At 44.5% G+C, this 71,739-nt stretch overlaps 1 protein-coding gene across 7 annotated transcripts; it reads right to left on the reverse strand.

The window, feature by feature from the left end:
• Positions 1-259: 259 nt before the first annotated feature.
• IL15RA (interleukin 15 receptor subunit alpha) lies at positions 260-36,739 on the reverse strand. 7 transcript variants are annotated; one of them, XM_024253334.3, is made up of 8 exons: positions 35,690-35,890; positions 26,722-26,874; positions 19,626-19,820; positions 17,242-17,340; positions 13,865-14,065; positions 13,252-13,284; positions 4,274-4,349; positions 260-1,078 (listed from the first exon to the last, which is right to left on the reverse strand). In XM_024253334.3, the coding sequence occupies exons 1-8, from the start codon at positions 35,886-35,888 to the stop codon at positions 967-969; spliced, it is 1,068 nt and encodes a 355-aa protein (XP_024109102.2). In that variant the 5' UTR covers positions 35,889-35,890; the 3' UTR covers positions 260-966. The 7 variants fall into 7 exon arrangements, with proteins under 7 accessions (XP_024109102.2, XP_024109099.2, XP_002820541.3 ...); XM_024253331.3 differs by lacking the exons at positions 17,242-17,340; positions 26,722-26,874; positions 35,690-35,890 and adding exons at positions 36,068-36,149; positions 36,560-36,739 and having other exon boundaries at positions 260-1,198; XM_002820495.5 differs by lacking the exon at positions 26,722-26,874 and having other exon boundaries at positions 35,690-35,901.
• Positions 36,740-71,739: the final 35,000 nt, after the last annotated feature.

A 71,739-nucleotide genomic window follows, 5' to 3' on the forward strand; every position in this document is an offset into this window, starting at 1 on the left:
GAAGGGAAGAGACGATGTGTATACCACCGTGGAGCTGAGCCTGGACTTGCCACTGTGTGGATTAGATAATGCTGCTTCTCCTCACATGGAATTGTAGGAAATTCCCCAAAACTGTGACTGCAGCCAGCTTTAGGCAAGGCTTTTTCTCCTTCTGGAAAGAACACCTGAACTCAGTCACCTTGGACTCTGCCTTCCTACTCTTTCTCCTCCTTTATGTGGAACATTTCTCCTTGGTGATTCTCTTAGTGCATTTTAAAAATATTGAAAATAGATGTTTTATTTTGTTTATACAAGGTACAATGTCAAAATACAAATCATATACAATGTATAGATATAATAGACAAGGAAGTATAAATATAAACGCATATATACGTAAAATGGCACTGAGTTGAGTTTTCTTCTTCCTGAATCCTTCAATGGAGAGGATTCGCTGGGCTCAGCAACTCTCCCACCTTTCCCAGGTCCCTGTCCGTGTGTGCAGAGCAGCTGGAGACAGGGTGGTTAGAAGCCCAAACGCTGGTGTCTTCCCTGTAGACATCTCCCACACCAGGAGAAGCCTTGTAATTGACAGAGAGCTTTGGGTATGTCACTTTTCTCTGAGAACTGCAAGTCAGGATGAGGGATGGAAGGTTTGGGGCAGGGTTTTTATTTCATTACCACATGTATTCCAGGCAGCTCTCACTGTAATGAAATAAAAATCCTACTCAGAAGCCTTTGGTCTCTCCTGGGAAGCTGGGCCCCGGATCCAAGGCACGACAGGCAGGTGGTGCCCATGGGAATGCGAAGAACCTGCTCCCTCGCGCAGGAGGCGCCGACCCGGGAGTCCGTGAGATCCTGCTGGGACGTCTGAGAGGCCTGGTGGGCTTGCTCCTGGAGCCCACCTCCTTGCACCTCTTCTCAGTCGTCTTTAGCTAAAGCAGAGAGGCTCCTTCACTCCAGACGTAGCTGGGCTGGTTTCCCCGAGTTTCATAGGTGGTGAGAGCAGTTTTCCAAGTCTTCATCTCTGCTGCTGGTCCCCCCAGTCACCGGCAGAGCCTCCATGGCTTCCATTTCAACGCTGGCCAGCGGGGGAGTTTGCCTGCAAAGCAGGTGGTTCATAGGTTTTGAAAAGAGGAGGGGGTTGCCCTCAAATCAACAGACGCTTCCCACTGAGCATGTATGTCCAGCACTGCGGGGATGGCAGGAGCAGACAGAGGCCCTGCCACAGGAGTCAGACAGAGAGCACTTAGTCCTCAGAGATGGAGAGAACCTAGAATGCCTACCTCTACCGAGTGTATTAAATCCTATCTAGGGGCCAGGTGTGGTGGCGCATGCCTGTAATCCTAGCACTTTAGGAGGCTGAGGTGGGAGGATGGCTTGAGCCCAGGAGTTCAAGACCAATCAAGACAATATGATGAGAATAAATCCTCTCCAGGTATTTCCAACCTCCCCATCCACCAAAGACTCACCAAATGCTGTTGGAGCAACTTATGCCACCCCGCCCTCACCCCACGCTTTGCCAGTCCTCTGCCAAAAAGCCATTCAAATGGCAGGAACAAGAGAATGAGAGAGTGACTGGGAGCCTGGCCAAACCAGAGTTGATCATCTTGAAAAAAGTGATTTAATATTCATGAAGCTTTTAAAAACAGTTCTTAGCACTTAGTATGTGTGAAATAAATAAAGAAATACACAAATCAATCAGCTCCCGAATGACAAGCACAGGCGAGGCAGGACACTGGTCATACGTGGTTGGCCTGTCTGGAGCTGCCTGGGTGCTGATGCCCTGGGCATCTGGCCGGCACCTTCTATCAGGGCTGGTGAAACGTCCCTCTGGAGGAGCAGCAGCTCTTTAGGCCATTTTAAGGTAAGCATTTAGTGTGAACTCCCTGGAGTGAGAGCTAAAATAAGGCAGGATGGGGGTCAATTCACTGACAATAATTTGCTAACAGCCAATTGGTCAAATGGCAAATCTAACTAATAACTCATTTGCGAAAAACAAGTTTATGGAAAGAATCAATTCACCAAATGACCAAGTAATTACACTCATCAAATTTACCAATTCTTCTTCTTCTTTTTTTTTTTTTTTTTTTTCTGAGACAGGGTCTCGCTCTGTCTCCCAGGCTGGAGTGCAGTGGTGTGATGCCGACTTGCTGCAACCTCTGCAGACAACCACGCCCAGCTAAATTTTTGTATTTTTTGTAGAGATCAGGTTTCACCATGTTGGCCAGGCTGGTCACAAAAAAAGCGATCCATGCACTTCAGCTTCCCAAAGTGCTAGGATTACAGGTGTGAGCCACTATGCCCGACCATGCCAGTTCTTCCTAAAGATATATTTATTTTACTTTTTGAGCTTTTTAAAAATTAAATTTTTTTTGTGTGTGGGGATTGGGGTCTCACTATGTTGTCCAGGCTGGTCTGAAACTGCTAGGCTCAAGTAATCCTTCCACCTCAGCCTCCCAAAGTGCTGGGATTACAGGCATAAGCCACCATGCCCAACTGAGATATCTTTCATATAGCCAGTAAATATTGCTATTTTCCTCTTATGAACATATTTATTGGCTGTATATACCAAATTTACAAATCTTTTTTAAGAATATATTTTACTGTATTATTCATAAAGAGATGGTATGTACATTTAAAAAATATATTCAGTGAATATATTTATTCATTATAACCTGTTAAGAATATAACTCCAAATTCAGCATTTTATATGGAAATTCTGTAGTTATTAATAATGATATTTTGAAAATTATTTTAAAAGTCATTTTCTGTTTTGTCAACATTTTTCACTTTTTGAAGTCTTTGGACAAGTTTTTGAGTAACATATCAATGTTTGTTAATTTCTCAACTGTTTCTGAGGTTTATGGCATTTTTTATTGGTTGGGATGGTATTCACAGCTTTTGAAGATTTATGTGAAGTTTTAGATACTGGTTTTCATTTTGACTTTATGGTAGCATTTCATGGAACGTGCATTTTGTCAAAATTAGGCTCAAAGGGTCACATAATTTTTTTTTTTTTTTTTTTTGAGATGGAGTTTTGCTCTTGTTGCCCAGGCTGGAGTGCAATGGTGTGATCTTGGCTCACCGCAACCTCTGCCTCCCTGGTTCAAGCGATTCTCCTGTCTCAGCCTCCCTAGTAGCTGGCATTACAGGAATGCTCCACCATGGCCTGCTAATTTTATATTTTTAGTAGAGACGGGGTTTCTCCATGTTGGTCAGGCTGGTCTCAAACTCCTGACCTCAGGTGATCTGCCCACCTTGGCCTCCCGAAGTGCTGGGATTATAGGCATGAGCCACCGTGCCCAGCCAGGGTCACATAATTTTTATATTGATATCACATTTAGAAAAGAATGTTTTATAACTATTAATAGTAACTAAAAGTTTAGTTTGGACAAATCTGATATCCGTATCAGTATGGAATGCTGGAATACGGGTTACTAATTGATAGAAGTACAAAACGAAGGCTAGAATGCCATTTGAGGCTTTAATCAGAGAATAATAATACTGCCTAAAGATTAGAAAAATGAGAAAATTTAAAAAGTCAGCAAGTGGCAGAAACATTTTTGCCAGAAATGCTGAGATGCAGAATTTCAATGATTAGGAATACAAAATTAAGGCTAACGTGAATGAGTATATTTATAAGAAGGCATACCCCTATTCAATGAGGACTTTCAAGAATATATTCACCAGGATATCACAAGAAGAATGGATAGGACTGCACGCGTTGGCCACCTGGTGCACTTTCTCTGGCCGCCCCATTTCTACTGTGGGCAGGAGTAGGGGGCACTTGGGCTCGGGGCTAGCTCACTGCTCCTCGGCTCTGGCACTCGTTGGCCCCTACAGAAGGGGTGTGTGAGAGCCGATGGCCAGGAAAGGCATCCTTCTTGGGAGGGGGCATTCTGGAATCACTATGGTGCGGCTCTTATCTTTTTCTTTTTCTTTTTTTTTGAGACAGAGTCTTGCTCTGTTGCCCAGGCTGGAGTGCAGTGGCGCAATCTTGGCTCGCTGCAACCTCCGCCTCCCGGGTTCAAGAGATTCTCCTGCCTCAGCCTCCCGAGTAGCTGGGATGACAGGTGTGCACCACCATGCCCGGCTAATTTTCGTATTTTTAGTAGAGACGAGGTTCCACCACGTTGGCCAGGCTGGTCTCAAACTCCTGACCTCAAGTGATCTGCCTGCCTCGGCCTCCCAAAGTGCCGGGATTCCAGTAGTGAGCTACCTCGCCCGGCCAGGTGCAGCTCTTTTCTCATGGGGAAGTCTGACTCTTGCAGAGGGAGTATCCAGTGCGACTCACCTTGACTTGATGTAGCATGCCAGGAGAGACACAGCGCTCAGCCCACACAGCAGGACGGTGGACGTGGAGATAGCCACTGAAAGGGAGGAGACCACGCTGAGATACCCAGAAGCACATTCATTGCTATGAATCATAAATTCTTTACCATGGATGTTCTTACAGAGGGATCCAAGTGCCTCCCAACCAGCCTCCTGCTATGGACATTTCTTAAGGCCCATGCAACTCCCCCTATTCTATGTCTAGGCAAAAACACATTCTCTTTGCTGCTGAGGGTGCCATCTCCCAGTCGTCCCACACCTCTGCTCCTCATCCTTGTCCTTCTCGGGCAGAGTGCCTGGGGTGACGGGGCAGGGATGGAGCAAGTCAGGAGGGGGCAGTAAGAGCCTCAAGGGCAAAGTCAAGAGTGGGAATGAGGAGGCAGCATTCCTGCTGCTAAAGCCAGGCTTGAGAAAGCAGACAGGGACACACGCCTTCTCTGCTGTCCCCAGTACAACGCCCCGTTTTCTTCAACTTCACAGGTTTAGAAACAATAGCACACAGTGCCATTTTCCTTCTAATTTCATTTTTTTTTCACTTGCAATTTTTTTTTTCTTTTTTTGAGACAGAGTCTCCCTCTGTCACCTAGGCTGGAGTGCAGAGGCGCTATCTTGGCTCACTGCAACCTCTGCCTCCTGGACTCAAATGATTCTCCTGCCTCAGCCTTCTGAGTAGCTGGGATTACAGGCACACACCACCATGCCTGGCTAATTTTTTGTATTTTCAGTAGAGATGGGGTTTCACCATGTTGGCCAGGCTAGTCTCAAACTCCTGACCTCAAGTGATCCACCTGCCTCAGCCTCCCAAAGTGCTGGGTTTACAGGTGTGAGCCACTGCATCCAGTCTACCTACAATTTTTTTTTTCTTTCTTTTTTTTGAGATGAAGTTTATTCTGTTGCCCAAACTGGAGTGCAGTGGCGTGATCTCAGCTCACTACAACCTCCATCTCCAGGGTTCAAGCAATTCTCCTGCCTCAGCCTCCCAAGTAGCTGGGACTAGAGGCACGTGCCACCTTGCCCGGCTAATTTTTGTATTTTTAGTAGAGACAGGGTTTCACTATGTTGGGCAGGCTGGTCTTGAACTCCTGACCTCGTGATCTGCCTGCCTTAGCCTCCCAAAGTGTTGGGATTACAGGCATGAACCACCACGCCCGGCCAACTTTTTCTTTTCTTCTTTTTTTTTTTTTTTTCTGCGACAGAATCTCACTGTGTTGCCCAGGCTGGAGTGCAGTGGCTCGATGTTTGCTCACTGCAACCTCTCCCTCCCAGGTTCAAACAATTCTCCTGCCTCAGCCTCCCGAGTAGCTGGGATTTCAGGCATCTGCCACCACACGTGGCTAATTTTTGTATTTTTGGTAGAGATGGAGTTTTGCTATGTTGGCCAGGCTGGTCTCAAACTCCTGACCTCAGGCCCGCCTTGGCCTCCCAAAGTGCTGGGATTACAGGTATGAGCCATGGATCCTGGCCACCTGAAACTATTGATGGCAGAGAAAGAGCAGTAAGGAGAAAGAAGAGGTCTTTTTAAGAGGTGTTGTATATAAGAGGAGGTTAGGATTTAGGACCATTTTGAATGAGTTGAAACGAACAGCTAGGGGCACTGACAGGTGTCACCTGAGGTTTATCAGATAGGATAGGAAGAAGGGGGTCTTTCTGTGTGAACAAGGGGGCCTAGTCTGAGGGCAGGGAAGAGAACTATTGTTAAAAACACTTGCAGGCCTGGTGCAGTGGCTCATCCCTGTAGCCCCAGTGCTTTGGGAGGTTAGTGGAGAGGATCGCTTGAGGCCAGGAGTTCAAGACCAGCCTAGGCAACATATCAAGACCCCCATCTCTACAAACAATTAGCTGGGCATGATGGCACACACCTGTAGTCCAAGGTATTTGGGAGACTAAGGTGGGAGAATTGCTTGAGCCCAGGAATCTGGCGCTGCAGTAAGCTGTGATCGCGCCACTGCACTCCAGCCTGGGCGACAGCAAGACCCTGTCTCTAAAGACAAAAACAAAAACAAACAAAATCCACTTGCAGGTTTGTCCAATGAGCCTGACTACTGTGAATTTCCCTGAAAAAAAAAAATCACCCAGTGCTCTGCATGCAAGATGATGGCGCTGAGATCTGCAGCAGAAGACGACGGCGCTGAGATCTGGAGCAGCGTCTACCTCTCACTGAAGACCACGGGCAGCATATCTCATGGACCCTGGTGACTTTGAGGGCCTTCACTGCATGACCCCCAGGCCATGCCCATATACCAAAATAAACCTCCCAGGGCTTGGCCTTCCAATGCAGCTCTACTGCAAAACATCCGAGTATAAGGGCGCAGGGACACTCAGAGCTCTGTGGCTGGGAGTATAAACTTGTGCCATCTTTCCCAAGGGCAGTTAAGAAGCCCACACCCTTTGACTCTCTAGTTCAACTAGAATTTACTCTAAGGGAATAGATATATACAGGGGTATTCACTCAAGTATTGTTTAAAATAATTTTCTTCTCTTTTTTTTTTGAGATGGAGTCTTGCTCTGTCGCCCAGGCTAGAGTGCAATGGCATGATCTTGGCTCACTTCAACCTCCGCCTTCCAGGTTCAAGTGATTTTCCTGCCTCAGCCTCCCAAGCAGCTGGAATAACAGGCACTCACCACCAAGCCCAGCTAATTTTTGTATTTTTAGTAGAGATGGGGTTTCACCACGTCAACCAGGCTGGTCTCAAACTCCTGACTTCAAGTGATCCGCCCCCTTGGCCTCCTAAAGTGCTGGGATTACGGTTGTGAGCCACCGTGCCCGGCCTAAAATAATTTTCAAGACGTTAATCTGAATCTCTTATCAATAGACAATTAGTTAAATAAAATATGGTATGCCCATATGATGGAATACTATTCAACTATTAAAAATTATAAAATAGATCTGCATTTATTAACATTGAAAGATGTCTGCAAAATCTTGAGTGAAAAAGATACTGAGATAAAAATGAACCTGCAGGCCAGTCTCGGTGGCTCACGCCTGTAATCCCAGCACTTTGGGAGGCTGAGGCAGTTGAATCACATGAGGTCAGGAGTTTGAGACCAGCCTGACCAATATGGTGAAACCCCGTCTCTACCAAAAATACAAAATTAGCTGGGCATGGTGGCATGCGCCTGTAGTCCCAGCTACTTGGGAGGCTGAGACAGGTGAATTGCCTGGACCCAGGTGGTGGTGGTTGCAGTGAGCTGAGATCTCACCACTGCTCTCCAGCGTGAGTGACAGAGCAAGAGTCCATCCCCCCCCCAAAAAAAAAGAACCCACAATAGGCTGAGTGCAGTGGTTCATACCTGTAATCCTAGCACTTTGGGAGGCTGAGGCAGGCAGATTACCTGAGGTCAAGAGTTCAAGACTAGCCTGGCCAACATGAGGAAACTGTCTCTTCTAAAAATACAAAAATTAGCTGGATGTGGTGACGGGCACCTGTAATTCCAGCTAGTTGTGGGGCTGAGGCAGGAGAATCGTGTGAACTCAGGAGGCAGAGGTTGCAGTGAGTGCCACTGCACTCCAGCCTGGGCAACAGAGCGAGACACTGTCTCAAAAAAAAAAAAAAAAAAAAAACCCCCACATAATCTCCAACCAGCCATGTGCATGTCCATATGCACAGAAAAGCATATACAATGCTGGGATTCGAGATAATCTTTATTTCTGTTTTTTCTCATATATTTGCGATGACACTGTAATCAGAATAAATAATAAAATTATAGAAACAAAATAAAACAACTTGTAAGTAAATAAAAAAGCATAGAAAAATCGTTACAAAAGAAGTAGCAGAAAACATGAGAAATTAATGAAAATGTTTTGAGTTTTCGGATTTAACATTAATCATTATTATGACTAAAAAAAGAAATCTCTTAGCAGAGATGCTGCACCTGACGGTAAGCTCTGTCTTCGCGTTGGCTAGTGAGTTGGCGCACATTGATGGTGTAGGGAGTGTTTTATTGGAAAAGGCAACATGACATAAACTGTGCTTCTACCTTCACAAGGTCCCTCCTGTTTCTATTTAAGTGACAAGAAAAGCTGCAGAATGAAACTCAAGAGAGAAGAGGGCTCCTGAACCAACGATAAAACGAAGCAGCTTCAACTCAGCGCCAGACCCTTGGCCTCGCCCTCAGTGACATCCGGGTAACTCCAGTAAAGACATGGAAACCAGAATCACCAAGACAGTGAATCAACAGCTTCCCTGCCAAGCCCTCCACCTTTTATTGTTTCGTGGGGGGTGTGTAGATTGGAGGAAAAGGAAGAGAAAGAGATCTGGTGAGACAGAGGAGAAGCGAGGAGGAAGAAGAGAGGGGAGAGGTGATTATCGCAGAGGAGGCCGTGAAAACCACATCTCCCCACCAGCCCCCTCCTTCAGCCTGTGCGCAGGTTGGGTCCAGGATGGAGAAGGCAGCTGAGACAGCCAGGGGCCAGTGTTTGGCATGGACGATGAAAATGTCCTCTGGGCATATGCAGGGAATAGCCGTTCCTCAGCAACACCCTGACCAATTAGGCCAATCACTGGGTAGTAATACCCGTGTGTCACTGAGGCCAGAGCTCCTGTGTGCCTGCATCGGATGAAGGCGGTTTTGAGGGAAGAGCATCAACTCAACGACTCTGAGCAGTGGCCTTTCTTTCTTTCTCTTTCGCTTCTTTTTTCCTCTCTCTTTTCTTTCTTTCTTTCTTCCTTTCTCCTTCCCTCCCTCCTTCCTTCCTTCCTTCCTTTCTCTCTCTCTTTCTTTCTTTATTTCTTTCTTTCTTTCTTCCTTCCTTCCTTCCTTCCTTTCCCTTCCTTCCTTCCTTTTCTTTCTTTCTTTCTTTTTTCTTTCCTTCTTTCTTTTTCTTTCCCTTTCTTTCCTTCCTTCCTTTCTCCTTCCTTCCTTTCTTTCTCCTTCCTTCCTTTCTCTTTCTCTTTCTTTCTTCTTTCTTTCCTTTCTTTCTTTCTTTCTTTCTTTCTTTCTTTCTTTCTTTCTTTCTTTCTTTCTTCGTTTTCTCTCTTTCTTTCTTTCCTTGTTTCCTTTTCTTTCTTCTTTTTTTTGAGACAGGGTCTCACTCTGTAGCCCAGACTGGAGTGCAGTGGCGCCATCATAGCTGCTCACTGTATCCTCAAACTCCTGGGCTCAAGCGAGCCTCTTACCTCAGCCTCCCAAATAGCTTGGACCACAAGTGTACACCACTACACCTGGATAATTTTTTAATTTTCATTTTTTGTAGAGACAGGGTCTCACTGTGTTGCCCAGGCTGGTCTTTCAAATTCCTGGGCTCACGCAAGCCTCCTGCCTCGGCCTCCCAAAGTGTTAGGATTACAGGTGTGAGCACCGTGCTTGGCCTAGTGGTTTCTTTTCTATCTCTATTGCACTAAGAACATAATGAGTGTTGGGTTTAGGGTAGATACTCAATAAATACTTGATTGATCAAGTTAAGCTTTTGAAGTTCTATAAATTGAAGTAAATTTAAAGTGACATTTGCTTTTTAATGAGGAATCTGCATTTCATAATAGCTTAGGACCATTCCTGGCACAGAACAGAAACTCAGTTTATATTGAATGGATGAATGATACGACATAGAGGCAGCTCCTGTCAAAGGCTGAGCACATTGACTGCGGCAAATTTATTTCAGCCATGAAAGCCCAGAGGCATATTGCCATCCCGAGAAATAAGTCCTTATACCTGGTGTACTAAATCAACATGGCAGTGTAAGTGCTGGCATCCGTGGCATGCTGACCTTTTGTTTACAATCAAGAGTCCTCAAGAACAGCTTAATCAGGGATGGGAGAGCAGATATTGGAATAATTGTAGAAAGTTATTGATAAAAAGGGCTGCCAACATGGAATCAACCCAAATACCCATCAATGATAGACTGGATAAAGAAAATGTGGTACATATACACCATGGAATACAATGCAGCCATAAAAAGGAGTGAGATCATGTCCTTTGCAGGGACATGGACGGAGCTGGAAGCCATCATCCTCAGCAAACTAACTCAGGAACAGAAAACCAAACACCACATGTTCTCACTCATAAGTGGGAGCTGAACAGTGAGAACACATGGACACAGGGAGAGGAACAAGACACACGGGGGCCTGTGGGGAGGGGCAGAGAGAGGAAGAGAATCAGGAAGAGTAGCTAATACATGTGGGGTTTAATACCTAGGTGATGGGTTGATAGGTGCCGCAAACCATCATGGCACACGTTTACCTATATAACAAGCCTGCATGTCCTGCACATGTATCCTGGAACTTAAGGTAAAATTAAATTAAATTATAAAAAAATGGCTGCCAAGTAAGCCAGTAGATATTTAAGACAATGAAACTATGAACCATATTTCTTAAATATTTATTAAAATGTTAAAGCCCTTAAATTCACTCATTCATTTGCTTACTCATTCGATACTTATTGAGCATCTACTATTTAGTGTTTTCTGTTGAATTAAAAAGAACAAAAGAGTAGTGCTAATCATTTATATAACTTATTTTAAAAAGCAAATTATGATATTGGTAGTATCAATGGGTTGATTAAAACGTCAGTTAATTTACTGAGCAACCACTGTGGTAAAGCATCGTTAATATTTTCTTATGAAGATGAGCTCAACTGATTGCTTATTCATGCAGAAATAGCAGCATCCACTGATGTTCAAGGAGCCAGTGAGTATATCTGCCACACGTAACTGGTGCTCCTGGATCACAGGGTGGCTGATCCAACATAAAACATCTAAAGTTTTTTTGTGTGGTATCTCTGTATTTCCACAGTTCCTTGCACAGAATTATCTTTGTCCATTGTAGGAATTTGGTTAACGTTTATTACACTACATTTCAGAATTTGGGAGAAAGTTTTTGACTTTGTGTGTGTGTGTGTGTGTGTGTGTGTGTGTGTGTGTATCTCGCTTTGTCTCTCAGGCTGGAGTGCAGTGGCGTGATCTGGGCTCACTGAAACCTCCTCCTCCTGCGTTCAAACAATCTCTTGCCTCAGCCTCCCGAGTAGCTGGGCTTACAGGTACACGCCACCACGCCTGGCTAAATTTGTATTGTTAGTAGAGACCATGTTGGCCAGGCTGGTCTCGAACTCCTGACCTCGTGATCTGCCCGCCTCGACCTCTCAAAGTGTTGGAATTATAGACGTGAGCCACAGCGCCTGGCCGATTTTTTAATCTAATAAAAGTCATGAACTAGAAAAAGCAGATTATAGATTATAGCCCATCATCAAATAGTTGTTGGAAAATCTATACAGAAAAAAAGACCCCTGAACTTTACATGTAGGATTTTATCCTACAGATATTCTGGCACCTATGAATTTTCAATTAATGGCTGTTTGTAAGATAACCAGAGAATGTAGCAATCACATGTCCAGATAGGGGGTTGGCTAAATTGATGGTAGGAATTCCTTACAATGGAATATTCTGTAGCTGTTAAAAACGATGAGATGGTTTCTGTGTCCTGATATGGGAGGATCTACAAGGTATGCCAGCAAGTGGAAACAAACATGGTACAGAACAGAAGAAAAGAAGCAACTGTCCAGCATTCCTTATCCTCTCTGTGTTTATTTATACAGTCTCTCTGGAAGGATGCCTGGAAATCTGGTAGCAAGTGTTGCTTCCTTCCTGCAAGGGGATTTTTGAGTTAGAAATGGGATTTACTTTTCGTCTTTTTTTTGAGACAGGGTCCTGTCCTGTTGCCCAGGCCAGAGTGCAGTGGCGTGATCACAGCTCACTGCAACCTCTGCCTCCTGGGTTCCAGCAATTCTTCCATCTCAGCATCCCAAGTAGCTGGGACTACAGGCATGCGCCACCATGCCTGGCTAATTTTTTGTATTTTTAGTAAAGATCAGGTTTCGTCATGTTGGCCAGGCTAGTCAAGGACTCCTGGCTTCCCAAAGTGCTGGGATTATAGGTGTGAGCTACCTCGCCCAGCCTGATTGTTTTTTAAATGATTCTAATCAATTAACTGCGAAAATGTCCAAAGTCACTTGATGTTTTCCCAGATGACGTTTGATGCAGGTAAAAATGAGACCACAAAAATATAAGTCATTCTGTAGCAGGAAAATTTATGAACAGATGATTAAAATAATTTTTGCCCATATCAAATTAGTTGGGTTTTTTGTTACTTTGGAAGCTTGTCAGCCTGGAGCATGACTTGCATTCTTCTCATTACCTGCGTTCTTCCTCCCTGCCTGCTTCCCTTCTTCCTCCTGTTCTCCCCTCCTCTCTCAGCTCTCCTCGCCTCCCTTCAGCTTTTTCTTTTAGTCTTGCAAACGCTTTCCCCTTTTCCTCCTTATCGTCACTTGCACATTCTCTTTTCTATTCTCCTAGCCTTAGCATTGCGTGTGACTTCTGTAAAGAGGAGCGGATTTTTGGTTTTATTTTGTTTTCTTAACTTTTTTTCTTTTTCTTTTTTTAAAATAGAGATAGGGTCTTGCTATGTTGACCAGGCTGGCCTCAAATTCTGGCCTCAAGCGATCCTCCCATTTCGGCCTCCCAAACTGCTGGGATTACAGGTGTGAGCCACCACGCCTGGCCAAGAGTAGCGTTTTATACTGAAAATGTGGACAGCTTCTCTGTTAAGTGCACGGTGCCACGCCCTGGAGAGGAATCGGCAGCTTCTGGCAGAGATACTGTAACGTCAGTGCTGGCATCGGCACCTGTGGTTTTGGATGCTCCATGCAAGAGAGGTGGACCCTGCTGTGAAGAGCTGACCTTGAGCCCTCTTTTGGGGTGCCAGCTCTCTGGGTTCAACCCCAGTAGCCTGACAGCTAGAAGCTACCAATATTTAGAAAAATGGGCACATCAAACAGAGAATTCCATAAATCAGCTATTATTTAACTTATTATCTGATGGAGGCCTTCTGAGTGTGGAAGGGGCCGCTGTCAGGACTGTGCTGGGCCAGCAGGCCTGGGCCAGGACCACCCAGCACCCTGGGACTGCAGTCACCCTGATCATAAACATACTGGACAAAGGGACACACTTACCAGTGGTGTCGCTGTGGCCCTGTGGATACACACCTGCGGAAAAGAGAGGACAGTGTCACGGCTCGAGTCCTAGAGGTCCTAGTTCCTCATGAAGCAGGAGAAACTCTGCACAGCTTGGCTCCCATCTTAGCACCCTGGGAGACTCGTGGCTGGTGTAACCAGACTCGTTTTAGCAAAGAACAAGCAGGGTAGCTCACTGAGGTGCTGGCCACACTTAAGAATCAGATAAGCCTTACAGAAGGTCCACATTACCCACAGCTCCTCCATTCCACAGATCCTGGCCCCGGACTGCAGGCAGCTCCACCACCTCCTACTGCGGGAGGGCACAGATGCCACTCAGAGTCTCAGCACAGGCTCTGCCGTGCGGGTGATAAGGCTGGCCCTGTCACATCTTGGGGGGTGGGCTTGCTTTTCCAGCTGCCCCAGCCACAGAGAAAGCTACGGAGAAAGAGATCAGGCCAGGAGGCCGTGGCTGGTGGCTGGGGCCAGCAGGTTGCCCAGTGAATCCTGACTTTGGATTGATGATATAAAGCTGCCTTGTGCTGGATCTCAGCCCCGATCTCAGAAGCAGCAATGGGGAACTGACCTCTCCTGGGGCAAAGCGAGTGCTAACCTGGCGGCTGGTGGGAGGCGGATGCTGTGAGTTCCCAGGTCTTGGCTGTTGTCTGAGAGGGGGTGCCGTGGGAGGACTCATGACTGCCTATCTCTGTGGTTCCTGTGGAAGGTGATTTTGAAGGCGTCAGCCGGGAGCCCGGGACAATAGCTGCTGTTGTGGCCGCTGTGGTGTTTGAGCTGGGAGATGAAGCTGCGGGCTCTGTAGGAGAGTCCAAGGCAGGGAGAACATCAATGTGCAGACTCCCCTCCTCTCAGCTGCAGCACGGGGTGATGTGGGAGCTGCCGTAGTGAGTCACCCTGGCCAGCCCTCCCTCTCCCACAGCAAACTGCTCCTTGAGAGGGTGACATAGCTGTTCCTCTGGAAGGGCCATAGGACCTGTGACAACACTAAAGAACATGGCTACTATCACGGCACGTATAAAGAAAAGATCAGCCAGACACAGTGGGTCATGCCTATAATCCCAACACTTTGGGAGGCTGAGGTGCGAGGATTGCTTGAGCCCAGGAGTTTAAGACCAGCCTGGGCAACACAGCAAGACCCTGTTTCTTTTCCTTCTTTTTTTGAGATGGAATCTCCCTCTGTCGCCAAGGCTGGAGTGCAGTGGCACGATCTCAGTTCACTGCAACCTCTGCCTTCCAGGTTCAAGCAATTCTCCTGCCTCAGCCTCCCGAGTAGCTGGGATTACAGGTGCCCACCACCATGCCCAGCTAATTTTTGTATTTTTAGTAGAGATGGGGTTTTGCCATGTTGGCCAGGCTGGTCTCAAACTCCTGACCTCAGGTGATCCACCCACCTTGGCCTCCCAAAGTGCTGGGATTACAGGCGAGAGCCACTGTGCCCTGCCGCAAGACCCTGTTTCTACAAAAATAAGAATAAAACTAGATTATCCAGGTGTGGTGAGCACGTGCCTATAGTTCCAGCTATCTGAGAGGCTGAGGCAAGAGAATCACCTTAGCCTAGGAGTTTGAGGCTGCAGTGACCTATAATTGAGCCACTGCACTCTAGCCTGGGGGACAGAGTGAGACCCCTGTCTCTTAAAAAAAAAAGGCGGGGGGGAAGAAAAGAAAAGGTGTCAAAGATCTGAGTCGTTCAGCTTGTTTACTAGAGAAGGCAGGCCCAACGCTGGAGGCTCAGCTGAGAGCAGGTGAAGCTGCGCTGGCTGAGGACACTCGGAGTGGCTGCATGTGAAACACGGGAAGCCTGGGCTCTGGCCTGAACTCTCTGGGCTGTGCTGGAGGAAAGCATCCTGATGAGCTTGCTCTCAGGAACAGAGGCTGCCTTGTGTTCAGCGTCTTCCCTGTCTTCCTTGTCCTTCCCTGGAAGGTGGCTGCCCCTGCACTGTAAGGGTGTGGTGTAACTGTGCTGTTCCCTCTCCATGAAAAATGTGTCTTCCATTGTGATAGCCACGGAATCTAGGAAATGTGAGGCCAAGCGCTGTGGCTCTCTGGACGCACTGTTGTTGCCGCGTTCCCATGGTCTCCCAGCAACACAGGTCATGAGAAGGCCTCATGCCCCTTAATCCTTTGTCACCACCACGCATACAACTTGCCCTACCCTCACTGCCAATGTTCCAGGGCTCCCTGCAGACAGGGCGCACCAAGGCATCCTCAGCCAAGTGCCCACGTTCGTGCCAGCTCGGGTCAAAGGCTGCTGTCACATCGGAGCTTCTGACTGCACAGTTGTGTCTCGACAATGGCCATCGGACCAGGCATTTGGGATGCGAAGCTGGGGCTGGGAGAGCCTACTTGATCATTCTCCTCCTTGGGTGAACCAGGTGTGACTCAGATCAAAGGGGTTGTAGAATTACCTCAAGTTTAAATGGAGCCAGCCCCTCAACCCCTTCCTCCCTGTGCAGGTGACCCACTAGGAGGGAACCTTGTTTAGCTGCTTCTTCCTCCCTTAAGCTGCAGGCCTCGGCCTTGGCCCCTTAAGAACCACCTGCGGGCCGGGTGCAGTGGCTCACACCTGTAATCCCAGCACTCTGGGATACTGACGCTTGTGGATCGCCTAAGGTCAGGAGTTTGAGACCAGACTGGCCAACACGGTGAAACCCCCTCTCTACTAAAAATACAAAAATTAGCCAGGTGTGGTGGTGCACGCCTGTAATCTCAGCTACTTGGGAGGCTGAGGCAGGAAAATCGCTTGAACCTAGGAGGCAGAGATTGCAGTGAGCCAAGATTTCACCTCTGCCCTCCAGACTGGGCAATAGAGCCAGACTCCATCTCAAAAAAAAAAAAGAAAAAATCCACCTGGGGCTGGAGAGGCTTGAGTCCCAGATTGCACCCAGGCCAACTGGAGTGCCCAGGTGATGTCAGTGTGTACCCACGGCTGACAACCGACACTCCGCAAAGGATGGCTGAGTCCTGTAGTATGAATGACAACAGACAGGCCCATCCCTGGGGGCAAAGGAGTAGACAGGGGCCAGGGAAAGCCATAGGCTGGATGATGCGACACTAAAGCCAAGAGTGAACTGTGACACAAAGGTATCATAGCATACGGGGTGGAGGATCCCAAGAAATCATCCAAGATTTCAAATTTTCTGAACACTGAGAAAGCGCTGAGGAAATCGGTCCTGACAATCTCCGAAGACTCTGTTGAAACACAGGACACTGGCAGCTTCAGGCAATGCCTCTATAATAGAGCCGTCACCGTGATGTGCTGGTGTTTAGGTCTGGTGGGGGCAGCTCTCCACGGGTCTCTCACATTTTTGCACATCTTGCAGACAGGGGAGCTGACGGCCCTTTCTCTGGACCATCCTCTCAAGGGTGCTTCTACAGCAAGCACCTTGGAAGACGGGGACATGGTCTCCCCTGGAGCAGAGAGCAGGCATGATTACTGCCCGTGACAAAACGCTTGGGTCTCCGAAGCCCAGGCTTCCTCTCCCACAGTGCAGCCCGCCGAGCGGACAGGCATCTGTTCAGGCCCAACTGTGCTGCCCGTGCTGGCTAGGGGACGAGGGAATTGATGTAAACATGCTGAAGCTCCCACTGCTTGCTGGCCTCCCATCCTGGAGTGCCCTGTTTTCTGCCAGCACCCAGGAAAACGTTGAGGGCTAACACACATGCAACCTCAAACCTCAGTCTGCTTTCAGTTCTTGACAAAGATAAGTGTCTACAACTAAATATGATATGACATATTAGTGAGATTTAAACCACTATTAATTCTGCACATATAACACCTGGATATCAAGCAACTTTGATTTGAAAAAGAAAATTAAGCTGGACGTTCTTATTCTTGATTGAATAAGACGTTTGTGCTATTGCCTAAGTCTGTAGTGACACACCACAGAGGTCCGTGAGTCTGCAGGATTGGTGAGGGGGGCTCTGGGTGTTGGGAGGGAATAAATGTCCTCAATAAGTTTCTGACCTTCCTACCTTTTCCAGAAGGGGAGAGGCTCTCTGGCTGTGGGGTCACCCCTGCCGTCATTACTGTGGAGGGTGGCGCTGGCCTTTGGCGAGCCAGGGCAGGGTCTCCTAGAGAGAGGATAACCACATGGCACTTATGATCCTGAGCCTGGAGCCTGGGCTGGCCTCAGAACTGGATACAAATAAAATATATCAACACATGAACTTACAGTGGAGGCCTCTGGCTTCTTCAGACAGGTTAAAAGCATAAGAAACAATGTTTCCCCACCCAAATGCAAAGACAGACTGCAAACTATTTTTCTCGCATTTCCAAAAAGACTGCACAAGTTAAATATCAAATTTATTTTGGCCTTGATGATATTAATGATATCAATTCAATTTTATAATACTGGTTATTCTTGGGAGAATAAATGATCACTCAATAGATTCTATTTTGTTTGTTTGAGACAGGGTCTTTCTCAGTTGCCCGGGTTGGAGTGCAGTGGTGTGATCACAACTCACTGCAGCCTTGACCTCCCGGGCTCAAGAGATCCTCCTGCCTCAGTCTCCTGAGTAGCTGGGACTACATGTACGTGCCTCAATGCCCAGGTAATTTTTATTTTTTTATTTTTTTGGTAGAGACAGGGTCTTGCTATGTTGCTGAGGCTGGTCTTGAACTCCTGGTCTCAAGAAATCCCTCCCATCTCGGCCTCCCAAAGTGCTGGGATTACAGGTGTAAGCCACCATACCTGGCTTACATTTCACTTGTTTAGCAGGAAAAAAATCATTCAAAGCACGAGAGTTTGGGAAGCATAACAGAGGGAGTTGTGAGTGATCAGAACGTGGAAGGATCCTTTGGGCTAGGTGAAAGCTAAAGAGGCCTCCAGTCTTTGGGCTCTAAAATCCTGATTCCAGGTTCTCTTCTTTCTTCCCCCATCCTGACCGTGGAGCCCACTGCTCTTCTCCATCCTGGATTCATTTGCCCAAAGGACATGGAGCGTCGAGGAGACCTGACTTTCCCTGCAGTGAGAAAGCCCTTACTTTTCCTCGGGCAGACAGGTTCCAGGGAGTCCCAGGACTGGCAGAGTAAGACCCACCGTGGTTCCCACAGATCCTGCTCTCCTCGCCACGCTCAGCTTTCCCATTCAGTCACTGATGCCATGGGGTGCTGTGTCCCCAGCAAGTGATTTCTTGGAGCAAGTCGGAGGCTTCCTCCCTACTCGCTGTGTTCTGGGGGAGGAGGCTGAGCTAGCTAGTACTACCAAGCCAGTGGCAATGTCCAGCGCCCCAAGGAGCTCCCCTCTGTCCCCTGCTGCAGAGGGTGTGAGCTATGGGGCCGTTCCATGCAGGGGCGCACCCATCCCTGCCCCAGAGATGAACTGGGGAAGGAGAGAAGCCTGCAGAGGTGGGCCTGAGTGTTCCAGGAACAGCTCCAAGTGGTTCCCACCTGAGATGGTTTGGCTGCTTCTGGGATGTTTATCCAGGTGTGGACAGTTAAAAAAAAAAGTTGATTCTTGCCACCTTCCCTCACCCCTGCTGGACACCATGCACAGGTGACTGGGCAAAGGGCAGCCCTGCTCCAGGGCCTGTGCCCATCCCCGGGGCTGGGTACTGAGAGAGGAGCAGTGATGGCTTCCAACATCCACCTTCTCATGGGAAATCCCAAAATTTCTCATACTAGTGTGCTCATGAGTCCCGCCCAGCTCTGCAGCCAGATTCTCTTGCCAGCATCATCTCAAATCAAAGCACTACACGTAATAAGAGTTAATATTTACCAGGGTTCACGCCACCCTCCCACAGCCCGCAGTGTGGATATCAAGTCCGTTTCCCAGATGACCAGCCAGAGTGCCAGAATGTCACAAGAGCTGCCCAAGGCCTCCTGGGTGGTAGGCGGCAAAGCCAGGATTTAAACCCAGAATCCTGTGACCCCAGCACCTGTGTGTTTCCAACGCCAGGAGCTGTTGCTGAGGATCACACTGGTGTCTTTCTTTTTTTCTTTCTTTTTTTTGAGACGGAGTCTTGCTGTGTCGTCCAGGCTGGAGTGCAGTGGTGTAATCTTGGCTCACTGTGACCTCTACCTCCTGGATTCAAGCAATTCTCCTGCCTCAGCCTCCCGAGTAGCTGGGATTACAGGCGCCCGCCACCACGCCCGGCTACTTTTTGTATTTTTAGTAGAGACGGGGTTTCACCATGTTGGCCAGGCTGATCTGGAACTCCTGACCTCAAGTGATCCTCCCGCCTCGGCCTCCCAAAGTGCTGGGATTACAGGTGTGAGCCACCGTGCCCGGCCCCCACTGGTGTCTTTAGTCTCAGACCTCAGCACAGATCCCCTGACCCCTGAGATGGGGTCTTCTCTCTGTGCAGTCTTGGCGGGGTGGGGGAGGGAGGAAGGTGGGGTGGCGAGGGCTACTCACTAATGCATTTGAGACTGGGGGTTGTCCAGTGGGCGACGTTGGTGGCCTTGTTCAACACACATTCCGTCAGGCTGGACGTGCCGGCTTTACGCTTGAAACCAGAGTTACAAACGTACCGCTCCCTGGAGTACAAGCTGTAGCTCTTGACCCAGATGTCTGCATGTTCCACGGACATGGGGGGAGGGCACGTGATGCCTGCGAAAATGCAGAGGACAGGGGAGGGTGAAGAGGTTTCCACTTGTAAGAGGCATTCTCCAGGCACACGCGGCAGTAGTCAGTAACTTTAGAGCTGGGTCCAGCTTATCCTAGGGGTGCCTTAGGACAAGCCCCAGGTGCCAGGCACGTGGAGGATGTGCAGGAAGGGCATCCCTCACCCAGAAGCCTTCCTGGAGCCTCGCCTGAAGTGCCAGTCAGCCAGCAAAACTACAGATGAGGGCGTGGGGAGAGGGTCATCGATGAAACACCCTCTCCCTTCATTTCCCACCCCCTCCAAGCCCTCAGTATCTCTCAAAAGTCTTCATCCCTCTCCACTGTGGACCCAGCCTCCAATTCTTGCTGAACGACAGCAAGTGCCTCCAGATAGGGCCCCTGCAGGCCCTCCCACAGGTCTCTGCGGCCAGCATCACCTTTAGAAATGCATCTTTGAGCCTGGCCAACGTGGTGAAACCCCATCTTTACTAAAAATACAAAAAATTAGCCGGGCGTGGTGGCACGCGCCTGTAATCCCAGCTACTGGGGAGGCGGAGACAGGAGAATTGCTTGAACCTGGGAGGCAGAGGTTGCAGTGAGCCCAGATCATGCCATTGTACTCTAGCCTGGTTGACAGAACGAGACCCTGTCTCAAAAAAAAAAAAAAAAAAAAAAAAAGAAAAAGAAATGCGTCTTTGACAACATCACTCTTCCCTGACCACCCAGTGCTCTTAGAATAAAAACAAATCTTTACGAAGTCTTCAGGGCTTGGCCAGCCCCTCTAGCTCTCTTCCCCAGGCCATGATGGTCTTGGGCTCCCCTCGCACCACTCACCACGCTACCCACCTCTTCCCAAGCACAACCCACTGTGGCACTCTGTCTCCCACCACCCTTCCTAGCTCACTGAAACACCACCTCCTGAGGAAGGCCATCCCTCTCCCTCAGTACACAAGCGCCTGGGCTGAGTTCTTTCTCCCCGTAGTCTCTTCCACAGTTTGTATTGGAGATGTTGAGATTATGTAATTCATGTGCATTGCACTGTGTGTACTCTGAGCCAGATGCGAGTAGGGCCACATCTGTTTCGCTAACACTGTGATCCTGAGCCCAGCACTGTACCTGGAACTAGTAGGTGCTCAAGAAATCCTTGTTGGAAGAATGAATGGATGAACTCTGTTCCTCAACCACAGTCTTCAGCCTGACCTTCTCATAGAGGTGAGTTCAATTTATTTCATTACTACCTTTGTAGCCAGCTTATCTGATTATCCTCTCTTTTTCAGAAGAAACCAGAAGCAAGGTGAATTGCTCCAGATGGGTCTACTTTTGTGACAGCTGGAATTGGGCTCAGACTCCGAACTTCAGCTACACACCCAGCAATGGTGCAGCAGCTCAGTTCTGTGGAAATGAGGGGTTTTACAAGTCCACATCTAAGGGGATCGGCCTCAGAAGCAAAGAAGGGACGGAAATGTGTGTCATTTCCATTTCCATTCTGGGGACACTGTATTCATTAATGGCTTTTAGTTGTTGTTGCTAATTACTTATTAACAACTATTGATATTTCTTTGTCCTTAAAAAATTCCTTTCCTATGTGAAAGCACGTAACGTAATGTTAAAGACAACCTGACTTGAGTGAGCTGTAGGAGAACTTCAGGCTTTTTTCCTACATTATGTAACAACAACAACAACGAAACCTGTAAAAAAGAAAAGTTGACCTGTTTTCCAGTAGGCAAAAATGAATGAGGTTGGTGTTATTGAATATGTACCTAATATAAAAATCTGTGGATCCCAGGAAAGAATCTATTTAAGGCCTTAATGACAGTTAACTTAAAATCCCCTTTGGCACCAATTTTGTAGACTGTGGTCCTACAAAGAAACTCCAAAAGGATCGTCCTTAGTTCTTAAAAAGCAAGGAGGCAGCTAATGTATTACTCTACCATGATTTCTCCAAGCCCATATTGTTGGCTTTTCCTTCAAGATGAGGTCCTTCCAATGCCAGAAATTTTTTTTTTTTTTTTTTTTTTTTTTTTTTTTTTTTTTTTAAGATAGGGTCTCACTCTGTCCCTGGGGGTAGAGTGCAGTGGTGTGATCGTAGCTCACCATAGCCTCAACCTCCCAGGCTCAAGCAATCCTCCCACCTCAGACTCCCGAGTAGCTGGGACCACAGGCATGCACCACCATGCTCAGCTAATTTGTTTTTTGTTTGTTTGTTTGTTTGTTTTGTAGAAATGGGATCTCTCTATATTGCCCAGGCTGGTCTTGAACTCCTGGGGTCAAGCGATCCTCCTGCCTGGCCTCAAAAACTGCTAGGATTACAGGTGTGAGCCATCATGCCTGGCCTGAAAAATTCAACTGTGGCTAAATTTAAAAAGCAAGATTTTTCGTTAGGCACTTTAAATAACTGTATGATTTTCTTTTGACTATTTTTCTTATGAATGAATCACATTATTAGGTTTTCTTGTACATCGAAGAGGTAAGTAAGAAATGGTTTGGGTGTGGCGGAGCTCCGGGTAGGCAGTGCTGGAGGGCACTGTGGGTCCTGGTGCCCATGAGGATGTGACCAGAAACATCTCCCCCAGACTCCCCACTATTCGAGTGAGTCTAGGCCCTGAGGGATCACTGGCTAAGACACTGGTACAGGTCAGCGACGGGGTTTACCAAGGCAGCTGTAAAACATGGAAACCAACGGGCTGCCTACGGCTGCCGGAGCATTGGCTCTTTGGTTCCAGGTCAGGAGGTTCTTGGTAAGTCCCTGCTGAGCAGTTGGTGCAAAGGCTGGGTCCCAGACAAGAGAACTGAGTGAAGCCATCTTCCTGCTGCCTTGGGGTGGATTGACGGGGAGACCAAATGCGATGGCAGGAAGATTTGCAGCCTGGGGTAGGGAGGCCCCTGGTGGCCTCTAAGCCGGGATCAGCAGGCTGTGGCCCACAGGCCCCATCCAGCCTCCACCTGTTTTTGAGAATAATGTTTTACAGAGGCACTGCCTCTCTCATTCATTGATGTCTTGTCAATGGCAGCTTTCACGCTGCAATGGTAGAGCTGCATAGTTGGAACAGAAACCTGGTTGCCCGCAGAGTCTCAAATAGTTACAATCTGGCCCTTTACAGAAGAAGTTTGCCAAATATATATATATATATATTTTTTTTTTTGTAGAGACTGGGTTTCACCATGTTATCCAGGTTGGTTTCAAACTCCTGGGCTCAAGTGATCTGCCCGCCTCCACCTCCCAAAGTGCTAGGATTACAGGTGTGAGCCACTGCGCCTGACCTCCTCTCATATGTTAAAAGCCCTTGAAAATCAACAAAAAGACTGCCAAATCCCATGGGAAAACAAGAAAAAGATACAACAGGCAGCTCACAGAAAAGGAAATATAAATGGCTCTTAAATGTATTTTAAAATGCTCAATCTTATTCATAATGAAAGAAGTGTTAAAAAGAAAGCTACGGGAGACGGCGCTTCTAGCTGCCAAATCAGAAAAGAGCTGAAAGTTGAATAATAAACCTTGTATGTCAACAAGAACTTTCAGATTGCTTGTACCATCCTAGTGAGGGCATATTTACAGTCTCGAAGATTACAGACGTAAGGGCTTTCTGACCCCACAATTCTGTTTCTAGCGATTTATCTTACAGATATATCTGCATACCTGGGAGACATTGTTATAATGTATTCCTTAACCTAGCAATTCCACCCCTAAGAATTTATTTTACAGATATGCTGGTATATTTGCAAACTGAGTATGTACAAAGTTATGGATTATAACAGCCAGTATCTGTAACTAATCTTGTATGTCGTCAGTAGGAGACTAATTAAGTAAATCTGTCTTGTTTTTTTTGAGATGTAGTCTCACTCTTGTCACCCAGGCTGGAGTGCAATGGCACAATCTCGGCTCACTGCAACCTCCGCCTCCCAGGTTCAAGCAATTCTTCTGCTTCAGCCTCTGGAGTAGTTGGGATTATAGGCATGTGCCACCAGGCCCAGCAAATTTCTGTAGTTTTAGTAGAGATGAGGTTTCACCATATTGGCTACACTGGTCTTGAACTCCTGACCTCCTGACTCCTTGGCCTCCCAAAGTGCTGGGATTACAGGCATGGACCACTGCGCCTGGCCCAACAAGACGGTTTTTAGCACTCATTTAAAATTTCTCTTAAAGTCCTGAGTAACAGCTTGTTCATACCCTTTCGGGTCGTGGGATTGATTCTATCAATGAGGCCTTCTGTATAGGTTCCTCTTGCTACACTCTTCGGAATTTTTCTTTTCTTTTTTTTTTTTGTTTTTTTTTGTTGTTGTTTGTTTTTTTGAGACAGAGTCTCGCTCTCTCGCCCAGGCTGGAATGCAGTGGTGTGATCTCAGCTCACTGCAGCTGCAGCTTCTGCCTCCCGAGCTCAAACGATTCTTCTGCCTCAGCTTCCTGAGTAGCTTGGACCACAGGCGCCCGCCATCATGCCCAGCTAATTTTTGTGTTTTTAGTAGAGACGGGGTTTCACTGTGTTGGCCAGGCTGGTCTTGAACTCCTAACCTCAAATGATCTGCCCGCCTCGGCCTCCCAAAGTGCTGGGATTACAGGTGTGAGCCACCATGCTGGGCTCTGAATTTCTATTCTAATAGTTTTTAACTGGATCAAATTCTCCCACCTCCATCTCAAAAATCCACTCCCTTGTGTGTGCACATGTGTGTGTTTAGCTTGGCAGTACCATAGGTTTCACTCCCTGCTACCAAAATCCTATACCTGCACCTGTGCTGCTTTGTTTTATGTTAAAATATCTGGGAAAATACTTAGGTAGGCAGTGGGGGCAGGGCAGGGCAGAGAGGAATAACCATAAAAATCAGCTCAAATCAACTCCAGAAACATCTGATAGCAGGCCAGAATGGATAGTCCCATAAAAACACAAGACTCTGCTCTGTGACAAAATGTTCCTTCCCTCTGTGAAAGCCTGAATCCACCTGGACATCTGTTCCTCTCTGGGTGCTATTATATCATCGGTGGCTGAACAATCTCCCACCAGCCACAGGGCAGTGACTCCAGAAAATAAGGGAGACATGAGGTCCCCAGGCGAAAAGTCAAGAGAAAGACTGGATTTTAGTTGGGGGAGTGACCAACTGGTCTTTCCTCACCCCCAGCCTTCTCTTTAGCATGGCTGTCTTGGGCCTGGAGAGACCTTGCTAGCTCATAGAGTCAGCTCCTGGTCTCCCGAGGACTGACAACCCTGCCATGAGTTACTCTGAAATCTCGGAAGGGCGGGGTAGTCTAAGAACCCCTCCCTTATCCCAAATGCCACACACAGTTACTTGCAAGATTGGGCCATTTCTTCCTTTCCTTTCCTTTCCTTTCTTTCCTTTTTCTTTCGAGACAGAGTTTCACTCTGTCACCAGGCTGGAGTGCAGTGGCACGATCTTGGCTCACTGCAACCTCCACTTCCTGGGTTCAAGCGATTCTCCTGCCTCAGCCTCCTGAGTAGTTGTGACTACAGGCGCACACCACCACACCCAGCTAATTTTTGTATTTTTAGTAAAGACAAGATTTCATCATTTTGGCCAGGATGGCCTTGATCTCTTGACCTTGTGATCCGCCCACTTTGGCCTCCCAAAGTGTTGGAATTACAGGTGTGAGCCACCGTGCCCGGCCAAGATCAGACCATTTCTTTGCAACTGCAAAGACACCTTATTCCCCGTGAAGCATCATTTTCCCAAAGGCTGCTCTTGCTTTCAGTTCTGGTTGGTCATTCATACATTTTGGAATGCTTTCCGTTCCCGGGATATAGTGCATTGGAGAGAGAATGGAAGAACCCATGGACACAGCTCAGCTCTGTTGGAAGTGACAGGTGTTGTTTAGTTACAGTTGTTGGTACATGCCCCTGGAAAAGTGCAAGGGTGGCCGGGAGTAAATTCGATAAAGAATAGGCTGGGTGCAGTAGCTCACGCCTGTAATCTGAGGACTTTGGGAGGCTGAGGCAGATGGATCACCTGAGGTCAGTAGTTCAAGACCAGCCTGGCCAACATGGTGAAAGCCCATCTCTACTAAAATACAAAAAATTAGCTGGGTGTGGTGGTGAGGACCTGTAATCCCAGCTACTCAGGAGGCTGAAGCAGGAGAATCACAGGAACCTGAGAGGTGGAGGTTGCAGTGAGCCAAGATTGTGCCACTGCACTTGAGCCTGGCTGGCAGAGCAAGACTCTGTCTCAAAAAAGCAAACAAACAAACGAACAAAAACCCCCCCAAAACCCAACAAACCAACCAAACAAAAAACAGTAACAACAAATGTCAAAGTGTTAAGAACCTTAGCACGCAGAGAACTCTCATAAAAATCAACACAAGACAAATACCCTAATGGCCTAACTGGGCAAAGGACACAGTGGGTGAGTCACAAGACAGGCATCACCTAAGTCCACACAAAAACATCCCAAACCTCACAAACACATCCCTGTTAGAATTCCACGACCTCTGCTCTTGCTTCTGAAGGATCCTGTACCAGGCAGGGCTGGGGACACGGTGGGAGGGGAGAAATCTCAAATTCAAGATTGTTCTTCCCATTCAACTCCCATCCCAAAGACTTCTCCTCTGTCACAGGGGCAGTGCTCTGCTCACTTCCTGTCTCAGGCATCTGTTGGCCAATGGCCGCCACTACCACCCAGTCCAATGAGGACACGTCTTCTGCTAGGCTGATGGCGTGAGAGATGGAGTCGATCTCACCAGTTGTTGAGGTGGATTTGGATGCTGCTGTTGGTATGGTTACCTGCAGAGCCCCACTGGCTTTGAGGCCTCTGGTGCTGTCTGGTGTTGGAGTGTCAGAGGCTTTTTCTCCATGCTCTGCTCCACACTGATCTTCTGTCCTTCTCTACCTGCCTAAACCACTGAGTGTTATTTCTCCACACTTGCCCACCCCATCCTGCCCTCCATGATAGATGGCTGTGCTACCTGCTTGCTGCCTGCTTGTCCGATGCTGGTGGCGCTGGGGGCAGTTTTCCGTTGTCCTGAGTCTCACGCAGGCCTCGTGTGTCTGGACCTCACGGTTGAAGCTTTCAGATATTCTGCTCCTTCCCTCCAGGACAGCCAGCCTGTCTCTTGCATCTGTAACAGGTTTTGTACAGGAAGAGTTCCCTGCCCCTTTCCAGCATCCGTGGACCTCCAGGCGTGTTTGTGTAGGACCCTGAGCAAGGACCAAGTGTATTGTGTGTGTTTATGGCTGACTCACCAATCGATTCCATCGATCTATTTGTCTGTTTGTTTTGACACCAATACCGTGCTGCCTTGATTATTGTTGCTTCGTCATAGGTCTTAAAGTCAGGTAGTATAAGTCCTCCTACTGTGTTAATCATTTTCAAAGTTGAGTTTGCTTTTCTAGATCCTTTACTGTTTTTTTGTTTTTAAATTAAATTAAATTAAAATTTTTAAATTAAATTTTTTAAATTAAATTTTTAAATGAAATGAAATGAAATGAAATGAAATTTTTCCGAGATAGGGTCTCACTCTGTCTCCCAGTGGGGAGTGCAGTGGCATGATCATAGCTCACTGCAGCCTCAGCTGCCTAAGCTCAAGTGATCTTTCCACCTCAACCTCCTGAGTACCTGAGACCACAGATGTGCACCACCATGCCCAGCTAGTTATTATTTTTTTAATTTGTAGAGATGAGGCCTTGCTATGTTGCTCAGCCTGGTCTCAAATTCCTGGGTTCAAGGGATCCTCCCAAAGTGCTGGGATTACAGGCATGAGCCACCCCGCCTGGCCTACTGAATTTAACAGTGTATCAATGTCTACCAACAAAAGCCTGCTAAAATTTTGATTGGAATTCATTAAATTTATAGATCAGTTTGGGGAAGAATTGATATCTTAATAATATTGAGTCTTCTTAAAAACCCATCAACATGGTATCTCTCTTGATTTATTTAAGAATTCTGCAATTTCTCCAGAAATGTTTTATAATTTTCAGTGTGCCAGCCTTGTACATCTTTTGTCAGACATATCCCTAAGTATTTCATATTTTTTATGTCACGGCAAATGGTATGATATTTATTTCGATTTCTTATTGTTTGTTGCTAGTATTTTGCATATTGATTTTTTGGTGTATTGACTCTATTCTGCAGCCTTGTAAACTCACTTATTCTAATAGCAGCTTTGTAGATTCCATATGATTTCCTATGGAGATGATCACATCATAGATTCTCTGAGTATGTTTTATGATTCCATTTTATCTCCTTTGTTGGTTATTAACTATAACTCGTTGTACTAGTTTAGTGGTTGTTTTAGGGTGTCCACTATATATCTTTACCTTATCACAGTTTTCCTTCTGGTGATGTTATACTGCCACATACATATCCTATAAAGATCTGAAACGGCAGACTTCCAATCTCTCCCCCAAGCCCTTGTGCTATTGTTCTATGTTTTGCTTTGACATACGTTATACCCCATGACACATTGTTATTATTTTGCTTTAAACAGTTGATTATTGTTTATCAGCTCAGGATTTTAAAAGGCATTTGCACTATATTATCTATCATTTCTGGGTGTTTTTGTGTCAGGAGGGTTTTTTGGTATCTACTCTGTCATTTTGCTAAGAAAGGAAGTCTATCAGTGGTTCTTCCATTGTGAACGGTCCTCAAACCAAGATAAATCTGTGAATAGTTAATGTTTGAATGTACAAGGATATCAATGTACTGCAGCCAATCCAACTAGGCAAATGGTAGCCAGTTAGTTTGTAAAGTTGGAGTGTCTCATAACTATATTGGAGATATTACTAACACTGTTTCATTTTATTATTTTATTTTTTAAATGATTTTATTTTATTTCATTATTATTTTATTTTATTTTATTTTGAGACAGGGTCTAGCTCTGTCACCCAGGCTAGAATGCAATGGTATGATTATGCCCCGCTGCAGCCTCAAACTCCTGGCCTCAAGCAATCCTCAGCCTCCTGAGTAGCTGGGACTAGAGGCGCATGCCACCATACCTGGCTAATTTTTTTTTTTCCTAGAGATGGGGTCTCACCATGTTGCTCAGGCTGGTCTCAAACTCCTGAACTCAAGCCATCCTCCAGATATAATACATTTAATTGAAGCAACAACTTCATTTCCACATGCCTTAATCACATCTTTAGATACTTGAATTATACTTTCTATATATTCTCTCATAACATTGTTCCCCAGTTATTCAATGTAAACAAGTCTCACTTTGTTTACAATATTATAAGCTCCTTGCAGATGGTATGTATATTTCACAGTTCTCTGGTACTCTCACTTTCCTAAGGCTGGTATACGATAGATATTTTCTGAATACATATAATGGAATTATGAAGTAATGGAAATTGGAGTAAACTTATGGCTCTAGGACTTTCAAAACTCTGAAGTAGCCAAAAAACATATACAACAAGTCCTAACGATCATTTAAATGAAGTCACCAAAATAGTGTATGAGGCCACACCTCTTTCTGTTTCCCAGAACCTGTGAATCACACTTCCTTATCTATCAGGTTGGTTTACAGAGTCTAATAAGAGCTGGCAGCCTCGGCCTGGTTCCATATTCAGAGTTTAGAAGTTGTTGGGTTAGTGTGGCCCCCCGTCCTGTAAACAGTCAGAATGGACTCCAACATTCCCCTCACTTACAGCACCTTTCAAATGCCCGCACGAGCTAAGGGCGGTAAGATTCAGAGACGTGTCAGACATGGTTCCTGCCCTCAGGATGCTCACTGTGGAGCTGGTGTACGGAAAAGGCAAAGGCCTCTGGCCTCACAGTCACCCATCAGCTTCCTTCCTTATTTTCCCTGCTGAAATGTCAGCCAAGTCAACACACTTCCTTTTGGAGCTCACTACAAGTACAGACTGTCTCCAGCTCACTGCCTGAAACTTGGCAATTCTTTTCTTTCTCTCTCAGACTCATTAACTGAGCTTCCTGACCTAACTCTTGTGTGCCAGGTGAATTTCTCCATAACTCAACTCCTTAAATAATGATTTTTGGAGTCTTGCAAGAGTTGAGGGCTATAGGTTGAAGAGCAAATGAAAGGAAAATAATGAAATACATTCTATAATTTTAGGACTTGAGAAGACATCTGGCCTCTTCTGTCTCCTGCATTGACACCGCCTGTGTTCAGGATTTCATCACCACCCACCAGAACGATTTCAAAAACCTCAATGCAGCTCCTATTCTCTGGACTCTCCTGACTACAGTTCATTCTTCACACTCTGAACAAGAGCAAACTTTCCACCACGCAGCTCCAGTAATGCTCCCCTGCACAGAAACCCTCAGGGGCTCCCCACTGCACAGAAGGGAATCAAGCCTTTCCAAGAAGAAGCATTCAAATCACATCAACTATGTCGAGTGAGCAACACTGATATGACTCCCAGGATATATACTGAGGAGTTATATATATATTTACTCATTTAGATACATATTATTTTTACTATTATTTTTATTGTTATTTTTGAGACAGAGTCTTGCTTTGTTGCCCAGGCTGGAATGCAGTGGACAAGCGTTTGTGAGTTAGACAAGCTTTTGTAAAGTCATGAAAACATTGCCAGACAAGATCAGCTATAATTAAAGATGAATTAGAAAAAACTCCAAAATTCTAGATCTTAATTGTGCTATTTCTTTTGTAATTTTATTTATTTACTTTTCTTATTACAAAACAATTCAAATTATGGTAGAAAAATAAGAAAAGGCAGACAACTGCATACACGCCCACATATGACTGACACATGACATCTTCCCCATTCAATGACAACTACTTCTTGATCTTCTAGTAAAAAATGAATCATATGATGTCTACTACTTGAAAATAACTCCATTTTATTTACGCAGTCCTCCGCTGTTTAACATTTATGCTGATTTTGACAAATCTCATGTTTTATACACTTATGTTTTCACCACTTTTCTGCTATCAGTAGAGGCACAGAAGCAGTAACAAATAGATAAAATGGATAGGAAATAAAAAATAAAAGGTTTGGGAAAAGACCCCTAAAGTTCTGAAAAATGGCTTAAAAATACTTAAAGACACATAAAAAGTTGTGAAAACACCCCCAAGTGCACTTACACCTTATATAAAAAAAGCAAACTGAAATTGCTGGCTAGGGATATTTGTCTTCAAAGAAAGCATTGTCTTCTCAGCTGCTTTTGACCGTCGCCCACAATCTTTCAGACTGAAATGCTCTCTAAGAAGTCAGTGACCTTCTACCCAACATAATGGACTCCCCTGCAAATCAGGCCTTTTAAATAAGAACAGACTGGCAACAACTTATTGTGCCTAGTAGCACAAGAAGGAGACTTCACACTTTAGTGATATTGATTTGTCCAACCCATGAACACGGTATATCTCTTCATTGATTTAGTTCTTTAATTTCTCTAAGCAATGGTTTGTGGTTTTCCATATACAAGCTGGAGACAGTGTTGTTTACTCTCTCAGTGATGAGAAATGTTTGCTGTTCTCTACAATTTCATACCAGAATCTTACTACCATGTAGCAAATTTAACAGTTTGGGTCCATTTCCCTTCCAAACCAAGCTCATTTAAAAACATCAGGCATCTTCTGCTCTGTCATCCCTCTGCCCATCTTCAACATCAACATCCACTGTCTTGATTACTGTTATTTCATAATAAGTCTCACAATCAGGAAGTCTTGTGCCTCCAACTCAGTTCTGTTTTGACTATACTAGGTCTTTTGCATTTACATGTGAATTTTGGAATAATTTTGTTAATTTCTACAAGCAAGCCTGCTGGAATTTTGATGCGGAGAGACTTCACACCTCAGTGATATTGATTTGTCCAACCCATGAACGTGGTATATCTCTCCATTGATTTGTTCTTTAATTTCTCCAAGCAATGGTTTGTAGTTTTCCTTATATGAAAGATGTCTTTCACATCTTTTGTTAAATTTATCTGTAAGTATCTAACACTTTTTAATATTATTTCAAATGACTTTTTAAAATTTTTAAATTTCTAATCGTTCATTGTGCATGTATAGAAATAGAACTGATTTTTGTGTAGTGGTGTTTTGTATACTGCAACCAACTTACACACATATGGCTGACTGATGTTCAAAAGGTATAAGAGCAAGTCAGTGAAGATAATCTTTTCAATAAAGGGTGCTGGAATAATTGGATATGCATATATAGAAACAAACAAAACCCCAAAACAACCTTTAATTCATGCCTCACATTATAAACAAAATTAATTCAAAATGGATCACAGCCATAAATGTAAACCCTAAAGCTATAAAACTTCTAGAGGAACACGTAGAAGTAAACCTTTGTAACCTTAGGCTAGGCAAATATTTCTTAGATATGACACCAAAAGCCCAAAACACAACATAACAAATTAATAAATTAGACTTCATAAAAAAACTGCTTTTCAAAAGACACTGCTAAGAGAAAGGATAAGCCACAGAATCTGAGAAAATATTTGCAAATCATATACCTGATTAGGGCCTTGTATCCAGAATATATAAAGAACTCTCAAAATTCAGTAATGATACAATTCAATTTTTTATTCTTAAGACAGAGTCAGAAAAAAAAAAAAAGACAGTCTCGCTCTGTCTCCCAGGCTGGAGTGCAGTGGTACGATCTCAGCTCACTGCAACCTCTGCCTCCAGAGTTCAAGCAATTCTCCTGCCTCAGCCTCCTGAGTAGCTGACATTACAGGCATGGGCTACCACAGCTGGCTAATTTTTGTATTTTTAGTAGAGAAGGGGTTTTACCATGTTGACCTGGCTAGTCTCGAACTCATGGCCTCAAGTGATCTGCCTGCGTTGGCCTCCCAAAGTGCTGGGATTACAGGTGTGAGCCACCACACCCAGCTGATACAACTCAATTTTTAAGAGAGCAAAAAAGATATAAACAGACACTACCAGAGAAGATATATACTGGCAAATAAGCACATAACATCACTAGCTGTAGAAAAATGCAAATTAAAACTACAAGGGGAGACCCCCTACATACCTAGTAGAATGGGTAAAATTAAAAAGATTCATCATACCAAGGGCTGACAAGGGTGTGAAGGAACTGGAACTTCCCTACACTGCTGTGGGAATGTAAAATAGTACAACAACTTTGGGAAATGGTTTAGCAGTTTCTTTAAAAATTAAACTTCCGAGGCCAGGTGCGATGGCTCACACCTGTAATCCCAGCACTTTGGGAGGCCAAAGCAGGCAGATCACCTGAGGTCAGGAGTTCGAGACCAGCCTGGCCAACATGGTGAAACCCCATCTCTACTAAAAATACAAAAATTAGCTGGGTGTGGTGGTGCAAGCCTGTAGTCCCAGCTACTTAGGAGGCTGACGCAGGAGAATCGCTTGAACCCAGGAGGCAGAGGTTTCAGTGACCAGAGATGGAGCCACTGCACTTCAGTCTGGGCAACAGAGTGAGATTCTGTCTCAAAATAAGTAAATTAAAAATAAATACATAAAAATTAAAAATTAAACACCTGAGAGGTCAAGGCTGCAGTGAGCTATGATTATGCTATTGCACTCCAGCTTGGGAAACAATGGTGTGACACTGTTTCAAAAAAAAAAAAAAATTAAACATACACCTGCCATATAACACAGCCACTCTACTCCCAACCATTCTCTACCCATGAGAAATGAAAGCATGTGTCCATACAGAAACCTGTATGTCAGTGTTCATAGCAGCTTTCTATGTAATAGTCCCAAACTGGAAACAACCCAAATGTCCCTTAACAAGTGAATGGCTAAACAAATGTTGGGCTAGCCGTAGGTAGAATACTACTCAGTGGTAGAAACCAATGAACTACTTATACAAATTACAACATGGATAAATTCTCAGGATAATTACTGTCTGTGAAAAAAGCCAAACAAGAAAGAGTTCCTACTGTGTAATTCTATTTATAAAAAATTTTAGAAAGTGCATCAAATTGATAGTGACCAAAAAAACAGATAAGCGGTTGCCTGGGAGATGCGCGAGGTGGGAGATGAGGATTGTACAGGGCATGAGGAAGTCTTTGGGAGTGATAGTTGTGTTCACTCTTGGTGGTGGCAATGGTTTCATGAGTATGTATGCATTTACCTCCAAACTTATCAAAGTGTGCAACTTCAATATATGCAATTTATTGTCTGTCAATTATACCTCAATAAGGCTGTTAAAGGGGAAAAAAACATCGGCTGGGCGCGATGGCTCACGCCTGTAATCCCAGCACTTTGGAAGGCTGAGGCAGGCGGATCACAAGGTCAGGAGTTTAAGATCAGCCTGACCAACATGGTGAAATCCCGTCTCTATTAAAAACACAAAAGTTACCCGGCGTGGTGGCAAGCGCCTGTAATCCCAGCTACTCAGGAGGCTGAGGCAGGAGTATCGCTTGAACCCAGGAGGCGGAGGTTGCAGTGAGCTGAGATCATGCTACTGCACTCCAGCCGGGGTGACAGTGAGACTCCGTCTCAAAAAAGAAAACAAAAAAGAAAGAAAAAGAAAAAAGAAAACATCGAGAGCTTTGGGAAGGGAAGGTAGCAACACCTTTCTAAGGTCAAAGGGCAAGGCTGTGCAGCTGATGAGATTAGAGATCTCACAGTGGTGCTCCCCTCTCCACTCAGTCTTCACGGAAGACACCTCCTCTCTGCTGGGCTCTGACTAAGGCTGCATTTCACTTTCATATTGTGTAATCCCGCTGCCCCTGTTGCCAGCTATGGGGTCCTGTGACACTGCTAGCCAGCTGGGAGGAAGCAACCGGTCACCAACTAACTCTGCTTCTCAGATGTGGGGGAAAATCCAAGCATCAGAGTCTCATGAAAACGAAACTTCATGAAGCCTCGCAGAGCTGGGGTGGGGGTGGCGGCGGGTGGGGGGCGGTTCAGGCCACACCAGGCAGCAGGAACTGTGCGTGGAACGGCTTTGGCCAAGGCCTGGGCAGACTGGCCCGACTGCATGTAAATTATTCGGGGTCTCGCTTAAAAACACACACAGATCGTGGGGTTACCAATTTCTATAGAGAGTCCATGGATGGCCTTCAGTGGTGCTTTGACCCCAAAATCATATGCACATTTTGTAAGTATGTGCATTCATGCATTTTTCTGGGGGCGGGGGGTTCATAGCTTTCATCAGACCCTCCGAGAGCTCCCTGACTATAAAAAGATAAAGAAGCGCTGACAAGGATAGAGCTAGACCCAGCTACTGTTTCTCCTCCTTCCTCTGGCTCCCGGGACAAAACCCCTAGGAATCGCTCATTCCATCCTCCCTGCCGAGATCAGAGCTCCGAGACCCGCTTTCTTCTCGAATACACCAAGCGATCACAGATTTCTTCCCCCTTTTCCTGCGAGTGTAGACTCCAGGCTGGCCCCCACTCCCCACCCCTATCCGGTCCCGACCGCCTCTGCTGGTTTCCTGATCGCTTAAGAATTGGAAGTTGTTTCCAGGTCCCCAGGTGTGCAACTTGCCCGACGCGTTTCCCCCCGGGACACAGCTCCTCCCCACCCTCCCAGCTCCCACTGACATAATTTACTTTTGCCTGGGAGTCGGGAGGGGTAGTTTCTCCCGGACCCCTCCGAGGACCGCGTGCTACGCAACACCCACCCTGCTGTCCAGGCGCCTGGGAGAAGCGCACTCGCCCGTGTCTCCGAACTGCTGGACGCCGCCGGCTCCGCGCTCCCTTGGCCAAAACGGGCTTCTCAGAGCTGCTCCTGACCTCGGCCTCGGAGACCCCAGCCCGGCCGCCCGCTCCCTTACGTGGGTCACCCGGGCGCAGCGGCGGCGCTCTCCCTGCGACCCCGGCTCCCGGCACGTGTCCCTCCTGCCCGGCGCCGCGCCCTCTCCCAGGCCTGGGCCTGCGCGCACCGCGCTCCCGAGGGCACCGACTCCCCGCACGGCCCGGGGAGATGGGGCGCCCGGTTCCCTCCAGCTCCACGCCCCGGCCCCCTTCCAAGTCCCGCCCCGGGGCCCCTGCTCCCAGCTCCCTACCACGCGTCGCCGGCGGCCGGAGCAGCAGCAGCAGCAGCAGCGCCGGGAGACCGAGGGTCCGGCAGCCGTGCGCCCGCTGCGGGGCCATGGCCGCAGCTCCACAGGGCACCGTTGGACGCCCCGGGCTAGCGCTGCCCAGGCCGGGGCCGGGGGGAGGTGGCGAGCGCGGCTCTGGGACCTGCCGCCCCGCCAGTCGCATTCGCTTTCGCTTTTGCTTTGGCCCCCGAGGGCTCGGAGAGGTGCAGAGCGGTGACAGATCCGTGACTCAGCGTCCCCACCCCTGCTGGGGAAGGAGCCCCGTCGGCCGCCGCGGCCCCGCACAGCCACCCCTGTCCCCGGGACGCATGGGCCGTGCCCGGTGGGGACCCAGGACCTTACCCACGCAAGCCCGGGAGCCTCCCGGTCCTCCGCGCTCGTTGTGCTCTGAGACCTCCAGTGTGCACTCGGTCCGGTGTCCCCACTGCGAAGACAGTGGGCAAAGCCATCGGAGAGCAGACTCTCTCCAGCCCTCTCTGCGGCTCGGATCCACTTGACCTCGCTCGGCGCTGGTCGCCTCCAGCTGCTCCGCCTTCGACTTTCCTGGTCTCCCTCTGGGGCCCTGCGCTCGGTTGTGAGCGGCCGGCCTGGGTGAGTGCCCGCGGAGGTGTCGCCGCGGTGCGGAGGCGCGGGCACCTGCCTGGTGCGCTCAGGCCCGGGCGGAGCGCAGTCCCCGCCACCTGCTGGCTCCCGCGGCGCCCGGCGCCTGCTGGGGCCCCAGCTCCGCCACTTCGCCGAATTCCTGCTGCAGCTTTGCTCCCCCAGAAAATGCCTCATCTTAGAAGGAGAGGGGGCGGAGGGGGGAGAAGGGGGAGAGGAGCCACAGTGCTTCACCTCTAAGCCTCGCTTCCTTAGGTTCTTCCAGGCTGCCATCCCCCTCTTTGGCTGGTGGGTTTTTTTCTTTCTTGGGGTCTCAAGTGAAGCCTGAGAACCGGGTCTGTAAGCTCCCAAGTGCAGATTCTCAGGTCTAGGGGTGACATTGGACAGGACGAGACATCTCCAAGCCTCGGTCATTGCCTCTTAAAATCTCACAACGTGTTTATGAGGCTTTTGTGACATACTTGCAAATTCTCTTTGAAAACGAAATAATCTGTACAATAATCCCCCAAGACACAGGTTTACCTATATAACAAACCTGCACTTATGGCCCTGAACTTAAAAGTTAAATAAAAGAATTTAGGGCCGAGCGCGGTGGCCACTCCTGAAATCCAAGCACTTTCAGAGGCCAAGGCAGGTGGATCGCCTGAAGTCAGGAATTCGAGACTAGCCTGGCCGACATGGTGAAACCCCGTCTCTACTAAAAATACAAAAATTAGCTGGGCGTGGTGGCGGGCGCCTGTAATCCCAGCTACTCGGGAGGCTGAGGCAGGAGAATCACTTGAACCCAGGAGGCTGAGGTTGCAGTGAGCTGAGATCGCACCACTGCACTCCAGCCTGGGCAACAGAGTGAGACTCGGTCTCAAAAAAATAAATAAAATAAAATAAAACAAACAAACAAAAGAATTTAGTGGCATATAAACGTAGGTTGTTATACATCCCCCCCACCCCACACACACAGTGGGAAAAGAGTAGATGAAAGCTTTTCCTACAGTCATGTGGAGCCTAACGACCTTTCTGTTAATGCTAGCTGGTATGTGCCTCGGTGGTCCCGTAAGATTATAATTCTGTGTTTTTACTGTAACTTTTCTATGTTTAGAGACACAGATCCTCACCATTGTATTACAGTTGCCTGAGTATTCAGCAAGGCTTCCTGCTACACAGCTTTGCAGTCTAGGAGCAACAGGCTAGGCCATGTGGCCTCAGTGTGTAGCAGGCTACGCCATGCAAAATGTGTAAGTCCTCTGTGATGTTGGCAAAACGAGGAAATCATCTGACAAGCTTCTCAGAAAGTCTCTCTATTAGTAAGTGAGGCATGAACTGTACTTACTCCTCTTTCCCTAAAAAGTTTAAAATTGGCATAAATGTAAAACATGCTGAACAAAGGAATGCAGAGGATTGGAAATCCCACTTGGACCCAACCTGTAAATATAATCAATGTCAACATTTTGTGTGTTTCAGACTTATGAAAGCTTCTTTTGTTAGGGACATTTTCAAATATCAAAAGTAGAGGCCAGACACGATGGCTCACGCTTGTAACCCCAGCACTTTGGAAGACAGAGGCAGGAGGATCACTTGAGCCCAAGAGTTGGAGATCAGCTTGGGCAACACAGTGAGACCCCTATCTCTACAAAATATTTAAACAATATTAGCCTGATGTGGTGGCACTTGCCTGTAGTCCAGCTGCTTGGGAGGCTGAGTCAGGGGGATTGTTTAAGCCCAGGAGTTTGAGGCTGCAGTGAGCTGTGATGGTGCCCCTGCACTCCAGCCTGGGCAACAGAGCCAGTCCCTGTCTCTTAAATTAAAAAAAAAGAAAAGTAGGAAGAATAATGAACCTACCATCCGGCAGTGACCACACAAGGTCCATTCTTTTTTTCTAAGCAGAAATAGCCACCCTTATTCCAACTGGGGAAATCCCGCATTATTCAATTTCCCTCAATCCTTAAGAATATATCTCAAGATGATAAGATCAAATTTAAAAATTAACAATATTCCTTATTATTGTCAAATATATTCAGGGTTTATTGAATGCAGGCTGAGCATAGCATGTATAAAATAGAGCATTTTTTATTCTATGAACATTTATGAAGTAGAGATTTCCCCATTATTACAGACTCTTTGTAAAAGTTTTTCATGGCTGCAAATTATCATAGTTTAACATCCCCTCTATTATTTTAATATTAAAGATAACATTGTCATAAATATCTTTCTACAAAATCTTGTGAATTTAAGATTGTTTAGAATAGATTTCCTACAGTGGAACTATTGAGTCAACTGGTAGGGAATATTTTTAAAGGCTTTTTTTCTTTTAAACAAATATTTCTATCTTGTTTTCCAAAAGTCTTGTATCAATATACCTTCTAACTAGCATTGTGTTAAAGTACCCATTTTACTGCATTCTGGCCAAAGTAAATTTTAATATTTGAAAATAAAATTGTAAATTTGGTATGCTTAAAAGAACTCTATTTCATTACATATATATGCATTGTTAAATAATGTAAATTTCAAACATACTTCGAAGTATAGCAATCAATAAATATAGTGGATATCCATAAGCCTACTGCGTCATCCTGTCAAATCTTAATATGTCTGCTCAATGTTTGCTTCAGCTATTTTTTGGAATAAAAAAATTACAGATAAAGTTGAAGCCCCTTTGTATTCCTGCATCTTTCTCTTCCTCCATCTTCCACCTTCTCGCGGGTAAATGTTTCTTGAAACTGGTACTCATCATTCCCAGGCATTCTTAGGCCCCTTTTCCATGTGTATGTCCATGTGCAATGGACAGGATGGCTTACATTTTAAAAATTCATATGATTAAGGCTGGGTGTGGTGGCTCACGACTGTAATCCCAGCACTTTGGGAGGCAGAGGTGGGCGGATCACCTGAGGTCAGGAGTTCGAGACCAGCCAGGTCAACATGGTGAAACCCCATCTCTAGTAAAAATACAAAAATTAGCAGGGTGTGGTGGCACACACCTGTAATCTCATCTACTTGGGAGGCTGAGGCATGAGAATCGCTTGAACCTGGGAGGTGGAGGTTGCAGTGAGCTGAGATCACACCACTGCACTCCAGACTGGGCAACAGAAAGAGACTCGGTCTCAAAAAAAAAAAAAAAAAAAAAAATATGAACAGTACCATACAGGTTGAGCACTCCTGATCTCCAAATCCCAAATCCAAAATGGTCCAAAACCCAAAATTTTTGAGCTCTGACATTACGCCACAAGTAGAAAATTCCACACCTGATCTCGTGGGGTGGGTTGCAATCAAAACACAGGCACACAACACACTGTTTATTCAGCATCTCCAAGGGGAAAAAAGACTCTCCCAGCCGCCTTCAGCTGAGAGATATCTTTTCTGTGCACGCCCAGATTCCCCCATGCAAGCACACACACAAAAGGTGTAAAATGGCATGTGTGCGGGTCGAACACACCCATGACAGGTCCCCACAATTCTCCATATGAAGCCAAGGCCTGCCTCTGTGCACTTCTCACTGTGGTATTTTTGCTTATTCTCTGCTCTCTGGTCTAATGATATTGTTGAAAATGTTGGCCGGGTGCAGTGGCTCACGTCTGTAATCCCAGCACTTTGGGAGGCCGAGGCAGGTGGATCACTTGAGCTCAGGAGTTCAAGACCAGCCTGGGCAACATGGCAAACCCCCTCTACTAAAAATATGAAAATTAGCCTGGTGTGGTGTCACGTGCCTGTAATCCCAGCTATTCAGGAGGCTGAGTCACAAGAATTGCTTGAACCCAGGAGGCTGAGGTTGCAGTGAACCGACATCATACCACTACACTCCAGCCTGGGTGATAGAGCAAGACTCTGTCTCAAACAAAAAAAAAGAAAAAAGAAAATGTCACAAAGGTCTGCAGATACCCTGTGGATAACAGTGATGAGAAAAAGAAAGCATTTATGTTTATCTATAACACAGAAAGTCAAACTGTTGGAGACAGTAGGCAGTGGTGTAAGTGTGAAATGTCTTACAGAAAGGTACGGTGTTGGAATGACCACCATATAGGACCTGAAGAAACAGAGGGATAGACGGTTGAAGTTCTGTGCTGCAAGTGACTGACACGAGTTAATGAAAAATAGAAAAACCCTGCATAAAAGAAATGAAGATCTTGATTGTGCACTGGAAAAGCGATCCATCAATATCACAGGGGACACATGCCACTTAATGATACACCAATCATGAAACAAGAAAGATCTATTATGATGAACTAAAAATGGAAGGGAATTGTGAATATTCAAGGTTGGTTGTAGAATTCAAGAAAAAATATGGCATTAAATTTTTAAAGATTTTTGGTGATAAAACATCTGCTAATCACAAAGCAGCAGAGTAATTCATTAGCGAGTTTGCTGACGTCATCGCCAATGAAAACCTGATACCAGAGCAAGTCTATAATGGCCATGAAACATCACTGTTTTAGTGCTATTGTCCCAGAAAGACACTGACCGCTGGGATCAGATGGTCCCAGCAGGAATTAAGGAACCCAAGGACATAACTGTGCTGGGTTGTGCTAATGCAACAGGCATACGTAAGCCCAAACTGCTGTGATAGGCAAAGGCTGCACCCTTGCTGTTTTCAAGGAGTGGTTTTCTTACCAGTTCATTATTATCCTAACACAATACATGAATTACCAAGGACTTCTTTTCTTTTCTTTTTTTTCTTTGTTTTTTTTTTTTCTGGAGATGGAGTCTTGCTCTGTCACCCAGGCCGGAGTGCAATGGAGCGATCTCAACTCACTGTAACCTCTGTCTCCTGGGTTCAAGCCATTTTCGTGCCTCAGCCTCACGAGTAGCCGGGACTACAGGCACCCGCCATGATGCCTGGCTAATTTTTGTATTTTTGTAGAGACGGGGTTTCACCATGTTGGCCAGGCTGGTCTTGAACTCCTGACCTCAGGTGATTCACCCACCTTGGCCTCCCAAAGTGCTGGGATTACAGGCATGAGCCCACGCTCCCAGACTCCCGGACTTCTTTTTTTTTTTTTTTTTTGAGATGGAGTTTCACTCTTATTGTCCAGGCTGGAGTGCAATGGCACAATCTTGGCTCACTACAACCTCTGCCTCCCTGGTTCAAGCAATTCTCTTGCCTCAGCCTCCCAAGTAGCTGGGATTACAGGTGACTACCAACACGCCTGGCTAATTTTTGTATTTTTAGTAGAAATGGGGTTTCTCCATGTTGGCCAGGCTGTTCTCGAACTCCTAACCTCAGGTGATGCACCCACCTCGGCCTCCCAGAGTGCTGGGATTACAAGTGTGAGCCACTGTGCCTGGCCTCTTTTTTCTTTTTTAAAAATTGTTTTGGAGATGAGGTCTCACTCTGTTGCCCAGGCTGGAGTGCAGTGGTGCAATCATAGCTCACTGCAGCCTTACACTCCTGGACTCAAGCAATCCTCCTGCTTCAGCCTCCCAAGTAGCTGGACTTATAGGTGTGCACCACCACACCTGGCTGATATTTATTTATTTCTAGAGATGAGGTCTCACTATGTTGCCAAGGCTGGTCTCACACTCCTGGCCTCAAGCCTTCCTCCCACCTCAGCTTCCTGAGTAGCTGAGATTACATGTATAACCAGGAACATCTTTCCTGATTAGTCTCACAAACATTTTGGACCAGTGGCTTGTGTCACTGTAGGGAAGATGGACTGGATGACGACTGCAAGATTTTGTTTTTCTTTGACGACCATTCTGCTCATTCTCCAGCTGAAATTCTCATTAAAAATAATGTTTATGCCATGGGCTTTCTTCCAAATGTGACTTCGTTACTTCAGCCATGTGATCAGGTATCCTTAGATCAACGGAGATCAATGGAGAGTAAACACGGGAACATTGCACGCCAGCAACAGTGAACAGATGGGTGGGTGTGGAAGTTTTCAAAAAGCATTTAGCATGAAGGATGCCAATGCTGTTTCCAATGCTTGGAACACAGTGACTAACGACACAGCCACATGTGCTTGGCACAACCTCTGGTCTGCGACTATGTTCAGTGATGATGATGAACAAGGTGATGACATGGAGGTATTCCATATGTGAAGTGGGGAAAAAATGATGTCTGACCTCCCTATGCAGGCAAAAAATATACCTTCAGAGTGTGTCAGCATGCTGGACGAAGTGGATATACAGGTTTTTAACATCTATACTGAGGCTTCAGTTGTTCATTCATTGACCGATGATGAACAATGGCAAAACGGTTCTGAACCAAGGTGCTTGTGGTAACAGTGATGACGAACATAATGCTGTTATCACTGCAGAACAAGCACCTACAGGCACCATGATGAAAGCATGCGATGGGCTCATTGAAGGACTAGAACGGTGTGTGTTTGAGGCAGGATAAGCAAGATGAGGACCCTGTACCAACTTGTCCCTTTGTGCGAAGCCCTGAAGAACCCTTTTGCAGAGTCTCCTTTTGCTTGCAACTCTCCTGCGTCAGCACCTAGTGCTTTTGCAAGATAAGCTGCCCTACAAGATACCAGCAGATGGCCAGATGATTACAAGTTGCTGCTGCTTAATTCGGCCCAGGAAAGAGAACAAAAGCTCCTTTTTCATGATGTAGCTTCCCCAATCTCCAGCCAATCTGCACCAAAAGCCCAAGAAGCTATTAGCTACGAACTCCTGCCTTGGGGGTAGGGACTTCTCCAGGGTTCTGCATGTGCAGCTAGGCTCTAGGCTCAAGGTTTAGCTTATAGTGAACTTTTCCTTTTTTTTTTTTTTTTTTTTTTTTTTTTTTTTTTTGAGGCAGGATCTCACTCTGTTGCCCTGGTTGGAGTGCAGTGGCATGATCCCAGCTCACTACATCCTTGAGCTCCCGCGCTCAGATGATCCTCCCGCCTCAGCTTCCTGAGTAGCTGGGATTAAAGGCGCCTGCCACCATGCCCAGCTAATTTTTTTTTTTTTTTTTGTATTTTTAGTAGAGATGGAGCTTCACCACATTGGCCAGGCTAGTCTCAAACTCCTGACCTCAGGTGAACCGCCTGCCTTGGCCTCGCAAAGTGCTGGGATTACAGGCGTGAGCCACCGAGCCTGGCCTACAGTAATCGTTTAATCAGAATACAGCATCATTGATGGAGATGGAAGCCCACTGTCGTGGTTGCTGTTGTCTGTCGGCTGATCCAGGTCTCTGATGACACCACTGGGCTGCTTAGTGACCCTGAACACATTATGTTTTCACTGGTTTAATGCTATGTCATATTTTTTACTGTTAAGTACTCATGTGTGAATAGGTATAAGAAAACGATTGTTTATAAAGGTAGCCCATAAATTCAGAGTCAGAGTCAGGAATGGTGGTGATGCCAATCATCTGTAGATGTTCACGTGGGTGACTGCAATGGCAACAACGTTGCTTTCTGGGCGTTCAATAGACACAAACTGTTTCATGCACAAATTATTAAAAATATTGTATGAAACTACCTTTAGGCTATGTGTACAGGGTACATATGAAACAAATGAATTTTATGTTTAGACTTAGGTCCCATCCCCAAGATATCTCATTGTGTATATGTGAATATTCCAAAATCTGGAAAATTCTGAAATCTGAAATATTTCACATTCCAAGCATTTCAGATAAGGGAGACTCAACCTGCACTGTCATGTCATTCCAAAACTTTCTTCTTCCCTTAGCATTAATTTCTCCACTGATACATGTAGTGGTAGGTCATTAATTTTAACTGTTAGATAGTATTACACCCTGTTACACCCTGCTGTACTCCACTATTATCTGCGCTATTTTCTGCCATAACTCCTAAAAGCTTCAGGTAGTGTCCAGTGCTGGTCTAGACTTTTCCTCATTGTATAAATTGAATGTTTTAACAGGAAACTGGAAAAGACCAAGGCCAATTATTGATTTAGAATGCCATTGTACACTCAAAGGCGCTTCTTTTTTTTTTTTTTTAACCTTTTTAGAAATACTGTTTCCATAAATTATTTTCACTTAGATAATTAGTCCATTACTGGGATACTTACTCTGTTCCACAGTCTTTGCCAGTTATTATAGCTCTGTAATGTTTCCAAATCTTGCAGGGGGTGGTCTGCCCTGGAAGTTTCCCCTCCCCAAGGTTTCTTTGCTATCCTTTTAAAGAATATTCTTATGTTTGTTCATCCAGATGAAATTTCGAATTTTTATTTCGGATTGTCAGTTACCTCTTAAAAAAACAAAAGGATCCAACATCTTGAATTGTATTTAGATGGAAATAATACTTAATTTCATCCATATTCCATAGGGACTACTTTCCTGGGTTAAACTGATATGACTTGATGGTATCTTTAAAAAACTTTTCGTTTGGAGGTAAGTGAAGATTCTCATATAGTTGTAATGATACAGAGAGATCCTGTATACTCTTGACTCAGTTTTCCTCAATGGTAGCATGTTGAATAGCTAAAGTACAATATCACAACCAGGAAATGACATGGATACAACATATAGACATTCGAATTTTGCCGGTGTTACATGCATGTGTGTGTGTGTAATTCTACGCAATTTTGTCACATTATAGGCAGTTGGGTTGTGGCCCCTCCACAGCCAAGATGCAGGGCAAGATGCAGCACACCAGGCTCCCTCGTGCTGCCCTTTTATAGCCACAGCTATCTGCCTCTCTCCCCTTTCCCTAAGCCCCGGCAGCCACTGATGCTATCCATCTCTGCAACTTTGTCATTTCAAGAACGTTTGTTATATAAGTGAAATCATTCAGTGTGTAGCCTTTCGACGTCAGCTTTTGCAAACAGTGCAATTCTCTGTAGATCCACTCAAGCTGCTGCATGCGTCAACAGCTTGGTCCTTTTTAGAAGCAGCATGGGAGTCTCTATCTAGAATGTATGACCCCCCCATCCACACTTCAGCCACGCCTGGCCTTTTCTGTGTGTATTAATTTCCTAAGCCTGCCACAACAAAGTACCAAACACCGTGTGGCTTGAAACAACAGAAATTTGTTGTCTCATAGTTCTGGAGGCTAGAAGGCTGAAATCAAGGTGTCAGCAGGTGTCTGATGGCTCTAGGGGAGAGTCCTTCCTGGCCACATCCAGGCTATGGCATTTGCCAGATGTCCTTGTCATTCCTTTGCCATTGCTCCTGCCACACGGCTGTCCTCTCCCTGTGTCTCTTCCCAGAATCCTGCCTCTGTGCGTGTCGACATCCAAATTCTGTCTCCTTATAAGCACACCAGTCATATTGGATCAGGGCCCATCCCAGTGGGGATTTTTAACTTGATTTTAACTTGATTGTCTTGGTAAAGACCCTATCTCCAGACCCGGTGCGGTGGCTCATGCCTGTAATCCCACCACTTTGGGAAGCTGAGGCGGGTGGATCACGAGGTCAGGAGTTCTAGACCAGCCTGGCCAGCATGGTGAAATCCTGAATCTACTAAAAATACAAAAAATTGGCCGGGCGGGGTGGCGCACACCTATAGTCCCAGCTACTTGGGAGGCTGAGGCAGGAGAATTGCTTGAACCCAGCAGGCAGAGGCTGCAGTGAGCCGAGATCGTGCCACTGCACTCCAGCCTGCATGACAGAGTGACACTCCATCTCAAACAAACAAAGAAAAGACCGTATCTGCAAATAAGGTCACATTCTGAGGTTTAGGGGTTAGGACTTCAACATATATTTTTGGGTGGACATATTTCAACTCATAACAACATGATATCATTATTTTTGAGAGCAAAGTCCAGTATCTATTTTCTCAGACCAAAGGAAATGAGATGGCTTGGGAAGAGTGGGCCTCCTTGGATGAGTGTCCACCATTCAGGAGAGACTCAGGTGAGCGTCGTTCTGGGCTTCTCGCAGGGGACCCATGCAGGGTGGGGATCAGCTCAGCAGTCATCATTCAGAGCAGAGCTGGAGGTGAGGATGAGGTTCAGGCTCTGGAAAGAAAAGTCCTAGTGACAGGGTCTTTGGCCATAGACCGTCAGCAAGATGCAGACAGAGGACTCAGCTGGGGAGGGGAGGCAGGCAGAGGGGAAGATGGCAGATGGGGCCAGGCAGAGGGGAGGATGGTGGATGGAGATATCAGGAAGAAGAGAGCTGTGGCTCAGGTTAAGGGATTTTCTTTTTTCTTTTTTTTTTCTTTCTTGCTTTAGAATCCTAAATTTTTAAGTGGAGATATATTCATATGACATACAATTCACCATGTTATTTTATTTTATTTTTGAGACAGGGTCTCACTCTGTCACCCAGGCTGAAGTGCAGTGGAGTGATCACGGCTCACTACAGCCTAGACCTCCTGGGCTCAATCAATCCTCCCACCTCAGCCTCCCAAGTAGGTGGGATGACAGGTGCACACCACCTCGCCCAGATGATTTCTGTACTTTCTGTAGAGACAGGGTTTCTTCATGTTGCCCAGGCTGGTCTCAAACTCCTGGATTCAAGAGATCCTCCCGCCTTGGCCTCCCAAAGTGCAGGGATTTCAGATGTGAGCCACTGCGCCCAGACGAGGTGATGCATTTCTAATGGTCACCTAGTAATGGTGTACTTGGCTTTTGACTTAGGAACAAGGGCCAGTTAGAGTCTGTAGGGGGCCCTATAAGGGAATCCGATTGCTGCAGCCAACCTGGAGACCTCAAGGCAGTGAGACTGAAGTGGGGAAAATGAAAGAAAATGAGCCCACTGACAGAAGGGGTTTTGCTTAAGAGTATGGGTATAGAAGAAGGAAATGCTTTTCAATACTCAAGTAGAAAAAACATCGCATTTCCTTATTTTTGTAAATTGTATCAGATGTGGCTCTGAGCTTCCACTTGCCAAGATCGACAAAAATCTAATACTGTTTTTCCCTCCACTCCCCGCTATGGCAAATACGTCTCTTCCCTTCTCTGAGGTTGTGCCAAAATCCAGGAAAAATAGAGGGAGGTGGCCTGGGCCTGGGTGGCCTTCGTCACTACTAAGATAGTCATTGCCCAGACCCACCTTGCCCTCTATTCTCAGCAAACCCGCCTCGCTCCCTTCTAGTTAGTTAACCTCTTTCCAAACACTTTTTGCATATCCACTTATCCTCACTGACAATCTAGCCAGATTATTTTAATTAGCCTCCTTCTTCCTCAAAAAAAATGCCTATTTGGTCAGTCTCCTTGGCACCCTGCAGTCAGATAAACAAATCAACATCAAACACACAAACAGTCAGTGAACTGCATCCCTGGAGTGAGAGAACCCCAAATTCTAGAACACAAAACTGGTCTGCTCTCAGGGAAAATCACCCTTCACTTTCTTTTCTCCTGTGATGAATCTTTGAAAGGAAAAATTCCCAAGAGACCAACCTATTTCTTGATGATTCACCCAATTATACGAATTCCAAGCCTCCTAAGCCTCAGCCTCCAGAGTAGCTGGGACTGCAGGCGTGCGCCACCATGCCTGGCTCATTTTTGTACTTTTAGTAAAGACGGGGTTTCACCATGTTGGCCAGGCTGGCCTCAAACTCCTGACCTCAGGTGATCCGCCTGCCTCGGCTTCCCAAAGTGCTGAGATTACAGGCGTAAGCCACTGTGCCTGGCCTGATTTTGAACTCAAAGTTGTTTTGCAATTGTACTTTTTAATTGGAAGCACATTCTCTCCAGTTTTTGTGTTTTATTGGCTACAAGTCTCTGTTCCTGGCACTGTGCACATGTAGAAGGCAATGATAAACAATGTCATGTGAATAAAACAGCAGCTTTGCACAATTTCAAACCTCTTCTGAGTCTTCAAGAATATCTGAATTACACCCACCACTCACTGCCAGAAGCCCCTCTTTATTTTCTACCTTATTTCGTTTTTTGCTTTCTTATTTCTGTAATACCTTGCATCTCTTATGCAGAAGCCCTGTGAATATCTGCTTTTGAGCATCACATCTTGTGAATGAGAATTATGAGATAGGTTTTCATAAGTTTTAAAAATAATAGTCTTGCTCTGTCATCCAGGCTGGAGTGCAGAGGCACGATTATAGTTCACTGCAGCCTCAACTTCCTGGGCTCAGGCAATCCTCCTGCCTCAGCCTCCCAAGTAGCCAGGACTACTGATGCATGCTCACTATATCCAGCTAATTAAAAAAATTTTTCTGTAGAGGCGAGGTCTCACTATGTTGCCTAGGCTGGTCTCAAACTTCTGGCCTCAAGGGCTTCTCCTCTCTTGGCCTCTCAAAGTGCTGGGATTACAGGTGTGAGCCACCGTGCCCAGCCTGGCTTTTATATTTATGTATGCTTTACGTCTGTGTGTGTGCATCTGTATCTATATATTTATTCATATATCTATCTCCAAATGGGTTCCATTGGGCAAGTTATTAACTTCTCTGTGTCTTCCTTTCCCCATCTGTGAAATGGAAATAATAGGACCTACACCATAAGGTGTTTGAGAGGATTAAATGAGTCGACAAAAGCATTTTGAAGAGTGCTTAACGTGCAATAAGCTCTCAGTACGTGTTAGATGTGAAATAGACAACAGATACTCTATAATATGTTGTCCTTGGTAAACTATCTAAGGTGACTGTAGAGAAAGTTGTTAGCTAAAAATGTTAAGTACAATTTAGGGGTTGAAAAGTGTCTGGAGAAACGTTATCTGTGATACTAAGCTAGGGCCATCTGTCCAGGCAGAATGCCAGAGTGGGGAGAAGGCGGGTGGGGAGGTCCCATGAACAGATAGTGAAGATAAAAACCCCACCCTGAGTGGAGTCCCAACAGCTGGGAGCAATGTTCCAGGTTCTTGCTGTCCCTTCTTACAGCAAGACGATGCCCAACTAAGATGGTAAAACTATAAAGCAGATTGCCCCAAGAAGAAGTGGCTTAATGTCCCCTCCTGTTTGTAATTCCCCTACTGCCATCATCCTCCTAAGAGCACAGCGTGGCCTCTTGCCCACCAGTCTCTTCCCTCACCTCACCAAAGATTGGTTGCCCTTTCTCTTCCATCTCCAACCCCTTCTCTACCTTCCTTACCTCCTGGTAAGAACCAGAAGGTAAATCTTTAAAGAGCTTTCTGCCTTCACCTTTGTTTTTTGGTTCATCTCTTAATGATCTCAGGATAAAATCAAAGGAGAGAGTGATAGAACCTCAGGTTTTAAAAAACGTAAACCCAAGATGTATCTGGGAATCGCAAACCCAAATGCCTACAGGGTACAGGCCACAGGGTCGCGGGCACCAGACAAGAGGGAGTGGGCTGCCAGCTCTGGTAGAGTATAAGAGAGCAATGCATGTCTACTACGCTCATATTCTTAGTTTGGTTTTTTGTTTTGTTTTGAGACAGGGTCTTGCTCTGTCACACAGGCTGGAGTACAGTGGCGTGATCACAGCTCTTTGCAGCCTCTACCTGCTGGGTTTACATGATCCTCTTGACTCAGCCTTCCAAGTAGCCGGGACTACAGGAGTATGCCACCTCACCAGGCTAATTTTTGTGTTTTTGCAGAGGCCAGATTTTGCCATGTTGCCCAGGCTGGTGCCAAACTCTTGGCCTCAAGCAATTCTCTCTTCTTGGCATCCCAAAGTGTTGGGATTACAGGCACGAGGCACTATGCCGGCATATTTTCAGTGTTTGAAGAGACTTTGAAATTATAGGTCCTTGTGTAAAATCTCCCAGTTTATAAACAGTGATTATGGTTTTAGAAAAATATCAAAATCCGCCCAGGTTCAGTGGCTCAAGCCTGCAATCCCAGCACTTTGGGAAGCTGAGGTGGGTGGATCACTTGAGGTCAGGAGTTCAAGACCAGCCTGCCCAACAGCGTGAAACCTCATCTCTACTAAAAATATAAAAATTAGCCGGGTGTGGTGATGCATGCCTGTAATCCCAGCTACTCAGGAGGCCGAGGGAGGAAAATTGCTTGAACCTGGGAGGCGGAGGTTGCAGTGAGCCAGGAGATCGCACCACTGCACTTCCAGCCTGGGCAACAGTGAGATTCTGTCTCAAAAGAAAAAAAAAAAAGAAAGAAAGGAAAAGAAAGAAAAAGAAAAAATCAAAATCCCATGCAAGTCAAAGTCAAGCCATAGCCTTTGCGACATCTAATCCATAGCAATTGTCTTTTAGCCCAGGCAACTATCAGAAGTGTTTCTGTTCCCCTACCGTGTTAGAAAATCAGAAATATTTAATTTATTTGAATTTGGTTCATGAATTTCATTTTATTTTATTTTCCTATTTATTTATTTATTTATTTATTTTGAGGCAGAGTCTCACTCTGTTGCCCAGGCTGGAGTGCAGTGGTACGATCTCGGCTCACTACAGCCTCTGCCTTCTGGGTTCAAGCGATTTTCCTGCCTCAGACTCCTGAGTAGCTGGGACTACGGAAGCATGCCAACACGTCCAGCTAATTTCTGTATTTTTAGTAGAGACAGGGTTTCACCATGTTGGCCAGGCTGGTCTCGAACCCCTGACCTCAAGAGATCCACCTGCCTCGGCCTCCCAAAGTGCTAGGATTACAGGCATGAATCACCAGGCCCAGCCTATTTTTTTAAATTGACAAATAATTATTTATTAGTTCTTTCAAGAGTCCTTGACCTAAAATGTTAAAAACAAAATGTCTACGAGGTATAACATTTTATGGATGTTATAATTTTTTTAAATGTAAAAATTTATAGGCTTCTAAGTTAAACCATAAGCTATTTATGAATCTAAAACTATTTTATTTGTTTCTCTGGAGTTAGAGTCATTTTTCTCTCTCTTTTTTCGCCAAATTATTTCTCTAGCTGTCATAAACAAAGTATTTTTAAAAAGCCAACCAAGACAGCTGCTTTAAATAAATAAAATAAACAGCCTTCAAAATGAAACTGTTTCCAAAATACATAACCAATACTAGATTTTATCTTTTTAATTTAGTTTAATTAAAAAAATTTTTTAAGAGAGAGGGTCTCACTGTTCTGCCTAGGCTGGTCTCAAACTCCTGGGCTCAAGTGATCCTCCTATCTCAGCCTCCCAAAAAGTGTTGGGATTACAGGCATGAGCCACTGCAGCTGGCTCCAAGAACAGATTTAGAATTTGGATCCTGGTAGACTGAGGTGGCTCAGCTAGGGAAGATTGTTAGACCTAAAAGAAGGTTCATTTATTTCAGAGACTCTCTCTATATGCTCTCCCAAAAGCAATAAGCAAATTTTGTTTACTGATGCAAAGTAAACATGAAAACAAGAGATGTGCTTTATATCTTGTGATTTAATTTAAATGGCCTTGAAAGGAGAAAATGTGCCACTCTAAATCCTTCCTCCTTCTTGCTGGTTGGAATGCAGCCATAATTACTGGAGCCCCAGCAGTCATACTGGACCATGAGGATTCTTGAAAATGGAAGCCACAAGCCATCCATAGAGTAGGAACAAGATGGAAAGAAGGTGAGTCCCTGACACCAGAAGAACCAAACCAGCCTGGTCTGTCTTTCTTTGAATTTATTGAATGTGAAGGAGAACATCTGTGTTGTTTGTCATTATTTTTGTTTTTTTTGGTTTTTCTCTAACAACTAATTTTTTTTTCTTTTTCTTTTTAAGAGACAGAGTCTCCCTATGTTGCCCAGGCTGGTCTTGAACTCCTGGGCTCAAGGGATCCTCCCCACCTTGGCCTCCCAATGTGCTGGGATTACCTGGCATGAGCCACCACGCCAGGCCCTAACAACTAAATTTTCTCCTGACAATATGTCTAAAAAGAGAAAATACATTTTCAATAGGCTTGGATTTTTTTCCCTTGTAGATTTCTTTTGTGTTAGCTATAGCATTTTCATTTTCTTGATGGAAGGAAAGACATATAGTATATTGTTTATTTTCATCAATTTTAACATACTAGTAAGCCTATCCCCACATCTTCATTACATTTTTGTGATTTAAAACAAATTTCATTATACTACATTTATATAGAACATAGAGTGATATTACATTTTTAAAGAGAAAGAAGTTTATTATTATAAGAAACTTAAAGTTGTAATATAATAGAACATTCATAAAGTTATAATGCATACAAGATTATTCTAAGAATTACATTATTAAAAACATATTCATATTGAGCATTTCTTCATTTAACCTGATGAGTCTGATTTTAAAGAGAAATTCTGGCTAGTCATATTATCTACTGGCCTAATTGATAAATTTTTATGATTTAGGTCTTTGAGGCAATGGCTGGTTGTATTACTGGTCTCTAACCTTCAATTTCCAGAGCAGATCTCAGTGGCTTTTGACAAACACTATCTTATTAACTGGATATATTTACTCAACCATCTGTACTCCCTAACTTAGTAACACTGACACATAAATTCCTCCTGACTTTTTCATCATTTCTTTAGAGCATTTCTTATCTCTAGATTTTCTGAAGCAGACAAAAACTCATACTTATGAGCTACATAATTTGCAAGGCCCAGTGCAGAAATGAAAACACGAGGTCCCTTGTTCAAAATTCCTAAGAATTTTAGTGTGGTAACAGCAGAGCATCAAACCAAGTTCAGGGCCCTTCTAAGCAATGAAGGCCTGTGTTAACAGCCAAGGTCACATGCCCATCAACCCAGCCTTGGGTAGATCCTAAATTGAATCAGCTCCCACATTAATCAACTGATAGAAGAAGATACATGCCATTTCCAGTTGTCAGTATTATTTACCTCAGTCTCTGCTATTCCTTTACACACAAAGTCCAGCATTCAATCCAAATTGTAAGAGAGCCTAAAAACAAAACAGTCAACAGAATCAGACAGAGAGATTCTGCAGATGCTCAAACTAGCAGAGATTTTAACTGATTAATGCGTTAAAGAGTCTAGTGAAAAGGTGGACAACGTATATGATGGAGAATTTGATCAGAGAGATGGGAACTCTAAAGGAAGAGTTAAATGAAACATGAGCAATGAAAATGATTGTTATAGACTGACTTGTGTATCTCAAAATTTATATATTGAAGCCTAGTCCCCAGTGTCACTGTATTTGGAAATAGAGCTTGTCTTAGCAGACTAACACAATCATGGTCTCAGCTTTAAAGGATTCCTTCAACAGGCTTATTCGCAAAATGAATGTAGCAGAAGAAAGAATTGGTGAACGTGAACAGAGGTCAGTGGAAATTATCCACACTGAAACTTAAGGAGTAAAAAGAGAGAAGAAAAATAATAGCATTTCAAAAACCGTAGGATAATATGAAATGGTTTAACATACATGTAAATGAGTCCCAGAAGAAGAGACAAGAGGCCAGAAGAAATGATAACAGCTGAGGTTTTCCCCAGATGAATGAAAAACAACAATTCACAGATCCAAGAAGCTCAGATAAACCTAAGCAAGATAAAAATGAAGAAAAACACACCTGGGCACATCCTAGACAAACTGTTGAAAATCAGTATGAAGAGGAAATCTTTGAAGGTAGCCAGAGAATAAGGAAATAGTCCATAAGGAAGACATTCTATGAAGCAGACTTTTCATTAGGCACTATGCAAGCAGAAGACAATGGAATGACATCTTTAACATATTTAAAGAAAAAAATCCACCTAGAATCATATTCAGTGAAAATTTTTTAAATTATGAAAATATTTCATAAATTAAAAAAGGGTTTTTTTTGGCAAATAGAAGAGAATTTTTCACTGTAAGTACTACAGTACAGGAAATGTTAAAGTAAATTCTCCAGGTGGAAGGAATCTGAGACTGGAAAGAAATTTGGATCTACACAAAGGAATGAGGAGTGCTTGAAACCACTGTTCTGCCATAGTGACAGAAAAAAATATTAAAATGTGGGCAAATATGGAAACATTTTTTCTTATTTTAATCTCTTTTAAAAGATAATCGACTCCCTAAAGCAAAAATAGTAATAATATATTATAAGATTTATAACATGTAGTAGTATAATGCATTTTAATAATAGCACAAAGGATGGGAAAGAGAAAATAGAAATATACTACTAAAAGATTATGCATTTAAGGGGAAGTGTTATAATATTATTTGAAGATAGGCTGTGACAAGTTAAAAATATATGTTATAAATTCTAGGGCAACCACTAAAAAACAAATAAAGTATAGCTAGTAAACCAAGAGTAGAGATAAAATGGAACCATAAAAATACTCAGTTAATTGGCCAGATGTAGTGACTCACACCTGTAATCCTAGCACTTTGGGAGGTTGAGGTGGGCGGATCACCTGAGGTCAGGAGTTCGAGACCAGCCTGGCCAACATGGTGAAACCCTGTCTCTACTAAAAATACGAAAATTAACCAGGCATGTTGGCTCACGCCTATAATTCCAGCTACTCAGGAGGCTGAGACAGGAGAATTGCTTGAACCTGGGAGGCGGAGTTTTCGATGAGCTAAGATAACATCACTGCACTTCAGCCTGGGCAGCAGAGCAAGACTCCATCTCAAAACAAACAAACAAACAAACAAAACAAAACTCAGTTAATCAAAAACAAGGACAAGGCATAAGAAAAAAAGGAACAAGGAACAGATGGGACAAATAGAAAACACATAGCATGATGACAGATTTAAATTTGGTCATATCAATAATTAAATTAAATATACATGGTTTAAACAGCTCCAGAAATTAGATAAATTATCAGATTGGATCTTAAAAAGCAGGACCCAACTATATTCTTTCTACAACAATCCCATTATAAATATAAAGACACAGATAGGTTAAAAGTAGAGTAATGAAAAAAAAAACATGCCAACACTAATAAAAAGAAACCCAAAATAGCTGTATTAATATAAGACAAAGTGGACTTCAGGATAAAGAATATTACCAGAGATAAATAAAGACATCACATACTAACAGGGTAAATTAATCAAGAAGACATTACAATCTTATATGTGAATGTACTTAATAAGAGAGCTTCAAAACACATTAAGCAAAAACTGATAGAACTGAAAGGAGACATTTAAAAAAATCTGTAATTATTGTTGAAGTGTGGTCCAACACTCCTCTCTCAGTAATTGATAGAACAAATGGATGAAAAAAAATCAGTAAGAATATAGAAGATTGAAAACACTTTCAAGACAGTCCATCCAACAACAGCAGAGAGAATACACATTCTTTACAAACACACATGGAACATTCACCAAGAGAGATCCCTCTCTGAACCATTGAAAATAGATTCTATTCTGGGCCTCAATAAACATAAAAGGATTCATATCATATAAAGTATATTATCTACACAACATAATTAAAATGAAAATCATTAATAGAATGACATCTAGAAAATTCTCAAATATTTAAAAATTCAACAAAACATTTTCAAATAATCCACAGGTCAAGAAAGAAATCACAAGGTAGAAATTTTTTTTTTAACTGAGTGAGATGAAAATGCATTATTTAATCTGATGCTTGCAGCTAAAGCCATGCTTAGAGGGAAATTTATAGTATTAAATGCCTATATTAGAGAAATAGAAAAATCTCAATTCAATGATCTCAGCTTCTACCTAAAGAAAATATAAAAAGAAAAGCAAATAAAACGGAAAGTAAGCAGAATGAAGCAAGTAATAAACCCAGCAGAAGCCAGTGAAATTAAAACAAAATTAATAGAGAAAATTGAGCATACTAATAGCTTGTTTTGAAACAAGCATTAAAACGCACAACCCTGTAGCCAGACTTTTTGTTTATTTTTAAATGAACACCAGTGCCACTTGCCAATCCCAGACTGTCTTCTCAAATGACATAAGACACAAATTAAAAATAAAATGAGTTAAAGAATGGACAGAAAGCAGTTTGGGGTCCTAATGGTCATTGAAAGCAGGTTGGGCCGTAGACTTTCTCTCTTTTTATAGGTATAAAAGTGAAAGAATGATAAAATAAAACACAACAAATTACATATTTTGACAAGTTTGCAAATAACACAAATATTACATAATTTAGAAAAATATATTAAAAATTAATCGTTTAACATACTTCTATAATGTTTTCAGCTGCATTTATTATTATTATTATTATTATTTTGAGACAGCATCTTGCTCTGTTGCCGAGGCTGCAGTGCAATGGCATGATCTTGGCTCACTGTAACCTCTGCCTCTTGGGTTCAAGTGATTCTTGTGCCTCAGCCTCCTGAGTAGTTGGGATTACAGGCACAAGCCACTATGCATGACTAATTTTTCTTTTTTCTTTTTTTTGTATTTTTAGTAGAAATGGGATTTTGCTACGTTGGCCAGGCTGGTCTCGAACTCCTGACAACAAATGATCTGCCCACCTTGGCCTCCCAAAGTGCTGGGATTACAGGTGTGAGCCACCACACCCAGCCAACAATGATTTTATAAGATCACTTTCTATAGAGATTTCAGAAAGATAATTTGATATTCACAGAAGCCAACCTGTGGCCATTCCAACCACATCTGACAAAAACCAGAGGCAGAGAATTTGAGACATTAATTAGTCTACTACTTCTATTGTTTCTGATATTACCATACACTAGTGTCACTGTTGAAAATAATTTTGGCATGGCCTGATACATCTCTCTCCATTACTGTAGTGATGCCCCTGATGATTTCCCCTCCAAGAATTTAATGAAGTTTCACTCAAGTTCAGTCACATTCAATCATTCTTCCTGTGCCAGATATTGACTGTTGGTATTAAGTCCCATAGTAGTCCTTCCATATACTCTCTGTTACCGCTCAGTCTAGAAGCCTGAAAACTACATTTCCTAATCTCTCTTACCAATTAAATCCAGGTGATTTTGCTCAATAACACAAAATTATAAGTAGGAAGAATGCACAAGCCATTTTACTCCTGGCAACAGATTTAGAAGGATCGTAGAGTTCCAGGCTCCTCAACATCAGTAGGAATACCACCTCCCTGCTAGCAGAGGTGGCCATAACAGCAGCCATAGCAGCAAGTATGTGCTCATAGGCTCTGGTAATAATACCTTTTGTAACTCAAACTCTGGGGGCAGTAGGGACTTCCTTTAGACACTGATCTGTAGGTAACCCCACCTTTTGCTCTGCTAAAAATTCCAAAAGTTTTGTAACAGGTTGCCTGTATTAAATCCTCTTCTGTTTGAAATACATAGAAAAGTGGGGTTTTTTTGTTTGTTTGTTTGTTTGTTTGTTTGTTTTTAGACAGAGTCTTGCTCTGCCCAGGCTAGAATGCAGTGGCGCGATCTTGGCTCACTGCAGCCTCTGCCTCCTGGGTTCAAGTGATTCTTGTGCTTCAGTCTCCCAAGTATCCGGGATTACAGGCATGCACCACCATGCCCAGCTAATTTTTGTATTTTTAATAGAGACGGGGTTTTGCCATGTTGGCCACACTGGTCTCGAACTCCTGACCTCAGGAGATCTGCCTGGCTTTGCCTCCCAAAGTGCAGGGATTACAGGCGTGAGCCACCACACTCAGCCAATAGAAAGGTTTTTATCCCCTTGACTGGATACTGATAGAAACAATTCCCAGTGCATGTTTACTAGGACAGACTTATTTATGTGCTGTGCTAGTTCTAGCTATTCCCAGAAATATTCAAGACCTGGCTTTGGGCCTGGATCACCAGTACAGATTTCTTGTGACCTCACGGTTTGTTGTAACTTGTGATGTATTTTTCCATCAGCACACCTCATTGGGATCATCTTCATATATTAGAGAAATTCTATACACATTGAGCCTCACAAAGGAAGAGGTCTGGGTACCAGATTCTCTCTTCCCAGGAAGTGCCTTTGGAAATTTACTTACTGCCTACTGAGAAGCTCTGCAAGCTGAAAGGTCAGTTCTGGAAGGGTGGCCTTTCCATTGATTAAAGGTCTTGTTACACGCTTTCCTCAGGGGCAGAGTTGCTTCACTGCTGCACATTTGCATAACGAAGGGGCCAGTACTCATAATGGAGATAAGAAGCTGTGTTTTATGGTAACGAGGAATATCCATCATGATAGAGAAGAGATTGGGACCCAGGATTAAATAAATGTAAATTCCACCTTCCCAGATACACTGCTAAATAAGGGGAAAAAATAAATTTTGAGTTCACGACTTATTTCTTTCCACTATTCACCAACCATTGTAATCTAGAGACTTGTGTTCTAGAAGGGCAGTTTGCTAAACAGATTTCCACAAGCAGAAGCTAAATGTGATAAATGCAGATTTCAGTTTGCTGTAAAGAGAACAGTTTTGCAGTAAAGTCGGGGCTGAAGAGTATCCTTGTCTCTTTAGTAATCAAATAAAAACAGTTCAGTAATTAGTGACAGACTTTGAACTTAGACAAGTTAATTAAGAACTGTGGGTCGATATGTCTGTTGTATAAGAATTATATTTAGAAAATAATTAATGTGCTTTTCTCTTTTGTCTTCCTGAGACCTCAGTCTTTATTTTTGTTGGCCTGGGGCATCTACCTGTTTTGTGGGGAGTGATGAGTTTAGGATTGTTATAGAGAAACGCAAAGAAAGGACTAAACTCTTAAAGATCATTGATTGGAAAACATATGTTAACCCTCACATTTAGCATTTCTAAATCAGATGTGTCTTACAGCCTACAGTGTATCACAGTTTTAGTAGTGATGCTCTTTTCCCCTTTATTTCTTAGGAGTAAATAAAATCATGGTGAATCTTATAATTTATAGCAATGTAGATTTAATGAAACACTTCTGATACTCAAATAGCGTTGACGTTTTAAATTAAGATCTGCTTTACATGAGTTTTGACAAATGCAAACACCCTTTCCTCTATCAAGTCATAGGATAGTTCCTTTTCCTCAGAAAGATCCCTGACCTCAGATGATCTGCCTGGCTTTGTCTCCCAAAGTGCAGGGATTACAGGCGTGAGCCACCACCCTCTGCCCATAGAAAGGTTTTTATCCCCTTGGCTGGATACTGATAGAAACAACTCCCAGTGCATGTTTACTAGAACAGACTTACTCTAGTAAATTCTAGTGTCCCTTTCCAGTCAATTCCTACACTACCCTCCGTCCCTGACAAACATTGTTCTATTTTTTTTTGGTCACAGATGAGTTTTCCTACTCTAAAGTCCTAGAAACAGAATTGTGTGGTGCATGATCTCTCGTCTGGCCTCTTTACTCAGCGTTTTCTCTTGCGCTTCTGCCTGTTGTGTGCACTCGTAGCTTGTCCCTTTGGTTGGGGAAGGGTCTTCCGTTACATGAATATATAATTTGGGCCAGGTGCGGTGGCTCATGCCTGTAATCCCAGCACTTTGGGAGGCCAAAGCAGGTGGATCACTTGAGGTAAGGAATTCGAGACCACTTTCCTCAACATGGTGAAATCCCATCTCTACCAAAAAAAAAAAAAGAAAAGAGAGAGAATTAGCTGGGCATGGTGGCATGTGCCTGTAGTCCCAGCTACTCAGGAGGCTGAGGCAGAAGAATTGCTTGAACCCAGGAGGTGGAGGTTGCAGTGAGCTGAGATTGTGTCACTGCACTCCAACCTAGGCAACAGAGTGAAATAGTGTCTTAAAAAAAAAGATGAATATATAATTTGTTGATGGATATTTGGGTTGTTTCCTGTTTTTGGCAATAATAAATAAAGCTGTGATGAACATTTTCATACAAATATACATATATACACATATATATACACAAATATATATATACACACATATATACACAAATATATATATATACACACACATTTTAATTTATCCTAAAACTTTTCTAGGAGAAGCATGGCTGGATCATCTAGTAGGGGCATATTTAAAACAGGATTTTGAAGCAAAACAATCAATAGTCTTCTCAGCCAGGTTACTTTCTCCAGAGAGAATGGTCACTAATGTCCCTCTAGCATATCAAGTGTCAGGTTTGATGGCTAGCCCTTAGAATTCTTTTTCTTTTTCTTTTTTTTTTCTTTTTTTGACAGAGTCTCTGTCGCCCAGGCTGGAATGCAGTGGTGCAATCTCGGTTCACTGCAACCTCTGCCTCCAGCGATTCTTCTGCCTCAGCCTCCCGAGTAGCTGGGATGACAGATGTGAACCATCATGCCCAGCTAAGTTTTGTATTTTTATTAGAGATAGGGTTTTGCCATGTTGGCCAGGCTGGTCTCGAACTCCTGATCTCAAATGATCTTCCCACCTTGGCCTCCCAAAGTGCTGGGATTACAGGCATGAACCACCTTGCCTGGCTGGTTTATTAATTTTAAATGATTAACCGTCCTTATGAGAAGTCCAAACCTCAGCATCATGCAATGTAATCATGTAACACACCTGCACATGCACACCCAAATCTAAAATAGAAATTAAAAAATAAAATGATTAACCCTGAGACATCTCTGGGCAGGGAAACTATTGGAGAAGAGGAAAGAAAAGCCTGTGAGCCCCAAAGTTGTGGTTCGTGGAGCAAAGATGCTGTTTGATTCTTCTGGGTAGAGTGGGCAGATGGTCCTTGCGGGACCTGGGGGGAGACGCATATTTGAGAGTCCCCACACGTCATTTCCCCTTCCAAACCCCTGATCTGCCAGGGGCTCTTGACTGAGCCGTATCCACTCTGTGTCTTTCTCCTTGTCTACTTCAGTAATTTCTCAGGTGAATTCTTAATTCAGTCACAGTTTGGTTCAAAAACCTCCTTAGGATTTCATTCCCCTCTTCCTTGGAGAGCTACTGTTAGGGGTCCGTACCCAGGGAGCCCTCTGGGGAGGGGGCCCGGGGTGGTTACCATGGGCCACACATGGGAGGCGGGCAGGGCTCCCTCCATTTCTGTCCCTAGTGTCTGCAGGTGCTGAGGATTCCCAGTGGGTGGCACCTGTAGATCCTGGGTGCCCGTTCAGTTCCTGGCAGGGACACCTGCCCGCAGCTCTGGCCCCAGCTGCCTGCGGGTCTGCAGGGGATCGGCGGGGAGCCAGGCCCCTCCCTTGTTAATTCCCTGGAAGGTGTGCCTGCTCAGGCTCAGTTCCCCATCCCTCACCGGTTGGATACGCGGTGACATTTCGTTCTCGTTCAGGCCATGTTAGCCCAAGGGAAACTCAGAGGGCTGTCTGAAGCTTTCTCCCGCTTTTCCTCCTTCCCGTGGGCAGGATTTGTACTCCTGGCTGCTGCTTCCAAAACGCAGCCGGACTGCCCTAGGCTTTTGGGTGTCACAATTGAATGGATTCTGAGTATTAGAACCTACCCTTCCTCCACAAATTGGAAAGCAGCAAGAAGCACAGAGTTGGGGCACAGACTTCGCCATCCCTCTTTTCCTTTTCTCTTCCTTCACAGTGACAGCAGAGAGCGGCGTGGGTGGGAACGAAACCAGTTCTCCTGCCTGTCTCCCGTTTCCCCACCTTTTCGGCTTTGCACCTGGTGGAGTGTTCCTGGCACCCAGCAGAGGAGCACCTGGTGACTTTGTTCTCACAAGTCCGCGTGGAAGCGTTACATGGGAACAGAGCATACAGTGTGGAGCCTTAACGTGGGAACTCTGCCACACTGTAACACTTTACACACCATTTTGTCCCAACAGCAATGGAGCCTCTTGTAGCTAGGTTTTCCTTAAGGAGTGGTGTTAAATATTTGTAAAATGAACACATCACGTAAAGAGCCTAGAGTCCAGAGATCCTAGCAGATGGTGTTACATCCTCATCCTGAGGCACGTGGAGGGGGGTTTCCGAACACCTGCGTTCACCCCTACAACTTGGATTGATCTGGGCACCTCTGGGAAACCTGTGGGGCGGGACCCGTGACTCTAGTTGCATTTTTGGAGGAGTGAGGCTGGGGGAGAAGAATAGGGAAGAACGCAGAGGACGTCCTGGTACCTCTCTCAGAGATTCTTCCGTGGGTCTGTGTCAAAACCTTGCGGAAAGCAAAGCTGGGGGCAGAAGCCGGGGATGCAGGATTCACAAAGGATTCTGTGAGACGCTAGGACACAGTAACTTGTCTTAGTGCCCAGGTGATAAAATACGACATATAATGGGAAGGAGGAGTGTGTTCCCCTCCCACAGGCGGAGCCCAGGAAGGCTGCCTTGCAGGATGCTGAGGACTCCTAAAAATATCTGAAGGAGACTGTGTGTGTGTGTGTGTGTGTGTGTGTGTTATTTACAGGTTATTACCAAGAACACAGCCTCACCTGAGTCTGCAGGCTCTGAAGGAGACCGTGTGTGCGTGTGTGTGTGTGTGTGTGTGTTATCACCAAGACTGCAGTCTCATCTGAACCTGCAGGCTCTGAAGGAGACTGTGTGTGTGTGGGTGTGGGTGTGGGTGTGTGTGTGTGTGTTATTTACAGGTTATTACCAAGAACACAGCCTCACCTGCGTCTGCAGGCTCTGAAGGAGATCATGTGTGTGTGTATGTATGGATTATTACCAAGAGCACGGTTTCATCTGGACCTGCAGGCTGGTGAGGCCAGGAGAGATTCACTCAGGGGCCAATCCAAAAAACAGAACCTGGCTAGGAATTTCAAACAGGTGATTTTTTGAGAAAGAGTTTTATTGGGGGTTTAGTGAACATTAAAAAACTGCACATATTCGAAGTACACAGTTTGGTAAGTTTTGGCATGAGTACACGCCCATAAAACCACAATGAAGATAATGCTCCTTTGTCATCTTCCCTGACAGACTTTGATCTGCTTTCTGTCACTATAGGGCAGTTGGTATTTTCTAGAAATTTATATAAATGGAGTCAAACAGTATATACATATATAGTGGCAAAAAGCACATAATATAAAATTCACCATCTTAACCATTTTCAGGTGTACAATTCTGTAGCATTAAGTACAATTGCCTTGTTGTGCAACCATCACCACTATCCTTCTCCAGAACTTTTTAATCTTGCAAAACTGAAGCTCTGTTCCCATTAAACAATAACTCCGGCCAGGCGTGGTGGCTCATGCATGTAATCACAGCACTTTGGGAGGCCAAGATGGGTGGATGATCTGAGCTCAGGAGTTCGAGACCAGCCTGGGCAACACGGTGAAACCCCATCTTTACAAAAACACAAAAAATTAGCCAGGCGTGTTGGTGTGGGCCTGTAGTCCCAGCTACTCGGGAATCTGAGGCAGGAAAATTGCTTGAACCTGGGAGGTGGAGGTTGCAGTGAGCCAAGATCACACCACTACACTCCAATCTGGGCAACAGAGCGAGACTCTGTCTCCAAAGGAAAAAAAAAACAACAAAACATAACTCCTCCTTCCTCTTCCCCCAGCCCCTGGCAATGACCATTCTACTTTCTGTCTGGGTGAATTTGCCTACTCTAAGGAACTCAGATAAATGCAATCAAACAGTGTTTGTCCTTTCATGTCTGGCTTATTTCACCGAGTCTAGTGTTCTCGAGGTTCATCCATGCCATAGCCCATGTCAACATTTCCTTCCTTTTTAAGGCTAAATAATATTCCATCATGTGTATGTACCACACTTTGTTTATTCTTTCATCTGTTGATGGACACTGGGTTTGCTTCCACCTTTGGGCCATTGGGAATAATATTGCTATAAACTCTTTGAGACCCTGTTTCCAATACCTTTTGCGTCTATACCCAGAAGTGGAATTGCTGGATTATATCATAATTCTATTTTTTTTTTAGCATCTACCATACTGTTTTCCACAGCAGCTGCTCCATTTTACAATCCTACCAGCAGTGCACCAGAGTTCCAATTGCTTCATATCCTTGCCAACACTTGTTATTTTCTGTTTTCTCTTTGATAGTAGCCACCCTAAAGGATGTGAGGTGGAGGCTTTTAAAAAAAATGTCCCAGTAAACAGCCTATGGTGGTCAATGTTCCTTATGCATTTTAAAAGAATGTGTGTTCAGTCTTTGTTGGGTAAATTGTTCTATAAATTTCAATTAAGTCAAATTGTTGATAATGTTGTTTAAGTCCTCTATATTTTATTGGTTTTTCTACTTGTTCTACCTGTTTCCGAGAGTGAGAGAAGCGTATTGAAACCTCCCACTATGGTCACAAATTTGAGCATTTACTTTTGCAGTTCAGTTAGTTTTCGCTTCATGCATTTTGAAGCTCTAGTATTAAGTACATAGCAATCCTAACAACCCTAGTATTAGGGTTGCTCTGGCCTCCTGATGAATTGATCCTTTCAGCATTATGAAGTGACCTTCTTTGTCCTTGGTTATATTTGTTACTCTCAAATTTGTTAATCTGATATTAGTAGCACCACACCAGCTTTCTTGTGCTAAGTGTTTCTAATCTTTTTACTTTGAATTTTTTATTTCTTATGTATGAGTATAGTTTATTCTCGCTTTTAAAATCCAATCTTACAATCTTTGTCTTTTAATTGAGATGTGTAGACAATTTACATTTAAAGTGGTTATTGATGGGCGTGGTGGCTCACGCCTATAATCTCATCACTTTGGGAGGCTGAGGCGGGCAGATTACTTGAGGTCGGGAGTTCAAGACCAGCCTGACCAACATGGTGAAACCTCATCTCTACTAAAGATACAAAAGTTAGCTGGGCGTGGAGGTGCATGCCTGTAATCCCAGCTATATGGGTGGCTGAGGCAGGAGAATTGCTTGAACCTGGGAGGCGGAGGTTGCAGTGAGCCGAGATCCAACCACTGCACTCCAGCCTGAGTGACAGAGCAAGGCTACGTTTCAAAAAAAAAAAAAAAAAAGGATTATCGATATGGTACGGTTTCAATCCATCATCTTGCTTAAAATAAACCCTTTATCCCATCTGTTCTTTGTTACCCTTTCTCTCCTGTCTGCCTTCTATTGAAGTGAATTTTAAATATTTTTCCATTTTACTGCCTTTTGTTGGTTTATTACTATAACTTTTCATTGTGTTATTTTAGTGGTTGCCTTAGGGTTTTTAGTATACATCTAACTTACCACTGTCTACCTTCAACTGATTTTATAACAGTCACACATAGTACAAGGACTTGAAAATAGTGTACTCCCATTTCTCCCTTTTATCTATTGTTTTCATAGATGTTATTGATATTTATGTTATGTACTCTCCCTACGTTTGTAATTATTTTTGTTAAAGTATTTTCAAAGGTATTGAAATGAGAAAAGTTTTCATGATTTTACCCATGTAGTTACCATTTCTTGTGCTCTTTCTTCCTTTCCATAGATCTGTATTTCCAACTTGAACTATTCTTCTGCCTGAAGACTTCTGTATTAGTTCCCTAGGGTTGCTATCACAAAGTACCACAAACTGGGTGGCTTAAAGCAACAGAAATGTATTCTCTCACAGTTCTAGAAGCTGGAAGTCTGAAATCAAGGCATCAACAGGACTGTGTTCTCTCTGAAGGCTCTAGCAGAAGACCCTTCCTTGCCTCTTCCTAACCTGATCATTGCTGACAGTCCTTGGTGTTCCTCGGCTCATGGCATCAAACTCCAATCTCTCCAGCTGGGCGCAGTGGCTCATGTCTGTAACCCCAGCACTTTGGGAGGCCAAGGCAAGTGGATTACTTGAGACCAGGAGTCTGAAACCAGCCTGAGCAACATGGCAAAACCCGGTCTCTACTAAAAAAAAACCAAAAATTAGCCAGGCGTGGTGGCATACACGTGTAATCCCAGCTACTTGGGCGGCTGAGGCATGAGAATCTCTTCAACCCGGGAGGCAGAGGTTGCAGTGAGCCGAGATGGTGCCACCGTACTCCAGGCTAGGTGACAGAGTGAGACTCTGTCTCAAAAAAAAAAAAAAAAAAAAAAATCCTCCAATCTCTGACTCTGTCTTCACCTGGCTGTCTTCCCTCTGTGTGGGTCTGCGTCCAAATTTCCCTCTTCTTATAAGAACACCAGTCATATTGGGTTTAAGGTCCACTCTAATCTGGTATGACTTCATCTTAACTTGTTACGTTTCCAAAGATTCTATTTTCAAACAAGGCCACATTTGTAGGTTCCAAGTAGACATGAATTTTGGGGAGACATTATTCAATCCAGTGAAATTTTAGCTGAGTTCTTTAATATTTATTGGCATGTAAGCCTGCTGGTTATGAAGTCTTTCAACTTTTATACGTCTAAAAATACTTATTTCATCTTCATTTTTGAAGGCTATTTTCCCTGCATATAGAATTTTAGGTTGACAGTTTTTTCTTTCAGTAGTTTAAAGATATTGCTCCACTTAAACTGTTACCAGAGAGAAATCTGCATTTATTTATTTATTTTGAGACAGAGTCTCACTCTGTCACCCAGGCTGGAGTGCAGTATTGCGATCTTGGCTCACTGCAACCTCCACCTCTTGGGTTCAATGATTCTCCTGCCTCAGTCTCCTGAGTAGTTGGGATTACAGGGATGTGCCACCAGGCCTGGCTAATTTTTGTATTTTTAGTAAAGACAAGGTTTCACCATGTTGGCCAGGCTAGTCTTAACTCCTGACCTCAAGTGATCCACCTGCCTCGACCTCCCAAAGTGCTGGGATTATAGGCATGAGCCACCGGGTCTGGCTGTCATCCTTATTTATATTTCTCTGCAATGATTCATTTTTCTCTAGCTGCTCTTAAGATCTTCTCTTTATTACTGGTTCTAGGAGTGGGGTCTGTGGCTCGGGCCTTACGAAATCAGAATATCTCACGTCTTCTGGTCACAGTGCAGGAGTAGATATGAGACCTAGTTTGAGTCAACAAGAGTGGAGAAGACATTTGCTGGAAGCTCCAAAGAGGGAACCTTATTTCTTTTCTTATTTCTAGATGTGATAATCTGATATTAATTCTGGAATAGCTACAACCTGTTGGCTATCACGAGGCTAAGCCAGTCTTTGGATATACGTGACATCACTGGAGATAGAAAAGAGAGAAGAAAAAATACCCATAACCAGGTTCTTGATAAGGTTGCTGAGCCATGCAGGAAGCACCACTGGAGGGTACACAGTTATGAGAGACAGTGGGTTTTGATTTTCTATTACAGTCACGAGTCACTTAACGATGGGGATACTTTCTGAGAAATGCATTGTTAGATGATTTTGTTGTTGTGCAAACGTCACAGAGTGAACTTACACAAACCTAGATGGTAAAGCCTACTGCACTCTGGGGCTGCTATAGCCTATCGTCCCTAGCTACAAACCTGTAAAGCAGGTTACTATACTGAATACTGCAGGCAGTTGTGGTACAAAGGTATATATTTGTGTATCTTTTTGTTTGTGTGTTTTTTTGTTTGTTTTTTTGAGAGAGAGTCTCACTCTGTTGCCCAGGCTGGAGTGCAATGGTGTAATCTTGGTTCACTGCAACCTCCACTTCCCGGGTTCAAGAGATTTTCCTGCCTCAGCCTCTCAAGTAGCTGGGATTACAGGCACGCGCCACCACACCTGGCTAACTTTGTATTTTTAGTAGAGTTGGGGTTTCACCATGTTGGTCAGGCTGGTCTTGAACTTCTGACCGCAGATGATCCACCCGCCTTGGCCTCCCAAAGTGCTGGGATTGCAGGTGTGAACCACCATGCCTGGCCGTATTTGTGTGTCTAAACATGGAAAAGGTATGGTAAAAATATTGTATTATAATCTTATGGAACCACTGTCATGTATATGCAGTCTGTTGTTGATGAAAACGTTGTTATGCAGTGCATGGCTATATTTACAACTTAGTCTCGAGTGATGCATTTGCTGATACGGTGCTTGATAATCCTATTGCTCTGAGATAACAGATTTCTTCTCATCCTTACCCTCATATCAATAGGCTAGCTCTGAAGGTATGTTCATCAATATCGTAGAAGAAGAGGACACGTGTTTCACGCTGCACTCTTTAAGAGGAGAAACGGAAATAACGGAGAAGTTTTTAAAACTTCAGCAGGTTTCCCTTTGCGGTTTCTGACTTAGCCAGAAGACATCAGGCGAAAGGAACAGCTCCATGTGAGCCAACATTTCGGAAAGGCTTCAGGGGTGTTGGAGAATGAATGCAGTGATTTTCTGAAGAAAAGTAGGGGAGTATTCAAATTAATAAAGAGAACCAATGTTATTTTATCTTATGTACTTGTTTACCTCCTGTAGGGAAATCTTTTTCAGATAATATTTATGGAACAGAAAACATGTATTTACTTGAAAGTCTGCTGTCATGTTGAATATTGATTCTGGAGTCCATTTTCCATTGAAAAGATTTTGATACTAATATGACTATACAAACAGAATTTTGGTGGAGAGGGTGTCTTAGTTTGTTTTGTGTTGCTGTAACCTGAGAATACCTGAGACTGGTCTTTCTTTCTTTTCTTTCCTTTCTTTCTTTCTTCCTTCCTTCCTTCCTTCCTTCCTTCCTTCCTTCCTTCCTTCCTTCCTCCCTCCCTCCCTCCCTTCCTTTCTTTCTTTCTCTCTCTCTCCCTCTCTCTTTCTTTCTTTTTTTCGACAGTCTCGCTCTGTGGCCAGGATGGAGTGCAGTGGCGCAATCTCTGCTCACTGCAACCTCCGACTCCCGGGTTCAAGTGATTCTCCTGCCTCAGCCTCCGAGTAGCTGGGATTACAGGTGTGCACCACCATGCCCAGCTGGAGACTGAGTCATTTATAAAGAAAACGTTTTATTTGCCTCACAGTTCTGGTGTCTGGAAAGTTCAAGATTGGGCATCTCCACTGGGAAAGGTCTTAGGCCGCTTCTCCTCGTGGTGGGAGGTGAAGCGGGGGCTGGTGTGTGCAGAGGTCACATGGTGAGAGAGGAAGAAAGGGTGGGGAGAGATGCCAGGCTCTTTTTAACAACAAGCACTTACGGGAATGAATAGAATGAGCACTCACTCACCCCCCTCACCCAGGGAGGGCAATCATCTGTTCATGAAGGATCCACCCTCATGACACAAACACCTCTTATTAAGTCTACCTCCAACACTGGGAATCACATTCCAACATGAGATTTGGTTGGGATAAACAACTGTTAGAGGTGTTTGAACCAGAGCAACTCCATCTTGAATAGGGGCTGGATAGACTAAGGCTGAGACCTACTGGGCTGCATCCCCACATGGTTAAGGCATTCTAAGTCACAAGATGTGACAGGAGGTTGGCACAAGATACAGGTCATAAAGACCTTGCTGATAAAACAGCTTGCAGTAAAGAAGCCGGCTAAAACCCACCAAAACCAAAATAGAGACAAGAGTGACCTCTGGTTGTCCTCACTGCTACACTCCCAGCAGTGCCATGACAGTCTACAAATGCCATGGCAATATCAGGAAGTGACCCTATATGGTCTCAAAAGGGGAGGCGTGAATAACCCACCCCTTGTTTAGCATATCATCAAGGAATAACCATAAAAATAGGTAACCAGCAGCCCTCGGAACTGCTCTGTCTATGGAGTAGCCATTCTTTTATTCCTTTACTTTCCTAATAAACTCGCTTTCACTTTACTTTACAGACTCGTCCTGAATTCTTTCTTGCATGAGATCCAAGAACCGTCTCTTGTGGTCTGGAGCGGGACCCCTTTGTGGTAACAAAACCATATCCAAACGATAGCTGAGGGTGTCATTTCAGTAGGAGTGTGGGTGATTGATACAGTTAGGATGCTGCCCTAACAAGGGCAAAAATCATAGCAAATGGGAAGGTTATTTCTGTCTCACATGCAGTCCGAGTGTGTGCACTGCTGCTGGGGCACCTCATGGGGTCAGACTCCCAGCCTCCTCTGATTTTCTTTCCCTCTCAGGCTTCATGTGTGGCTTATATCCTCCCAGTGGTTCTAGCTCACGAGAGCAAGAGCACGCAGCCACCAGTGAGAGATGAAGGAGGGTGTGTGTGTTCTTTTCAAGGGCACACCCTGGGCATCACACACATCACTTCTGCTCATATCTCTGTAAACCAAACATAAAATTCTAAGCCCCCAACTGACTGAATGGGCCCCTTCTCGGCCAAGGGGATCCCCAAGAAACCGAAAAACTAGTTCAAGTCATGACAAAAAGTGGGGGGGTTGACACGCCTCATTGTAATCCCTTCCTTTGGAATTCAGGCATCACTGATCAGCATTACATTAAAATAGAGATCATAAGACTGAAGAAACAGATGCTTTAGCAATAAGATACCCAATCCCAGCTTGATTCTGGTATAGCATCACATGACATATAACAGGCCAAGAAGGAAATAAAATTATTTTACCCCAAAATATTTTTTGACATATTTTGAAGTGGCCCTGCAAAGCTGTCTCTTAATTTTCATACTGGAGGAATCTCCTTTCTCTCAGTGGGTCTTTTCCAGAGAGTCTGACGTCTGTTAAGGTCCGATAAGATATATGTGCTATCTATTCTCTCTGAAGCCTGCTATCTGGAGGCTTCATGTACATGACAAGGACATGGTCTTCCACAACCCCACCCCCCTTATCTTAACTCAAGCATTTCTTTTTACTGACTTCAACTCCTCAGGCATAGCTTAACTCTTTCAACCAATTGCCAATCGGAAAACTTTTGAATCAACTATGACCTGGAAGCCTCCCACTTTGATATGTCCCACCTCTCTAGGCTGAACCAATGTATACCTTACATGTATTGCTTTATGTCTTTGCCTGTAATTTCTGTCTCCTTAAAATGCATTAATATCAAACCCAGCTGTAACTCAACCACCTTGGGCACATGTTCTCAGGAACTCCTGATGCTGTATCACAAGTCATGGTCTTTAATCTTGGCAAAATAAACCTCTGAATGGATTTAGACCTGTCTCAGATACTTTTTGGTTTACATCTCATCCAAATTTAGTCACATGACCACACTTAGCTGCAAGGGAGGTGAGAAAATGTCATCTTTAGCTAGGGGGAGAAATGTGTTGGGTTAAAACTTGGGGATTTTATTACTGATGGTGGAAGGGAAGAATGGATCTATAGGACCACAGAAATCTCTGTCATAATGGTTTATTTGCATAGTTGTTTTAAATTCCCAGTCTGATAATTCCAACATGGTAGTATCTGAGTCTGGTTACAATGCTTGCTTTGCCTCTTTAATCTGTGTTTTTTGACATTTAGCATACCTTGTAATTTTTTGTTGAAAGCTGGACCTGATGTACAGCATAAAAGGAACCAAGGTAAATAAGCCTTTAGTGTGAGGCTTTATGTTTGTCTGGTTAGGAGTTAGGCTGTGTTTGCTATTTGCTGTAGCTGTAGATGTCAGAGGCTAAAATTCCCTCTAGTGTCTTTGTTTTGTCTCCCCTCTCATCTTTGGGCTTCCTTAGAGACTGCTTCTTAAAGAGGGACTGAAACATGCAGTTGTTTCAGCTGTAGTCCCCTGTGATCACACAACAGTCCCATTGATGTGGTGGTAAAGTGCAGGGGAAGAGGAACCATTCCATAGTCTTACGGTTAGGCTTAGTCTTCAGCAAGCCTGTACCCCTGGGCTGTGACCTTCACAAGTGCTTTTCATTCCCCTCCTCCCTTAGCTGAGACTAGAAGGGCAGAGAGGCTAGAGCTGGTTATTTCCCTTCTTTCAGGTTGGTTAGACACTGGTAAAATTTAGGTTGGTTAGACTATGGTAAAATTTAAGATAGTGAGGAAAATACTTTTTCTTGAGGGCAGGCCTTGTTGGACAAGTACTGAATGCTCTGGCATATTTCAAAATGGTACCTGTCAGGCCTCTGAGCCCAAGTTAAGCCATCATATCCCCTGTGACCTGCACATATACATCCAGATGGCCTGAAGCAACTGAAGATCCACAAAATAAGTGAAAATAGCCTTAACTGATGACATTCCACCATTGTGATTTGTTCCTGCCCCACCCTAACTGATACGATATGTTCTTCTGCGCCCTTAAGAAGGTCCTTTGTAGTATTCTCCCCGCCCTTGCGAATGTGCTTTGTATGCCTATCCCAAATCTATAAGAACTAATGAAAATCCCACCGCCCTTTGCTGA

Source organism: Pongo abelii, chromosome 8, assembly GCF_028885655.2.
Source record: "Pongo abelii isolate AG06213 chromosome 8, NHGRI_mPonAbe1-v2.0_pri, whole genome shotgun sequence".
NCBI classification, from domain to species: Eukaryota; Metazoa; Chordata; class Mammalia; order Primates; family Hominidae; genus Pongo; species Pongo abelii.

Bases quoted from the DNA above. Each gene is read 5' to 3' on its own strand.
- IL15RA (XM_024253334.3), bottom strand. From the start codon at position 35,888: ATGCGACTGGCGGGGCGGCAGGTCCCAGAGCCGCGCTCGCCACCTCCC. The intron at 19,821-26,721 runs GTAGCACAGCCA...GCATTTTCGCAG, and splicing joins GACAAGCAGGCAGCAAGCAG to GCATCACGTGCCCTCCCCCC. The intron at 14,066-17,241 runs GTAGGAAGGTCA...ACTCTCCTACAG, and splicing joins CCTCTCCCCTTCTGGAAAAG to AGCCCGCAGCTTCATCTCCC.